This window comes from Erinaceus europaeus, chromosome 2 (assembly GCF_950295315.1).
Source record: "Erinaceus europaeus chromosome 2, mEriEur2.1, whole genome shotgun sequence".
Taxonomy (NCBI): domain Eukaryota; kingdom Metazoa; phylum Chordata; class Mammalia; order Eulipotyphla; family Erinaceidae; genus Erinaceus; species Erinaceus europaeus.
Genome location: NC_080163.1, coordinates 189,578,931 through 189,649,985, shown reverse-complemented (window position 1 = coordinate 189,649,985; position 71,055 = coordinate 189,578,931). Strand labels below are relative to the sequence as shown.

Genomic DNA, 71,055 nt, shown 5'->3' with positions numbered 1-71,055 from the left:
TCTCTTTAATTTGGGGGAACTTTATATGGCATTCCAGATCTACTTACCTTTATGTTCCTGTGCACCCATGCAGCTATTTATCCCTTTCTCTATACTTCTTGATCATCCTCTGACTCTTATTTCTCCATCTCAGTCCTGTTAGTGTTGAGTGTTCCATAGGGAGAAATACCCCCCAAACCCCCCCACCAAACTTGAAGGTGGTGAGAAGCTTTCCAGAGAGAAAAGTCTAGAATTTTAATAAGTGTACCTGTCCTTGAATAGCACTAGGATGGACACAGAAAGGAGCAGGCAGGTAGTCTGACTCTGAAATTCCCACAGGGGTCGCTCTAGCTAATGGAGAACGTTGGAGAATTCTCCGACGTTTCTCTCTGACCATTCTCCGGGACTTTGGAATGGGAAAGCGAAGCATTGAGGAGAGGATCCAGGAGGAGGCTGGCTTCCTATTAGAGGAATTACGGAAGACCAAAGGTATGGCAGACAAAAGGGATTTGTTCCATAATGAAAAGGTGAGCTTTGAAAGGAGACAACTCGAGAATGGCAGAGGATGGGGAAAGGTTAAGGATTTGCTGAGACTTCCAGTCAGGTTTCATGTTAAAAATTAGTATGAGTGACACTTGGGGACTGATTGTCTAGAATATTAAATCAAATGGCTCTCAGGGAGCTGTTAAGCTCCTGATAATTCATTCAGACTCAGCAGAATGTGAGTTAGTGACCTTTCAGGTGATGGACTCAAATATCATTACATACACACACCAAGTCATAGTAAAAAAAAAAAAAGTAACATCTTGTTTTTACCATCTGAACCATTTTTTCTTTTCCAGAGCGCTGCTCAGCTCTGGTTTATGGTGATGCAGGGATTGAACCTAGGACCTCAGAGTCTCAGGCATGAGGGTCTGTTTGCATAGACATTATGTTACCTACCTCTGCCCATCTTAACCATTTTTATATGTGTAGTTCAGTATTGTCAAACATATTCTCATTGCTGTGAAGTAGTTATTTAGAAATATTTGTGAAAAAATGAAACTGGACACATTTTGTTATATTTTGAAAGGAATTGACTTCGTGCCCTCCCCAGGCAGAGTCTGGAACCAAAGACGTCTAAAGAAAAAAAAAGAAAAAAAAACAAGATGTTAAACTGAATTGTCTAACTGTTCATGAACTTTTATGGAAATAAAGATATCAAAATGAAAAAAAAAAAGAATAAAAACACAGAGGATGGGAAATACAGAGATAAGATAGGAGCTTGAAATATTAATCTATTTCTTTACATCAGAGATATCTCATCAGGTCTCAACTGATAACACTCCATCTACATAAACCCTTTGTTTATGTACAAGACAGATTTTAGAAACTTTCTTGTGAAAACATGAGTTGTTCTTGAGAAATTGTCCCCTGCTTCCTTACTAGTATTACAAACTGTTCAACAGAGACAAGGGAAGGAAATAGAATCAATGGAATCAGGAAGAGGCCAGCCATCCTTAAAAAAAAAAAAAAGTGTTTTTTCTACCACTTCCTGCCCAAATCTGTGATTTTGCATCACAGACACAATTGAACACCAACAACTTAATGGAATGATAAAGTTCCACTAGCATTTCTTGAGTCTTCACTCTACAGAAAAGTCTGCTTAACATTTGATATGAGTAATTATATTAAAGCCTTACTAACTAATGAAGTGGTCCCTACACCGAATGATAGACTGGGAAATCTGACTCAAAACAGCAGTAGAACCATTCACATCTGTTCTTAACAGTGGGGCAAAATGAGTAATATCCTTGGCTGAGTCACCACCTTACATCCCATGCTCCTGCCGACTGCCTGCAATTTACGTAACTTCCATCCCCCTAGGTGAGCCCATCGACCCCACTTTTTTCCTGAGCCGCACTGTCTCCAATGTCATCAGTTCCGTGGTCTTTGGAAGCCGCTTTGACTATGAGGACAAGCAGTTCCTGAAGCTGCTGCAGATGATCAATGAAAGTTTCATTGAGATGAGCACACCCTGGGCACAGGTGCACGACACTCTACTCTCTGCCCACACTCCACCCAAACCTAATGAACTCACCTAGCTTCATTTTCCTCACAACCCTGGGAGGAAATGCACTATGCCCCAGTATCTAAAAAGCAAAAGGACACAACCAATTCTCAGCCCCAGGACTGCTGCTGGGCCCACCTTCCCCATGCCAGACAAGGTCCTCCCTTACCCTGACATCATCACTGACGGCCTTCTTTCCCTGCTCCCACAGCTGTATGATATGTATTCTGGGGTCATGCAGTATTTGCCAGGCAGGCACAACCGCATCTATTACTTGATAGAGGAGCTCAAGGACTTCATCGCCTCTAAGGTCAAGGTGAATGAAGCCTCTCTGGACCCACAAAACCCTCGAGATTTCATCGACTGCTTTATCATCAAGATGCACCAGGTACCTCTGCTTCTTGCCCCCATCCTTTCATCTCCTCAACCACTAGAACCTGCAACTTTAAACTGATCTGTATTCTTGCAGGAGACAACAAAAAAGTCTGCATTGTTTTACATGACTCAGTTTAAATTAGAGCTGAAGTATGGAAAGCCTAAGTGTGTTAACACTTACACCTTGGATGTTGAGTTTGAATATGAAAACTGGGGAACATGGGAATATAAATCTTTATTTTTTAAAATTTATTTATTATTCTATGGAGACAGAAGCTGAGAGGGAAGGGGAAGATAGAGAGGGAAAGAGACAAAGAGACACTTGCAGCCCTGCTTCACCACTCATAAAGCTTTCCTCCTGCAGGTGGGGACCATAAGCTTGAACCTGAGTCCTTGTACACTGTAATGTGTGCGCTTAACTAGGTGCACCGCTACCTGGACACTTAACTATTTTTTTCTGTAATTCACCTTTATAATCATAAGTTCCAGAGACTGAAAACTGTGGATATGTAGATACTTAGTCTTGGAATTTAAGCTAAATCAATACAAATCTTTAAAATCAAGAGATTAAATTTCACAGTTGAAATTCTTTGAGGCATGGGCATTTAGAATTTTAACCATCTGTATCATATATATTTTTAAATAGTTTTTTATTTTTACTTATTTATTTATTTTTATTTTTAAAATATTTATTTATTTTTCCCTTTTGTTGCCTTTGTTTTTTATTGTTGTTGTAGTTATTGTTATTGATGTCATTGTTGTTGGATAGGACAGAGAGAAATGGAGAGGAGGGAAGACAGAGTGGGGAAGAAAAAGATAAGACACCTGCAGACCTGCTTCACTGCCTGTGAAGCGACTCCCCTGCAGATGGGAAGCCAGGGGCTCCAACCGGGATCCTCACACCGGTCCTTGCTCTTTGCACCACCTGCACTTAACCCGCTGCGCTACTGCATGACTCCCTATTTTTAAAAAAAATTTATTTATTTTCCCTTTTGTTGCCCTTGTTGTTTTTCATTGTTGTTGTAGTTATTGTTGTTGTTATTGATGTCGTCATTGTTAGATAGGACAGAGAGAAATGGAGAGAGGAGGGGAAGACAAAGAGGGGGAGAGAAAGGTAGACAAACACCTGTAGAACTGCTTCATTGCTTGTGAGGCGACTTCCTTGCAGGTGGGGAGCCTAAGGCTCGAACCGAGATCCTTATTCCAGTTCTGGCGCTTTGCGCCAAGGTGCACTTAACCTGCTGTCCTACTGCCCAACTCCCAAAAATCTATTTATTAACATGAGAAGGAAAGAGAGGGGGAGCTTCACTCTGGCATATGTGATGCCAAATCTTGAACTCAGGACCTCATGCTTCTGTATCCACTGCTCCAGCCTCAGCAAAACACCTTGGGCTGCATCTGGATCATATTCTTAATTTTTTAGAAATTGATGCTTTTATATTCTAGAGAATCTCTTCTTGAAAGTTTTAAATTATATCAATCAATATTGTAGAAATGACAATTCAGATGAGTCAATTTCTACTTTAGTTGATTTATTAATTAATTTCATTTTTAACAGAGCACAACTCAGCTCTGGCTAATGGTGGTGCTGGGGGTGGAACCTGGGACCTTTGGTGCCTCAGGTGTGAAAGACTCTTGGCATAACCTTTGTGCTATATCCCCAGCCCTGAGTCTCTACTCTCTTCTTCAGCTCTTCTTACCATTCACTCCACTGTAACCACACTGCCTTCCTCTTTGCAGTTTCCCCACCCCCAACCCAACAGGCACACTCTTAACGTGGGATTTTAACTCTGGGTGCTCCCTCTCCTAAGACTCACTTGGCTTATTTGGTTAACACAACAGTCTGTTTTATCCCTGGTAGAAAAACAAGAAGCTATATAGGAAGATGACCTATGGTCTGTGCCTTTGATTTTCAGGATAAAAATAATCCCAACACAGAATTCAATCTGAAGAACTTGGTCCTCACCACTCTCAACCTCTTCTTTGCTGGCACAGAGACCGTGAGCTCAACACTGCGTTATGGAATGTTGCTGCTGCTGAAGTATCCGGAGGTGGAAGGTAACTCCCCCTGTGACATCCACTCCCAACAGAGAACAGAGCATACCCTTGAAACCTTAGCATCTTAAGGTCTACAATTGGCTATGGAATCTTTATTGGTTTATTCAGTCACTGGGTATAGCTTCTGCCTCTTGATAAATTCTTTCAGTATGTCTTCTGTGATATGTAATGTGGTCACTTAAAAGAAAATAAATTTCATCTCACTGTTCCAGAGCTCAAATAGACTGTCAGTGGGCAGGACCAAGGTAGAATATGATATGATACCTTTTCCAGCTTCTACATCCGCATTCCTTCTATCTCTGCCCTTGTGATTGTTCCTCCATCTTCAATGACAACAGCAGGACATCTTCAAGTGTCCCTCAGCCCTGCATTCCCATCTCTTCCGTTGGTCATCTTCCTTGCCACTTCCAGACAGATACTTCCTTTTTCCATATTTATTTATTTATATTATTGACTTAATAATGATAAACAAACCTGTAGGATAAGAGGGGTATAATTCCCCACAATTCTCACCATCAACTTTGTTCCTCTCCTTCCTAATGGAGTTCATTGTAGAGGAATGGCTTCCTTCAACACAGTAAGGAAGAATGTCCCCACTCAAACACTCTACTCTCACCCCCACTGTCAGAATTGTATCTTTCTAATTTAATCAATCAAATATTTTTTTCAATCAAATATTTAATGGATATGTTCTATTCTTTTTTTTTCCTCCAGGGTTGTCACTGGGGCTCGGTGCCTACACCACGAATCCACTGCTCCCTGGAGGCTATTTTTTCCCTTTTGTGACCCTTGCTATTTATCATTGTTGTTGTGATTGTTATTGTTGTCATTGCTGTTGTCATTGTTGGATAGGACAGAGAGAAACTAAGAGAGGAGGGGAAGACAAAGAGGGGGAGAGAAAGATAGACACCTGCAGACCAGACACCTGCAGACCTGCTTCATTGCTTGTGAAGCGACCCTCCTGCAGGTGGGGAGCCAGGGGCTCAGCGGTCCTTGTGCTTTATGCCATGTGCACTTAACCCGCTGTGTTACTGCCTGACCCCCAGATACGTTCTATTTTAGGTAGTCTCCTAGTTACTTGCATGCAGGATCTGATGTAAGTTAAAAAATAAGTAAGCAAAAATATTTAAAAGAAAGAGTGAGGCAAAGAGAGAAATAAATAAATGGAAGGAAAAGGAAGGAAGGAAGGAAGGAATGAAGGAAGGAAAGAAGGAAGGAAGGAATAAAGACCACAATTCCTGGACTGGGCAGTAGCCTACCCCAAAAGTGCACACATTACCATGCATAGGACCCAGGTTCAAGGCCCTGCTCCCTACCCGCAGGGCAAGAGCAGTGAAGTAGGTTTGCAGATATCTGTCTTTCTCTATCCTTCTCTATCTTCCCTTTCCCTCTCCCTCTCTATCTCCCCCTCCCCTCTCAATTTCTATCTTTCCTATCTAATAAAAATAGAAAGGAGGGGGGAAATGCCTGACAGGAACAATAGATTCCTGTCAGGAATATATTCCATGCAGGTACCAAGCTCCAGCAATAACCCTGGTGGAAATTTAAAAAAAAAATCACAATGCTTTCACAGAGGAAACCAAACAGAGGTACAGAAGGTCAAGGTAAAGAAGGTCAAGGTCATTCATGCAGGAAGTACAGAGAGTACTAATTGCTCTACCATAATTGCTATTGTTAGTCAATCCAACTCTAGTTACCCCATCTTCCAAAAATCAGTTTATGGAAACCAAAGCTTAGAACAAGATATTTCCCAGCTCATCAACCATCCAAAACCACTGATTCTTTCAAGTAAAGAGCCAGTGTCTCAGTGGTCACTCAAGGCTCCAGACTGAGAGATGTTTCCCATTTTCTGAGGTGTACTCATTAGTCCTAATGGAGTTTTCATTTGCTAAAGTAAAACAATAATCATACCTACTCACACTCTTGCTCGGCCAAACATGGGCTTCCACAAACATCTCTTGTGTCTTTTTTTTTTTTTTTTTTTCCTGTTTTGCTTTCTGCCCTTTTCCAGTGAAGATTCATGAAGAGATTGACCAGGTGATTGGGCCACACAAGATTCCGAGTGTGGATGACAGGGTGAAGATGCCTTACACAGACGCCGTGATCCACGAGATTCAGAGACTGACAGATATTGTGCCCATGGGTGTCCCTCACAATGTCATCCGGGATACTCAATTCAGAGGCTACCTCCTGCCTAAGGTCGTGTTGCACCTTCACTACTACGTTTTCTCCCTCCACTTCACTCCTTTCTCCTCCTGGATTCCAACTTTTACACTCCCAACACTGACTCTCCTAACTGACTCTATTTTCACTCTAGGGCACTGATGTGTTTCCTCTGCTTGGCTCAGTCCTCAAAGACCCCAAATACTTCCGCTACCCAGATGCCTTCTATCCCCAACACTTCCTGGATGAGCAGGGCCGCTTCAGGAAGAATGAAGCCTTTGTGCCTTTTTCCTCTGGTACGTTCTTCCCCCACCCCTCAAAGTAACAAACTATCTGTGTTTCCCCTAGCTGTTTGTATAGGAATCACAGGACCCACCAAAGTGCCATTGCAGTCCAATTAGAAATGCCACTCCAGTTGTCCCTTCATTCCTAACCCCATCCCCATTCTGATAACCAACATAGTTTTCACTTAGTGCAAAAGCTGGCCAGTTTATTTACTTTAGTTATTTATTTTACATTTGAGTGAAAACCTCCAGTAATAGTTCTGTCACTTTCTTACTTATTTCATTTAGCTTTATTATCTTTAGTTCCATCCCTTTCTATCCCAAAAGGTATGATTTCATCTTCAGTAGAATAGTATCATTCCATCAGCTTCTTTTCCACTGATCTGTGGATGGGCATTTAAGCTGGTGTGTACTTTGGCTAATATAAACAGTGATGCTATGATTATAGAGGTTCATGTATTTTTTTAAATTTTGTTTTCATATATATTGGATAAATACCTTGGAATGGTATCAATAGAATTTTATGTGATTTTATTTTCTTCAGAGCAATGCTCAGCTCTGGTTTATGGTGGGGCCAGGGACTGAACCTGGACCTTTGTTGCCTCAGGCATGTATTTGCAGAACCACTACACTACCTCCCCAGTCCTACAATAGGATTTTAAAGTAAAGTTACTTGAGCCTGACAAAGCCTTGAACCACAGGACCAAAACAAAGCTCTGAAATCAACACAGTTGTTAATAAACAAGGTCTTACCACACAACTTACGAAAACCGGGGTCCTGGATGAATTTCTTTAGCTCATTATGAGTGATACACAGAATAATGTCTTTAAAGCATAGGATACTGTGACTGAGCTTTGATAAGCATTTTGGTAGCCAAATACTTTTTAAAAATTTACTTATTAGGTAGAGACAGAGAGAAATTCAGAGGAAAGGGTGAAGATAGACAGGGAAAGAGACAGATATCTGCAGCCCTGCTCCACCACTTGTGAAGCTTCCCCCTATGCAGGTGGGGGCCAAATACTTTTGAGTAGTTGATAAACCTTTGAGAATTTGAAATGAAGGCAGCCTTGCAATTTGAGGATAGTTTGAAACCATGCCACCCTGGAAACTGATGAAGTCCTAAGACACTAGAGAGGTAGCTACAATGACAGTTGTATAACAACACTAAGTATAATAAACGACAGTTGCTAACAGTACTAAGTGAAGGCACCCAACAGTCTCCATAATAACCTGTAGAGTGGATATTCTCAGAGATACTGAGGAGGAAGCTGAGGATCAGGGAGATGGTGAGGTAGAATGTTTCTTCCCACACCCCCATATCCCAGTGCCACTGTGACCCACCCTCCTCTGTGTCCACAGGAAAACGCATCTGCCTGGGGGAGGCCATGGCCCGCATGGAACTCTTCCTCTACTTCACCTCCATCCTTCAGAACTTCTCCCTACGATCCCTGGTGCCACCCAAGGATATTGATATCACTCCAAAGGTGTCTGGCTTTGGCAACATCCCCCCCACCTATGAGCTTTGCCTCATGGCCCGCTGAGTGCTCTCTACTGGGATCAGAAGGAAGATTCAAGAACAGAGCTCTGTCCTCAAGTCCTTCACCCACTCCTCTCTCTCTGACTTCTGCAGGCATCCTTACGAAGCCACTGTTGCTACTTTCATGGGCCCATAGTAGAGCCAGGTCTCTGCAAGTAGGGTGCTGTCTTTCCTTGATTACAAAAATCAACATCTTGCTGAAGAATTTAAGGATAGCTTGCCAAATTTACATTCTCCTGGTCATCTCTGACTTCCTCTTGTAGATTCCATGTCTGTGTTGTTGTCTTTCTGTCCTGATCATGACCAAAATGTAGACTTCACTCCCTTCCACATTAGTTCTGGGGCATAGAACTTTGGTGGTGGGTGTGATGTGGAACTATACCCTATAATCTTACAATTTCACAACCCACTACTAATCATAATAAATAATGGTTTGACAAAAAAAAACAAACAAATAAACAAACAAAAAATCCTGAGCGTTCAGGCACTGATAAAGATGTTTTAGTCCCTTTAGCTTCTGAGGAAGGAGACACAGACCTTTCTTACCCTGATGAAGAGTCACAGAACAGTGGACATGTCCACATTGTAGGCTGTTTTGAGAATGGGCATGAACTAGTCAGCATAAGCAATGATACATGTGCTATGACTTGAGTCTTCAGGGAAATAGAGGCTCAGGACTAGTTAGGAGTCCCTCATGGGTGGTGGTTAAGGAGATGGATTACGAGTCAAAAGAAAAGGAAGAAGGATGTGTAAATGTCTTCAGGATGCAGATTTTACACATATAGAAAAAGAAAGAAGATAGAATGGGACAGGAAATGACTCCGACAATCATGCAGAGATAACAAAGCTGTGATTCACCAAGTAAATTCTTCTTCTTCTTCTAGCGTTTGCCCTTCTTCCATAGCCAGTCAACAGCGTCAGGTTGAAAGCTGTCAGGAGCTGCTTGTTGCTGGCTTTGAAAGTGACTGCGATCCATGTGGATTCAGTCGGCTAGGAAGGATCGTCAGTTTCCCCAATGAATGGGTACTCACGGGATGCACCACGAGAAGGCCGATCCAGTGCATCCCACCAAGTAAATGAAGGTTGCTAATGAAGTTCCTCATGTAGGCCTAGAATTAATCATCCTCTAGAGCACAGTTGTCCACAGTGTCTGACTGGGGCTTTCTTGGATGAGTGTGGACACAGCCATGTACACACACACACACACACACACACACACACACACACGCCATAAAACCTCAGTGGTTTAATTAGCAGGATCACATTTCAAAATAACAGACACCCCATGAGTGTGTGTTTATCAGCCATTGTTAGCTGTGGCAAACTGTTCTCACCATCTGATTCAGAGTTATGACTCATGAAGTGGAGGAGTTGATGCTCATTTTTCCATTCATACATTTCATTTCAGGGAAATGTTTGTTCACATGCAGGCTCTTATTTGTCAACTGTTTTTTCTATCTATCTATCTATCTATCTATCTATCTATCTATCATCTATCTATCTATCTATCAATCATATATCTATCTCCTAGGGTTATCCCTGGGGCTTAGTGCCAGCATAATGAATCCACTGCTCCTGGCAGCCATTTTTTCTCCATTTTATTGGATAAGACAGAGAGAAATTGAGAGAGGAGGGAGAGGTAGATAATGAGAGAGGAAGATAGACACCTGCAGACCTGATTTTCTCCTTGTGATGCATCCCCCCTGAAGATGGGAAGCCAGGGACTTAAACCCATATCCTTGCACAGGTCCTTGTGCATAGTATTATGTGTGCTTAATTGGATGTGCTACCACCCAGCCTCCTGTGTTCTCTCTGTCATCGAATTGTAGGCATTATTTTTTTTCCTGGGACTAAGCAGTAGTGCACCCACTGGAGTGAATACATTACTATGTGCAAGGACCCAGGTTTAAGCCCTTTGTTCGCACCTGCAGAAGGGAAGTGTCACAAGCAGTAGAGCTGTTACACTGGTCTCTCTCTCTTTCTCTCTCTCTCTCTCTCTCACTCACCTCTATCAATTTTTTCTGTGTCTTATCAAATAAAAGAAAGGAAAAGTGGCTTCTGTGAGCTGTGGATTTGTCATGCATCTGTGGAATTGCCGGGGCAAAAGGAAAGGGCACGAAGACATGGGGTCTATAAGAATAAGCTGATGGAGACTCCCTAGATTCTGCAGGCGAGTGCTGAAATCTTGAACAAGGTGTTGCTTTCTGCTGGCTATAGATGACACACATCTCTGTAATCGCTAACTTCTCACCATGGAAATCGAGGTTTCCTCTTTTAAAAGATATTGTTTGTTTGTTTGAATAAAAGAAAGATTAACTGGACAGGTAGATCAATCATGCAAGTGCACTATTCAGCTGTGGCTTTTGGTGGTGCTGAGGACTGAACCAGTGACCCCTGAGCCTCAAGCATAAGAGTCTTTTGCATCACCATTATGCTGACTCCCCAGCCCGCTTCCTCTCTTTTTTAATATGTGTTTTCTGAGTGATTGGTATTTTGGCCTATTTATTTACGAAAAGAGAGAGAAAAGGAGAGTGAGAACAACAGCACTGTTGGAGCACAGTGGGCATCTGGAAGCAGCTGGGAGCCTGCCTCATTGTACACGTGGGCTGCGCTCTATCCTGTCGTTTCCTTCTCACCCACTAGGGGGCGCTCTGCGTTCCACAAAGCAGAGCTCATAGGTGGGGACAATATTGGTCATGCCTGAGGAGAAAGGCTGGGTATCAGTGTCCTTGAGTGGCATCAGGGAGCGCAGGGACAAGCTCTGCAGGATGGAGGTGAAGTAGAGAAAGAGCTCCACGTGGGTCATGGAGGCCCCGGGGCAGATGCGCTTCCCTGTGGGCACAAAGGAAGACAGGTCATTGAGGTGCTGAGATACCGGGGTGTGGAGAGCAGTTTGACCCCCGTCCCTCTTAGCCTCAGCTGTCTCGCTAGCGTCTCTGGAATCCACTTTGAATCACTACTGTCCAAAACCAGGGCAAGTCACTCGATGTTGTGCTGCCTACAGTGTGCATGTGTGTATGTACAGATATATTTAATGATTGGAAATTAAAAGAAAATGAACATTTTGTGAACCAAAAAAGTTAAATGATATTTAAATTTTAGTATGCTTAAATGATATTATTATTTTTGTTTTGTCTGCTTAGCAAACAGTCATGATATCCACTGATGTGCCATATTTGTCCCTTTGCTCCTTGATAGTTTGGAGGTGAACCCTTCAGACTACAAAATTCAGCAAGAGACCTTATGATCTGAGGAGTCGACCATATATTCTGTTTGGTCTTGGTGGAAAATCATTGCTGTCCCAAGTTAAGCACATCACTTTTCTGTTTGTGAGAGTCAAAATTCTGACATAATGTGATTCTTGGGTTCCAGTGTTTGAAAATCTGTGAAATAACGATCAAATTTTGGGGGGCAGGTGGTGGCACACATGTTACTAAGTGCAAGGACTTGAGTTCAAGTCCCCAATATCCACCTGCTGTGGGGTGGGGAGCTTCACAAGTTGTGAAACAGGAATGTAAGTCTCAGGTCTCTCTCTCTCCCTTCCTCTAACCAATGAATTAACAAATAATATAAATATTAAAATAATAAAATCTTTAAATGAACAAACAAAACAACCTCCCATGAGACCTTATATTAAACCAATGTTTGGAGGACTCAACTTATGTCTCCTGGTGGGGACAGGGGGAAGAGCACAGAGCACAGAAACCTACCAGAGGAGAAAACCACAAAAGCTTCATTCCTCTTGAAGTGGCCTTGCTCATCCAGGAAGTGTTGGGGATAGAAGGCATCTGGGTATCGGAAGTATTTAGGATCCCTGAGGACTGAGCCAAGCAGAGGCAACACATTGGTGCTCTGGAGTGAAAAGAGGGGCAGTTAGGAGAAGCAGTGTTGGGAAAGGGGGGTAAGGAAGCAGAAGTGGAGGGAGTGCACTAGAGGGAGAAGAGAGGACAGTGCAGACTCAGCTCCACCTTGGGCAGCAGGTAGCCTCGGAACTGAGTGTCCTGGGTGACACAGCGGGGGAGGCTGAAGGCTGTTCCTTTGGTTCTCAGTATCTCATGGATTACAGCTTCTGTGTAGGGCATCTGGAACCGGTCATCCACACTTGGAATGCAGTGTGTTCCAATCACCTGATCAATCTCTTCCTGGATCTTGGCTGCAAGAAGTCACAACAGAAAACAGACAAGCACACAGGAGGAGCTTCAAGGGTACAAGTGTTTTGGATGGATGGCATTTTACAGCTCTGAATGCTTAGCAATCAAACTATGGGAAGGAGTGCCTCTTCATTCTGAACAACTTTGCCACTCCAGTAATGTAAGTTAGATTTATGTGTTTTCTAACCTACTGAATTCTGGTAACAGAGCAGTCATAAGCAGTTAGAATAGATATGTCAAAGTTAAATTCAATAACTTCCCAGTCAAAGATTCTAGAATCCATATGTGATATTTTCAGACATATGAAGGACTAGAAAGGTTGCTCAGTCACTCTACAGTATGTGCCTTACCATGTGCAGGGCCCTGAGTTCCAGCCATGATATCACATGCCAATACCATGGACAACACTGGTTGAGTTTCAGGGGGTGGGTTGGTTCTATATTGTACTTTCTCTCTGTTCTCTTGCTCTTTCTCTTGTTCTTTCTCTCTCTCTCTCTCTCTCTCTCTCTCTCTCTCTGTCTCTCTCAGACACACACAGAGAGGGCGGAGAAAGTTGGACTGTGTGAAATGAGTGCCACCTAGAATACTCCTAGTTATAACCAGGGAATTTGAGCTCAGACCTACAGGGATGAAGAGGTCACACAAGCTCCTTTGCTGAATATGGGCCCCAGATCAGATCGATGTGTCCTGGAACCCCACCTCCCCAGAGCCCTGAAAGACAGAAACAGGCTGAGAGTATGGATCAACCTGTCAATGTCCATGCCCAGTGGAGAGGCAATTACAGAAGCCCGACCTTCCACTTTTTGCACCTCATAAAGATCTTTGATTCAAAAGGATAAAGAATAGGGAAACTTCCAATGGAGGGGATGGGATATGGAACTCTGGTGGTGGGAATTGTGTGAAATTGTACACTTCTTATCCAGTGAGCTGGCTGATCATAATTAAATCAGTTTTAAAAAAAGTTGAACTGTGGAGGCTTCTCAGAAAATTTCTCATGCCTGAGGCCTGCATATCATTTCTTTGTGCCAAGTAAAAAAAAGAAAGAGAAAGAGTAGGAGATGGAGGAGGGGGAGACAAGTAAGAAGAATGGAGGAGAAAAAGAAAGGAGGTATAGGTCAGGGGAAGGAGAAAGTGAAGGTGAAAGGCAGATGAACAAGTAGAAAGAGGAGGAGGAGGAGGAGGAGGAGGAGGAGGAGAAAGAGCTAAAGTGTGTAGGGCTGAGGAGTGTCGGGTTTCCTGAGTAGCTCATCTTTGCTGGCGGCCTTTCCTGCTGATGCTCACCCTGCACCTCCGGATACTTGAGCAGCAGCAGCAAGCCACAGTGCAGTATTGAGCCTACAGGTTCGATGCCAGCTATGAAGAGGCCGAGAGCTGTGGTGACCAAGTTCTTGAAGTGGAATTCCATGTAGGGATTATCTTTATCCTGACAATGATGAGGACAGGAAACAGAATCACCCTTCTCCTTCTCCACAGTCTTATCTTCTACCGGAATATAGGGTTGCCTTTTGTCAAAACACAATGGACAACTAAACTGAGTTGGTGTGTCCAAGTAAAAGCATCCAGAGCAGACGCCCTGAGGCAGAAGTGTGCAGGTGGGTTAGGGGACAAGCAAGGAGGAGGTCAGTGTGGTTGCAGTGGAGAAAGAGAGAGTAGAAAGTAGAGGTTGCCTGCTCAGATGTGCAAGTTGCAAGACATTAGGATATATAAAGTCAGACTCCCAAGTGTAGCAGTTCTGTCAGTAAAACATGAATTGGTAAAGGTCTAAGGATATGACACAGAAGGGAAAGCTTCTGAACTTCTATACTTCTTAAGAATTTAGGCTTTTAATTGTAATTTTCCTATTTTTTTACTTTGATAGGACAGATAGAAATTGAGGGGAGGGAGAGGTAAAGATGGAGAAAAACAAACCCCTACATATCTGCTTCACAGCTATTAAAGTATCCACCCTGTGCATGGGGGTGGGGTGGGCCTTGAACCTGGGTCCTTGTGCATGATAACATTTGCACATAGCCAGTTGCTCCACCATCCAGCCATTATAATTATAATTCTTAAAGTCTATTAAAAATAGCTTTTTCCCTTTATTTTAATGAGAGAGATACAAGGAGAAAGATACAGAGGGACCAAAGCACTGCTCAGCTCTGGCTTATCATGGTGCAGGGAATTGAACTTAGACCTTTGGTGCCTGAGGCATGGAAGTCTTTTGACATCACTATTATTGTCTCCTTAGACCCTAAATCTTCAACTCTTAACTTGAAGACTTCACTTCTAACTCAAATCAAAGCTCTCTAGACTACCTTCCTTCAGTTGCATACCTCCTTACAGAGGTAAACTTTGACACTCCTTTTTTCTTAAAAAAATATTTATTTCTTTATTCTCTTTTGTTTCCCTTGTTGTTTTATTGTTGTAGTTTTGATGTCATCATTGTTGTTAGATAGGACAGAGAGAAATGGAGAGAGGAGGGGAAGACAGGGAGGGGGAGAGAAAGATAGACACCTGCAGACCTGCTTCATGCCTGTGAAGTGACTCCCCTGCAGGTGGGGAGCCAGGGGTTTGAACCAGAATCCTTAAGCCAGTCCTTGTACTATGTGCCACTTAACCTGCTGTGCTACTGCCTGACTCTCAAAATTTGACACTTCTATATCAATCAGATTATAAAATTGAGGGCTATCAAACTGTTTCTATATCTCCTACAGAGGTAAAATCATGCAAAACAATGAAGATGTAAATCATGTGAAGTAATACAGGCTCTTCTGTGTTCAACAGGTTATAGATATGTTAAAACTTGAATTTTTGGGGCCAGGTGGTGGCGTACCTGGTTCAGTGTACAAGGACCCAGGTTCTAGGCCCCAATCCCCACCACCAGGGGGAAAGCTTTGCAAGTGGTGAAGCAGTGTTGCAGGTGTCTCTCTGTCTCTCCCTCTCTATAACTCCCTTCTCTCTTGATTTCTGGCTGTCTCTATCCAATAAATAAAATAAAGATAATAAAAAAATTTAAAAAGAGAAACCAAACCAAACCAAGCCAAAACAAACAAACAAACAAACAAAAACCCTTGAATTTTTCTGGGATTGAGGAAATGAAAGGTTTTGGGAAGAGGAAGACGTACCTGGTGCATCTTTATGAGAAAGCAGTCGATGAAGCTCTGAGGGTTGTGTGGGTCCAGGGAGGCTTCATTGGCCTTGACCCTGGATACGATAAATTCCTTGAGGTCCTCCAACAGGTAGTAGAGGCATCTGTGTTTTCCTGGCAAATATCGCATGACTCCATGGTATATGTTATACAGCTGTGGGAATACAGAAGGAGGTGGAGGGCTGTCAGGGCTGGTTCCAGGTTGGAGTCAGGGAGCTGGGCTTACATTCAACACAGGGACCAAGCACTGGGTGTATCCCTCTGTTTCTGTAGAGTTAGGGCATTTTCTGCCAGCATTGTGGGGAGGGGAAGGTTCAGTGAGGCACAAGCATTTAGTGAGGGTTGGGGGAGATGCACCTGAGCCCAAGGCATGTTCAGCTCAGTGGTCATCTCGTGCATCATCTGCAGCAGCTTCAGGAGATCCCTGTCCTCATAGTCGAAGCGGCTTCCAAAGACCATGGAGCTGATGACATTGGAGACAGTCCGGCTCAGGAAGAAAATGGGGTTGATGGGCACACCTGGGGGTGAACCTGATCTAAGTTGGAAGCAGTGAGCAGGAGCCTGAGATTCAGGGTCGTGTAGGTGTAGACAGGGGTCCTGCTTCACTGCTTCATAGCAGACAATTACATCATTCCTGTGTTCTGTGTCTGACTTCCTAATGTACAAATGGCATAGTAACCCTACCATTGGTTCATGGAAATTCAGTGGATATTTATCTAGGTCAATAGCCTCAGCACAGTCCCTGGCATGGAGTGAGTATTCAGGAAATACTGGTGGAGCCTAAACATTCTTTTTTTTTTTGCCTCCAGGGTTATTGGTGGGGCTCAGTGCCTACACTACAAATCCACTGCTCTTGGAGCCATTTTTCCCATTTTATTGCCTTTGTTGTTACCCTTGTTGTTGTCATTATTATTGTTGTCATTGCTATTGTTGTTGTTGGATAGGACAGAGAGAAATGGAAAGAGGAGGGGAAGACAGAGAGGGGGAGAGAAAGATAGACACCTGCAGACCTGCTTCACCGCTTGTGAAGCGACTCCCCTGCAGGTGGGGAACCGGGGGCTTGAACTGGGATTCTTAAGATGGTCCTTGTGCTTTGCGCCATGTGCATTTGAGCCTAAGCATTCTTATGTTACTAGTATTTAATGGCGCTGTTGAGGTGAGTCATTTATTTGCAGAAGTGGTGGATGTGTATAAATATATAAACTTTTTTTTTTGCCAGGCCACTGTTCAGTTCTGGTTAAGGTGGTGCTGAGGGGATTAAGCCTTCTATGTTTAGTACTTCAGGCATAAGTGGCTTTCTACATAACTTTTGGGCTATCTCCCAATCTGAATATATATAGTTATAACACCCCATCTTTACCAGTGATTTTTTTATATTTTTATTTTATTTATTCCCTTTTGTTGCCCTTGTTGTTTTATTGTTGTAGTTATTATTGTTGTTGTCGTCGTTGTTGGATAGGACAGAGAGAAATGGAGAAAGGAGGGGAAGACAGAGAGGAGGAGAGAAAGATAGACACCTGTAGACCTGCTTCACCGCCTGCTTCACCGCCTGTGTGACTCCCCTGCAGGTGGGGAGCCGGGGTTCGAACCGGGATCCTTATGCCGGGTCCTTGTGCTTTGCGCCACCTGCGCTTAACCCGCTGCGCTACAGCCCGACTCCCTTTACCAATGATTTTATTTGAGTTATTATGAAGATCCTTTCTTTAGTCTCAGTGGAAAACATTTATAAAACAAGGCACTAGTGATTCTAATTCATTTCTCCAGAACATTAAAAATATTCACACATATAAAAAGAATCTACAAATATTTCTTTGTGCTCATGATCAGTTTTATGTAGACCACTATCATCCATGGACAGTAGATTAGAAATCTCTGATATACAAACTTTAAGTCTATCAGTTATCTATCAACCTTTATGTTTCTCAGATTCTGTGTCCTTTTTGTTTCTAAGACCTTAATGGCTACACACCTATTTTTAGAAAGGAACTTGATTGCTTTAAAAATCACAACATAGGGAGTCGGGCGGTAGTGCAGTGGGTTAAGCACACGTGATGCAAAGCGCAAGGACTGGTGAAAGGATCCCAGTTCAAGCCCCTGGCTCCCCACCTGCAGTGGAGTCGCTTCACAAGCAGTGAAGCAGGTCTGTAGGTGTCTGTCTTTCTCTCCCCCTCTCTGACTTCCTCTCCTCTCTCCATTTCTCTCTGTCCTATCCAACAATGACAACATCAATAACAACAATAATAATAACTACAACAACAATAAAACAACAAGGGCAACAAAAGGGAAAATAAATAAATAGAAAAAAAAGAATAAATTAATAAAAAACCAAAAAAACCTATTTTAAAAATCACAACATAATTAACATAGAGTTTCTAATATGACACATTAATACTACAGAACAGCAATCTCTTAGAAATGGATGCCTTGGTAAAATAATAATAATATCTATAATTTTGTTGTAAGGCACAGCTTGCATATTTACAATCATACCATTTGTCCCCATCACTTAAAAAAGGAAAAGAGAGATGACTCCCTGCATCTGCATATAATAATAGGAAGTTGGGGGCCGGGTGGTGGCACACCTGGTTGAGCTCACACATTACAATGTGCAAGGACCCGGGTTCAAGCCCCCAGTCCCCACCTGCATGAGGAAAGCTTCACAAGTGGTGAAGCAGGGCTGCAGGTGTCTATCTTTCACCCTCTCTATCTCCCCCTTCCTTCTTGATTTCTGGCTGTCTCTATCCAATAAATAAATAAAGATAATAATAAAAAAATTTAATAATAGGAAATTAAAAGTAATCAAGGTGTTCATTGTAAATTTGTGTTTTTTAAGGATCTGTCAGATGAACTTTAAACATAACATTTGTATATATCTCTATCCTTTTTTTTTATCCTCCCCCCATTTTAGACATTCTTCTACCAATATTCATATTTTCAAGAGTGAGCTCTCTAGGGACACTGAGTCAGCTCATAGCCATACAGCCTAGTGCCCCCCATACCCTTGGTCTTGTGAAATTGCTCTGTAAGGAAGCCAGCCTCCTCCTGGATCTTCTCCTCATTGGTTCATTTCCCCATTCCACACTCCTTGAGAACAGCCAGGGTGAAGCGTCGGAGAATTTTCCACCCTTCTCCACTAGCAAAACCTACACCTGTGGGAATCTCAGTATCAGACTCTGGTCTCCCATCCCTTTCCTCTGCCACTTCTGTGCCACAAGCAGAGAATCTGCTGTCAGAGAAGTCCTTCCCACAATTCAGGCTCAAGAGGGACACTTGGGTCACCACTGTACCCACTAGGAATGAGAAGGGAGGACAGGGACTCAGGCAACAAATGATTGAGCCAAATGAGGAAGAACTCAGAGGACAGATGAGGAATTGCAAGGTAACAAGAGGGAGACATCAGGGTGGCAAGGGTGAGCAGGATGCTCTGTGAAGTATCCTGAAAAGGAGTGGCTCAGTCTATAGTCTTCAATTTTTTTTTGTTGTCAATGACTTCACCGCCATAGGCCAACATTTTCAGGTAGCATTCCCATCTAGGTACCACAACGGTCAAAGCAGGTGTTCCCTCCAAGTGAGTTATCCCACTGGCACTAATTCTATATTCCTTCTTTAAAAGTTATTTAATTTATTTTTTAATATTTATTTTATTTATTCCATTTTGTTGCCCTTGTTGTTTTATTATTGTAGTTATTATTGTTATCATTGTTGTTGGATAGGACAGAGAGAAATGGAGAGAGGAGGGGGAAGTCAGAGAGGGGGAGAGAAAGATAGACACTTGCAGACCTGCTTCACCACTTGTGAAGCGACTCCCCTGCAGGTGGGGAGCCAGGGCTCGAACTGGGATCCTTATGCCAGTTCTTGTGCTTTGCGTCACCTGTGCTTAACCCGCTGCGCTACAGCCCAAATCCCAAAAGTTATTTTTATTATTTTAATGAGAGAGAGAAAGTTGAGAGAGAGCACTAGAAAGATCAGAGTACTGTTCCACTCTGGCTAGTAGTGGTGCAGGAGATTGAGCCTGTGACCTTGGAACCTCAGGCGTGAAAGCTTTTGCATAACCATTATGTTGTCTGTTGAGCCTTGACTCTGTACCCTTAATGGCACTGCATTCCCCAGAGAATGATATCCAAACTCAAACCTGACTATCCATAAATCTGCATTAGCAGACTTACCAAGAATAATCAATATTTAGATACTGCCAAGTTTGTGTGTGTGTGTGTGTGTGTGTGTGTGTGTGTGTGTGTGTGTGTGTGTGTATGTGTATCCTTGAAAGGATCTTGGAAAGTAATTGGAAGAGGCAGCAGAATTGTGAGTGCAGAAAACAATTATTACTGGACAGAGTGGATGAGTTGGAAATGTGTGGATTTTTTAAGTTGAAAATTAATGCTTGAAGAGTTAGTCTACTGATAGATTACTACACCGATGGTTCATTTATTTGATGGAGAAGTGACAAATGATGTGTGAATGATGGGGTATGGCAGGAACGATGGGGGGCATGACTTAGGATTTAAAAGTATGTGCTGTTATAGACGGGTGTATTGCATAACACTGAGTTGACATCTTTATATGTGTTTGAGGTAGAAAACCAGGTGTTTGGTAGTTCTAAAGTAAGATATTTTAGATTTAGTTTATTAGTGAGAGATAGGAGAGGAGAGGATGGAGGAAGGGAGAGAGAGAGAGAGAGAGAGAGAGAGAGAGAGAGAGAGAGATAAAGCCAGATCATGTCTCTAACTCATGCCATGCTGGGGACTAAATTTGGGACCTCCTGAGAGGTTTTAATTTAAGTTGACTTTAGAAGGTTCTGACTGGGTACACAATGCATCAAAGCATGTAGTCAGCCTGTCAAACTCAGAGTATAACATCGCAGCCACTCTGGAGTTGGAAGGTATAAATTCAAAATATTTTGACATTTATTCACTGTGACATTATCTCAGACTTCTTTATTTAAAAAATGTTTTATTTATGTATGTAGTGAGAGAATTACAAAGGAAAAGATACAGAGAGAGACCAGAGCACAGCTCAGCTCTGGCTTATGGTGGTGCTGGGAATTGAACCTGAGACCTCAGAACCTCAGGCATGTAGGTGTTTGCACAATTCTATTTCCTGGGCCTAATCTTCTATTTCCTATCCTTGGATTTCTCATTCAAAATATTACTGTGAGTCTAACAGTCCTTTCAAAAGAGTGAATGGGATAATGCTCATTGAATACCATCCAAAGAGCCTGGGATTCAAGAAAGCACTCTTATTACTAGCACTTATTAATGCATTCTTATTACCTACCATACCCTTGGAAGCATTGATCCAGTAAAAATATTTCTCCACGATCGCTGAAGTCATCTGCTTGGTCCACCAGGGCCTCCTTCACTGCGTCATGTCCATGCAAAACCACCACCAACTGGGGACCCATGTACATTGTGAAGACTGGGCCATATTTCTCCCTGAGCTGAGAGTGAAGGAAGAAGATACCATGTCAGAGGACTTACTGGTGCTTCACATACAGATCCGTGAAAAAAATCTAGGGTGGAGTCTCAGCTGGGTACAGATGAGGGGAGATAGGTGAAATATTAGTTCTGGTGTTAGAAGGACTACTCAAAAAAAAAAAAGGGCAGAATTACTTGACCCCTGAGCTCTTGGCTAAGCTCACCACCCTTCCACTCCATCCTAAACAACAGTTTTCTCATCTGGACAATGAGGAACCTGTATTAGGGCAACTTCAAGTTTCATTTTTTACTCCCTATAATTCTAAATACTTGTAACCACTAATCTTTGTTACCATGAGTCTCCATATTCTTAAAAAGTTAAGAATAAAAGACCTTGGATGGAACTTGAAGGAATCATATTAAGTGAGATAAGCCAGAAAGAGAAGGATGAACATGAGATTGAATATGAGATAATCTCACTCATGGATAGATGTTGAAAGATAGGAATAGAAAAGAGAAACACAAAGCAGAACTTGGACTGGGTTTGGTTTATTGTAGCAAAGTATAGGATTCTGGGAGTTACAGTGGGGGTTTTAGGTCCTGGTATATGATGGTGGAGGAGGACACAGGATGGGGGTAAGAATGTTTGCAGAAAACTGAGAAATTTTACACATGTAGCAACAACTATGTTTACTGTAAATGATTAATACCCCCAAATCTAAAAAATAGAATAAAAGGCTGTGTTTGTAAAAAGATAGGGTATGATTCCATAGTTTTCAGATTGTGACTCAAGTCTGACATATTAAGAGGATGCTATGCTATTTCTAATGTCTTTTTCTAGAGAACTGCTCGGCCTGATGGTGGTGCAGGGAATTGAGCCTGATTTTGGAGCCTCAGAAATGAAAATGTTTCTGCATAATCATTAAGCTATCTCACTCACCCGCTTTTATCTTTTATCTTTAATATCCTGAGATCCAGAATTCTAGTTTGGCAAAGCTGTATTTCTTTCTTAGTCCATTTCTCTATAGTAATTTAAGAGATTTGTATTTTTTCAAATTTCCAGACAGTATTTTCCTTAAATTCTTTCTCTGAGAGCCTTTTTCGTTCTGCATCATCAGGTTTCTGGTTGTCCCCTTGGTTTTTGCAGAACCAGTGTTTTCCTGTAGTTCTACCCATCTGTTTGAGTTGTTGTTGACCAGCAGGTGGCACTGGGTTCTGCTTTGTATGAGAGACACAGGGAAAGTGGAAAGGGGAGGAGTTTTGAAGATGCGACCTAGTATTATGTCACCTGTTGTCACTTCCACAGAGCCCTAGCATGGGAGCTGGGGAGGGTGAAGGTCCCAGTTTTCCTCTTCCCAGACTGTTTCCTGAAAGTGGGAACTCTGCTGTGTTGTAGTGGTCACTTTCTTGACTGCAGGGCAGTACAATCCATTTCACCAGGTTCTCCGTGGTAGCTGAGAGACCTTAGGTTGGCTTCCCTGTTACTCAAGTGTCTAATGTTCACTTGCCTGGTGCCCCTGGATGGCTCCCTTGGGGTTCACTCAGTAGCCTGTGGCTGCTAGAGCTCTAAAGAGCAGTCCTGAGCTCCTTTGCTAAAGCCACTTAGTCCCTGAGGGACCTGTGGGCCCTTTGAATCTGCTTCTTGAATTTGAACAATTGCAGATGTCTCAGCTTGAGTCCTTCTCTCCCTCCCCTCTTGCTCCTGCTGTCCATCTGCAATATATAACCTCCAGATTGTGATGTTTCTTTCTTTACCAGAAAACCTCGATGTTCTCTGATAAATTCCTTGAATTATTTTGCTATAATGTTTGCTTTCTGTGGGAGAGTTAACTTCCCAAGAGTAGATCACCATAGTTCTGCCCCAGAAGTCTTACTCTTTCTGTAGAGCTTATATTTCGTTATTATTATCTTTATTTATTTATTGGATAGGGACAGTCAGAAATCAAGAGGAAGGGGGAGACAGAGAGGGAAAGAGACAGAAAGACACCTGCAACCCTGCTTCACCACTTGAAAAGCTTTCTCCCTGCAGGTGGGGACTAGGGGCTTGAACCTGGGTCCTGGAGCACTGTGACATGTGCACTCAACCAGGTGCAATACCACCTGGCCCCTAGAGCTGTATTTCTAAGAAGCTGCTTTTTAGTTTGCCTGTTTTGCTTTGTATTTAGAAGCCTTAAAATTCTATGCTTCCCTGGCCATATGTTCAGTTGCATTTATACCTGCTTAGAGGAGCAAACTCACTTTTCCCAGATATTTTATGTGTTTATTTATTTTTTGATAGAGACAGAGAGAAATTGAGAGAGAGAGAGACTTGAATTCCTGCTTCACCACTAGTGTAGCTTCCTCATTTCATGTGGGGACTGGGGGCTTGAACTTGGGTCCCTTTGCATTGTAACATGCATGCTTTACTGGTGAACCACCTTGACTCACCTTATTGAAAGATGGAATGTTGTATCCATTCCGGAGTTGCAGCAAGTTCCCCAGGAAGGGCAGAGGCAGGGGGCCTGGGGGCAGCTTGGCTCCCTTGTTTCTACATTTCTGCATGGTTAGGGTTAGCAGGCAAGACAGGATGAGCGCCAGAATGATGGTGGCAACCCAGCTCAGCGCCATCAGGGCAGAGAGAAGGCTTGTGTCCTGCACTTCAGATCCTGCCTAAAAAGGTCTCTGGAAACCATCTGTGTAAAAACAGGAACATCATACACAATGGCTTGGGTTTGAACCTTGGTTCCCCACCTACAGGGGGTGAAGTAGGTCTGCAGGAACCTGTATCCCTCTCTACCTCACCCTTCCCTCTCGATCTCTGACTATCTATATACAATAAATACATATAAATGATAAAAAATGTTTTTAAAGTTACAAAAACAGGAACATCTGTTACAAAAACAGGAACATCTGGGGATTCACGCTTTCTGTGGAAGTGATCTCTCTCTCTCTCTCTCTCTCTCTCTCTCTTTCTCTCTTTAGGTTTTGGTTATGTGAACACAATGCCCCATGGACAGTGGTTTGCATTCTCCCAAGAATATACACGGAGATATTTCCTTTCTCATGATTTCCAATTTTTCTTTCCCACTTCCTCAGCTCAGCTCTAGCTCTAAATGTATCTTTTCTTTTCAGTCAGAGAAAAGTGACCATTCTGCAGATGCTGACCAGGTTTCAGATCTTAGTTCCATCTTTTCCTCATTGAATGAGACACTGAACTCATCTCTGAGCCTCAGTTTTCTCATTTGTCAAGTAGGGCCACCCTATCCTTTCCCCAGATTTAAATCATGTCATTATTTATTTATTTATGTGTTCCCCATATTTTTACTTCTGATATTAATCATCTGTCATTATTTGTTTTTCATTTTAGCTGGTATTTCTGATTTTAATGATTTTTCATGGCTTATTTTTTATTTTAACCTCTATTTTATATTTATTCTCATTGTTTTATTTTTTCAGTTTAGCCTAACATATATATATATAGATAGATGTATATATACATAGATGTATATATACATACATATATAGTTTATTAACCATATATATATATATATATTTGCATTCTTAATAATGAAGAACCATGCCTTTTGTAATTTTGTCAGACATAACCAACCTGTTGTTCATAAAATTTGAAAGTTGTACTAGGGTTCAGATGCTAACAATGATAAGGCTACACAAAGTCCCTCCTTTACTTAAGGAATGTGGAACAAGTAAAATGTTGATTGCACATGTAATGGAGAATACAGGGTACCTGAGGGTCTTCACAGGTTAATATGTAGTCACTGATTCAGGAAGCAGAGATCACCTTTAGTCACAGAAATAATCAAAACCCTATACCAAGGCATATCATTTCAAATTACAAATTGTCAAACATAAAGAAAGAAAACCTTTAAATTGGGCAGAGGGACAAACATCTTATTTATAGAAAGCATAGATGAAAATAATAGCTGACAATTAAGGGCCAAAGAGATAGCATAATGGCTGTGCAAAAGACTCTCATGCCTGATATCTATGGTCCCAGCACCACCATAAACCAGAGCCTTCTTCTTCTGCTAGCGTTTGCCCTTCTTCCGTAGCCAGTCAACAGCGTCAGGTTGAGCCTGATGTCTGCTTGTTGCTGGCTTTGAAAGTGACTGGGATCCATGTGGATTCAGTCGGCTAGGAAGGATCGTCAGTTTCCCCAATAAATGGGTACTCACGGGATGCACCACGAGAAGGTCAATCCAATGCATCCCAAAACCAGAGCCAAACACCATGCTATTAAATGTAATATATATATATATACATATATATATATTTAAAAAGATATTGTGAAACATTAATAACCTATTGTCTATTTCAGCAGATACAAGAACTCAAAATGGGAATGGGGATAGAGGCTGGGGAGCAGTACCTAATGGTGGAGCAGGGTGGCAACTTAGTAGCTGGCAATGTCTGTTGGCACCTTTGAGATACTGTTGCATTGATAGTTATGCAAAACATTTTCTCACAAAGGAGAAAGAGAGAAAAAGAAAGGAAGGAAGGAAGGAAGGAAGGAAGGAAGGAAGGAAGAGAAAAGATAGACAAGAGTGATCAGGCAATGTTGCACCAGGCAGAGCACTCAATTTACATCATTGAAGAACCAGGCTGAACCCCAGGCCCTCAACTCCAGGAGGGAAACTTCATAATCAGTGGAGCAAGCTGCAGGTGTCTGTGTCTCTTTTTCTCTGTCTCTCTATCTCTCTCTATTGCTCTCTGCCACACCCTCAGTCGCAAGAAAAATGGAAAAAAAATGGCTTCCAAAAACAGTGGAGGCACTGAACTCTAGTACTAATGCTGGTAGTGCTAAAAAAATAATGAGTATTTTTTTTTTGCCTGCAGGGTTATTGCTGGGGCTCGGTGCCTGGACTAGGAATCCACTGTTATTTTTTTTTTTTTTTTTTGCTATTTTTCCCATTTTGTTGCCCTTGTTGTTGTGCTTGTTGTAATAGCTGCTGTTGTTGTTGGTTAGGATAGAGAGAAATAGAGAGAGATGGGGAAGACAGAGAGGAGGAGAGACAGACACCTGCAGACCTGCTTCACCGCTTGCAAAGCGACCTCCTGTAGGTGGGGAGCCTGGGGCTCGAACCGGTATCCTTACTCTGGCCCTTCCTCTTTGCGCCATGTGCACTTAAGCCGCTGAGCTACCGCCTGACACCCGTGAGTTTTAAACCAAAGGTCAGACTCTGTCTCCTTCTCTCTTTCACTCTCTATCTCTGACACACACACATGCACACGCACACACCACTAAGTATAATGCCAACCTGGAGCCTTGTCAGACATTATGCTTGATTAGAGCTCCCTGTCTGCTCACAGCTGTCTGCGTGCTCCTGCCTTTTAATACCACAGCACCAGCGTTGACTCACCTCAGGGTCAGTCCTGGATCTTGTTTCCCACTCGATCTCCTTTCTGTTTCAACGTAAGACCCAATAAAATCTTGTCAGAGAATAACATGACCTCGTATCCCATTCACTTCATGGGGGTCAAAGCACCCAGGCTGGAAACAGGGGTTTAATGTACACATCAGAAATGGGGGAACAGCAGATCGCTTTCTCTCCTCTCCTCTCCTCCCCTCTCCCCTCCTCTCCTCTCCTCTCCTCTACTCTCCTCTCCTCTCCTCTCCTCTCCTCTCCCGGATCAACTAGGAATACCAAAGGAGACCACCCACCGAAACAAGACAGGACTAGAATGACCACAGGAACCCAGTAAATCACCCGTGAGTACAAACTCATGTGGCTGGTGACAGAGAGGAGAGAGGAGCGAAAGGAGAGATGAAGTGACTACTAACAGTCCAGCAGTTTATCAGTTGAGACACCACCTCCAGTCTGCTCCACGAACAAGGGGACAGCTGAAGGGAGGAGAGGACTCCCCAGAGACTCACCAAGTGCAACTCTGAGTCTCCATTGCTACTGCCCTCAGCATCTGGAGCAGCGACAGGGAGGGACACCAGGGGACAGAGATCTAACCAGGAAACTCAGAAGAAGACCTATACCTCCGTGGCATAGCTGAGGGGCTATGAAAATCTCTTTGCATAACCACTGGATTACCTCTGCCACACCCTGCTTTATCTCTTGGTCAGGAGTCAGTGATTAAGCTAAAAAGACTATTGATATTTTAAAAGCCCTCAGGCTCCCATAGCCTACAGGGAAGGAAAAAAGGCTTTTAAACCACTGAGCTCCAACTCAGGGATTAAAAAACTATTGAAACAACTGGTAACTTCCACCACTGTGAACCCTTTAATTAACCCCAGGAGAGGAATTACTGGATATCCCGTATGCCTCTCCCAATCCATATCAAATAATATTGCATCCGCCGATCACAACCTAACCAACACAACGATTGCCACCTCAACATGCTTCACTTCAGACTGTGTCCAGAGACTTCACGTGTGGAATGACAACCCTTCAACTTCATTACTCCGGTGAGACCTTTCCTTTCATAGTATACTCTAATTTCATCTCAGGTGGTTCACTTTCTAACAAAGTCCCATAATCTAGATATACACCAGTTTCTGTGAGAGAGAGAGCTTATGTGCACACCTATCCATAAACTACTGCAAAATATATACCTGAAATCAGAAGTACACTAGAGTTTGCAGTGAGTACCTCCCTAACACTTCCTCTCCACTATTCCAAGCTTTAGGTCCATGATTGCTCAACAATTTGTTTGGCTTTGTATGTTAACTCTCTTTTCAGTCACCAGGTTACAGATGTCATCAGGATGCCGGCCAGGTTTCCCTGGACTGAAGACCCCACCAATGTGTCCTGGAGCTCAGCTTCCCCAGAGACCCACCCTACTAGGGGAAGAGAGAGGCAGACTGGGAGTATGGACCGACCAGTCAACATCCATGTTCAGCGGGGAAGCAAGTACAGAAGCCAGACCTTCCACCTTCTGCAACCCACAAAGACCCTGGGTCCATGGTCCCAGAGGGATAGAGAATGGGAAAGCTATCAGGGGAGGGGATGGGATATGGTGATTGGGTGGTGGGAATTGTGTGGAGTTGTACCCTTCCTACCCTATGGTTTTGTTAATGTATCCTTTCTTAAATAAAAAAAATAAAAAAATTTTAAAAAGAAAGCAAAATTTTAGCCATGTGTCAGCAACTGCGCTGGAAATAATTAACATCACAATAAAATGATAAAAGAAAAAGAGAATAAATAAGTGTCTAGGGAGTTGGGCGGTAGCGCAGCGGGTTAAGTGCACATGGCGCTAAGCTCAAGGACCGGCGTTAAGAATCCGGGTTCGAGCCCCCGGCTCCCCACCTGCAAGGGAGTCGCTTCACAAGCGGTGAAGCAGGTCTGCAGGTGTCTAACCCTCCCCCTCCCCCTTCCCCTCCTCTCTCCATTTCTATCTGTCCTATCCAACAACAATGACATCAACAACAACAACAACAATAATAAAAAACAAGGGCAAAAAAAGGGAAAATAAATACTTTTTAAAAATAAGTGCTTAAATATCTGAAAGCATAAAAAAGGAAAGAACATGGTGCAGACTAAAATTGGGAATTGACAGGGGTAGGGCTGGGTGGGGCTGCGTGGGGGTATGACTGACAGAGCACACATGCGTCTATGCTCTAGGACCCAGGTATAATCCCACACTCCCCACCTGCAGGTGGAAAACTTCAAGAATGGTATAAGTAGTGCTTCAGGTGTCTGTTTCTCTCTACCACTCTAACTACCCTACCCTCTAATTTCTCTACTCAATAAATAAATAAAATATTAAAAAATAGAAACAACAAAAATTGGTCATACAAACTTTAGCTTTAGGAAACACACAAACAAGCCAGGAAATTAAATCCAAACTAGGCAAAGGAAAATGAATAATAAAATTAGAACAGAAGTTGATGGAATCCTATAGAGGAATTGACTAGAGAGCATTAACAAAGCCAAAACCTCTTGAGCAGCAATACCCACAAGTCTCAAGCCAGGTTAATTTAAAAAAAGAATGATTCCTAAGAAAAGAACTACACCAGGGCCAGGTGGCGGCACACCTAATTAAGCATACACATTATATTGCTTGAGGACCTGGGTTCAAGCTTCTGGTCCCCACCTGCAGAGGGAAAACTTCATGAGTGGTGAATTAGAGCTGCGGGTGTGTCTCTGTCTCTGTCTCTCTCTCTCTCCCCTCTCAATTTCTCTTTATCCAATAATAAATAAATAAATACATTTAAAAAACCCATAGCTTCTTGAACAATTTATTTTAAAAAAGAAAAAAAGGAGTCAGGACATAGTGCAGCAGTTTAAGCGCATGTGACATGAAGCACAAGGACCAGCGTAAGGATCCGGGTTCAAGCCCCTGGCTCCCTACCTGCAGGGGAGTCACTTCATAGGCAGTGAAGCAAATCTGTAGGTGTCTGTCTTTCTCTTCCTCTCTCTGTCTTACCCTCCTCTTTCCATTTCTCTCTGTCCTATCTAACAACAACAACATCAATAACAACAATAACAACTACAACAACAGTAAAAAAGGGCAACAAAAGGGAAAATAAATAAATAAAATAAACAGATACACAAATAAAAACATTTACAAAAAAGAAAATAACTATATCTAGGACAACAAAGATCTCAAACTCACCTTCTTATAGACACAATAAATTTATAGATATATTGGGGAATAATTTCCACTGGGGGGAAAATCCCTACCAAATATGTGAATGACTTCTAAATATCAAACAGCTGAGAAAAACACTTCAAAGCACATTGGAAAGAGGGAGAATCAATTTTGTTATGCACCCCATAGCTGAGGTAGTGGGCTCTTTGCTCTCCCTACCCTCCTCAAAAGAAGAAATCTCTTCCTAAGGAACAAGGAGTTTGAAACTACTTTAGATTTCCACCTTTTAAGATTTCAACCTGAAAGACAAAGACCTACAAGAAGAAAAAAAAAAGCTTGTAGGGAAATTGTGAGGATGTGGTTGAGCTTGGGAGGGCTTGATCTGAGGACGACATCCATCCTGTCAGCCTCTCTCTCTCTACTGAGAGGTTGAGTGAGGAGGGACATGACTCCCCAAGATTTGCCTCGTCTTATCAGACTCCCTGCTTCACAAAGCACCCTGCATTCCTGATACTATGGCCTGCTCCCTTATTATCTATATAATCATTGCTTTGCCTGAAAGATCCCCACCTGTTTCATTCCTTTGATCTATCTTCTTTCTACCCTCAAGACCCTCCCTGTCTGTAGGGTATTATTAATCCTACCAGTTAAAACCCTCACAACAGCTGCTAAGGAAATTCCTACCTTCCCCAGCTCTCCTTTGCCTTTCTCTGCTCCTTTCCAAACCATATCAAGCCATTTCCATTTCCGACTTGCCACTTCAGGGTCCAACTCTTAAAAGCCTTGGCTCTCTGATCAATAAAGAATTGAATCGCCTCACCACCAGAGCTCTGTTCCTGGGTCATCTCGTGTCGCTGAGTGAGTAGCAGCCCAGGCTGGCTCCAGTTGTGTTCTCTCTAACCCAGAGAGTATGCACCTGAGAAGAGGCAACCCCATGCTAGCCTGGCAAAAGCCCTCCACCCAATATTCTAGAGTTCAAAAAGAAAGGAACAAAGGTAGGCAGTGGGCTAAGCGCACATGGCGCAGAGCGCAAGGACCAGCATAAGGATCTGGGTTCGAGGCCCCGGCTCCCCACCTGTAGGTGAGTCACTTCACAAGTGGTGAAGCAGGTCTGCAGATGTCTGTCTTTCTCTCCCCCCTCTGTCTTCCCCTCCTCTCTCTATTTCTCTCTGTCCTATCCAACAATGGTGAGAGCAATAACAACAATAAATAACTACAACAATAAAACAAACATAACAAAAGGGAATAAATAAATAAATATTTAAAAAAGATAATTGTAGACTGGCTTCTATAGTCATAGTGTCAAGTTTTAGACTGGGACTAGTGGAGGGGAAAATGGCTTTATGTGACGCTATTTGTTACAAAAGACACAAAAGAGACAAACAGAGTTGGGTGTGTTAACAAAGGAAAGTTGTAATGTAGTAGGGCAGAGAGTGACAGCCCCTGCCAGGAGAGTTTGAGAAGCCAGGGAAGTGAGAAAGCCCAGCCAGAGGGAGCTTAGGAGCCTTCCCTGGGACCAGGTAATGGGTCTTGGATCAGGGCTATTTCCTGTGGCGTGGGAAGACTTAAATTCATTGACGTATTCAGGTTTTCTGGGAAGTCAGCCTCAGAGAAAGTCCTGTGAATATTTCCAAAGGAGGCAGGAACAAGATAAGTTTTTCCTGTACAGGTAAGAGATCAGCATGTTCCCTTCAGTCTGTTTCAGTGAAATAAGTTCTTTCTGTGAGGATAGGGGTCAGGCTCCAGCATAGTTCCTTCACTATTGACATTTTTGAAAATTACCAATGGACTTTTATCCCAAGTCTCTCAGCTACATGTTTGTATAGAAATTTGGCCATTTAAAAAATTTCTTTATTGGGGAATTAATGTTTTACATTCAACAGTAAATACAATAGTTTGTACATGCATAACATTTCTCAGTTCTCCATATAACAATACAACCCCCACTAGGTCCTCTGTCATCCTTCTTAGACCTGTATTCTCCCACTCCCCACCCAGAGTCTTTTACTTTGGTGCAACATGCCAATTCTACTTGTGTTTTCTCTTCGGATCTTGTTTTTCAACTTCTGCCTGAGAGGAGAGCATCCCATTTCATCCTTCTGTTTCTGACTTATTTCACGTATCACGAATTTTTCAAGGTCTATCCAAGATCGGCTGAAAACGGTGAGGTCACCATTTTTCTATAATTGAGTAGTATTCCATTGTTTATATATACCACAGCTTGCTCAGCCACTCATCTGTTGTTGGACACCTGGGTTGCTTCCAGGTTTTGGCTTTTACAAATTGTGCTGCTAAGAACATATGCGTACATAGATCTTTTTGGATGGATGTGTTGGGTTCCTTAGGCTATATCCCCAGGAGAGGAATTGCAGGGTCATAGGGCAGGTCCATTTCTAGCCTTCTGAGAGTTCTCCAGACTGTTCTCCACAGAGGTTGAACCAATTGACATTCCCACCAGCAGTGCAGGAGGGTTCATTTGACCCCACAACCTCTCCAGCATTTGCTGCTGTTACCTTTTCTAATGTATGAAATTCTTACAGGAGTGAAGTGGTATCTCATTATTGTCTTTATTTGCATTTCTCTGACAATCAAAGACTTGGAGCATTTTTTCATGTGTTTCTCAACCTTTTGGATCTCTTCTGTGGTGAATATTCTGTCCATGTCCTCTGTCATTTTTGTATGGGATTATTTGTTTTCTTGTTGAGTTTGGCAAGCTCTTTATATATTTTGGTTATTAAATTCTTGTCTGATGTATAGTATGTAAAGATCTTCTCCCATTCTGTGAGGGGTCTCTTGGTTTGGGTAGTTTCTTTTGCTGTGCAGACGCTTTTTAATGTGATGTAGTCCCATAGGTTTATGCTTGCCATAGTCTTCTTTGTAATTGGATTTGTTTCATTGAAGATGTCTTTAAAATTTATGTGGACTGGAGCTCCACTTCCTCAGAGCCCCACCCTACTAGGGAAAGAGAGAGGCAGACTGGGAGTATGGATCAACCAGTCAACACCCATGTTCAGCGGGGAAGCAATTACAGAAGCCAGACCTTCCACCCTCTGCAACCCACAATGACCCTGGATCCATACTCCCAGAGAGAGATAGAGAATGGGAAGGCTATCAGGGGAGGGGATGGGATATGGAGATCGGGTTATGGGAATTGTGCAGAACTGTACCCCTCTTATTCTATGGTTTTGTTAATGTCTCCTTTCTTAAATAAAAAAATTATGCGTAAAAGATATTATGCCAATATTTTCCTCTAAGTATCTGATAGTTTCTGGTCTAACATCCCAGTCCTTGATCTACTTGGAATTTACTTTTGTGTTTGGTAAAGTATAGTGGTTCAGTGTCATTCTTCTGCATGTTTCAACCCATTTTTTCCAACACCATTTGTTGAAGAGACTTTGCTTTCCCCATTAAATAGTCTTGGCAACTTTGTCAAAGATTAGATGTCCATAGATGTGGGGGCTTACTTCTGGGCTCTCAGTTCTATACCATTGGTCTATTCATGTTCCAGTACCAAGCAGTTTTGATGACAATGGCCCTATAATACAATTTGAGATCTGGGTTTGTGATGCCTCCAGTTCTGTTCTTTCTTTTCAAGATTGTTTTGGCAATTCTAGGTCTTTTTTGGTCCCAGATAAACGTTTGTAGCATTTTTTCTATTCTCCTAAAAAAATGTTCTTGGGATCTTGATGGGGATAGCATTAAATTTGTAGATGGCTCTGGGTAGTATATTCATTTTGATGATGTTAACTCTTCCAACCCATTAACATGGAATATCTCTCCACTTCTTTGTGTATTTTTCAATATCCTTGAGTAGTTACTCATAATTTTCAGTATACAAGTCTTTCACTTCTTTGGTTAGGTTTACTCCTAGACGTTTTATTGTTTTTGTTGCTATAGTAAAAGGGATTGATTTCTGGATTTCAACTTCTTCTAACTTAGTGTTTGCATAGAGAATGTCACTGACTTTTGAATGTTAATTTTATAGCCTGACACCTTACTGTATTGCCTGATGATTTCCAAAAGCTTCTTACTGGATTCCTTAGGTATCTCTATGTATACTACCATGTCATCTGCAAATAGGCAGAGTTTGACTACTTCTCTTTCAGTCTGTATGCCCTTAATTCCTTGCTCCTGCCTGATTGCTATGGCAAGAACTTCCAACACTATGTTGAATAATAATGGTGACAGTGGGCAGCCCTGTCTAGTACCTGATCTGAGGGGAAATGCTTCCAGTTTTTCACCATTAAGTATGATGTTGGCTGTAGGTTTGCTATATATAGACTCCACTATCTTCAGGAATTTTCCATCTATTCCCATTTTTTGTAGTGTTTTGATCACAAAGCGATGTTGTATTTTGTCAAAGTCTTTCTCTGCATCTCTTGATATGACCATGTGGTTTCTGGTCTTGCTTTTGTTGATGTGGTGGATCACATTGATTGATTTACATACATTAAATCAACCTTGCATGCCCACTTGATCATGATGAACAATCTTTTTAATATACTGCTGTATCCAGTTGGCTAGAATTTTGTTCAATATTTTAGCATCTATGTTCATCAGAGATATTGGTCTGTAAGTTTCTTTTTTGATTGTGTCCCTGTCTGCTTTTGGCATCATAGAAGCTGACAGGGAGTATTCCAGTGTCTTCAATCTTCCGGAAGACTTTTAAAAGTAGAGGTATTAGTTCTTCTTTGAAGGTTTTGTAGAATTCATTTGTAAAACCATCTGGTCCAGGACTTTTATTCTTGGGTATTGTTTCAATTTCTTTTGCTATGATGGGCCTGTTCAAATTATCTTGTTCCTCTTTATTTAATTTTGGAAGTTTGTAGGTATCTAGGAACTCGTCCATTTCTTCCAGGTTCTCTAGTTTGGTGGCATATATTTGTTCATAGAAGCCTCGCATGATATGTTGAATTTCTGCAGTGTCTGTTGTGATATTTCCTCTTTCATTTATGATCTGATTTATTTGGGTCTTTTCCCTTTTTGTTTTGTGAGTCTGGCTAAAGGTTTGTCGATTTTGTTCACTCTTTTGAAGAACCAACATTTACTTTCATTCATCTTTTGTATGATTTTCTTATTTTCAATATTATTGATTTCTGCCCTAACTGTAGTTATGTCTGTCCTTCTGGTTGCTACCACCCAACCCCCAGTAATAAGTCTCTTAAAGAGGATTGTCTGTGAATTTCTCTATTATTTGAATCATCTGTGATAAATCTCCATTTCTTTAGGGATAGTCATTTTAGCTTTATTAGTTTATTTCGGTGGTGTCAGATTTTCTTGATTTTTTTTAATGATATTTGTGTTTTGTATTAGTGTTTGCACATTGGAAAGAGAGTACCCAAAGAAGGAGAGAGACAGAGAAACACCTACAGTCCTGTTTCACCACGCATGACGCTTTCCCCATGTAGGTGAGGACTAGGGGCTTGAACCTGGGTCCTTGAGCAGTGTGATGTGTGCACTCAACCAGGTGCACCACCACCTACCCCCTTGTAGTCTTTACAGACTGATTTAGATAGGAAATTCCTTCACCTGTCAGTCTCCGCAGAGATTATGTGTAGGCCATGTGTAGTGTTCACATGTGGAGTCCTTGGGTGGGCAGGTCTGTTGCCTGGCTCAGCAGGTTGGAAGATCAGATTCTGAGGACATGGAGATCATCATGGTTTCTGGGACCCAGATGGGTTCTTGCCCTTGGTAATATGTGAGCTTAGCCAGGTGTGTCACTGCCTGGCCCCTGCTTGATTTTAATTATTAATTGTTAATTAATTAATCAAATGGAAACACTGACAAGACCATAGGATAAGGGGTACAATTCCCACCACCAGAACTCCGTATCCCATCCCCTCCCCTGATAGCTTTCCTATTCTTTAATCCTCTGGGATTAAGGTCTGGCTTCTGTAATTGCTTCCCTGCTGAACGTGGGCATTGACAGGTCGATCCATACTCCCAACCTGTCTCTGTCTTTCCCTACTGGGGCAGGGCTCTGGGGAAGTGGAGCTCCAGGACACATTGGTGGGGTTCTCTGCCCAGGCAAGTCCAGTTTGCATCATGGTAGCATCTGGAACCTGGTGGCTGAAAAAGAGTCAGCATTAAAGCCATATAAATTGTTGACTAATCATGAACCTAATTTGGGGTCTCTGTTTTGGAAATAGCTAGTAGGTCTATTTTAGGTATATTCAAAGGGCCCATGACTTTGTTAGTTTTTGCCTGAGATTGATATCTGATATGCAGGTGGACCCAAGTTATTGTCTGGGGGGATGATGTCATGGCTGAAAAATGTCTAGAAAGCTGGATCAGGGAAGAGACTAGCTCCCACATATGGGAAAAGTGTATAAATATTATTGACTGGAAACCCCATTGATTTGCTCTGGGACCCATATTCAGCATAGGAGCCTATGTAACCGCTATATCCCTGTAGGTCCGAACTCCCACTGTTTGATTTTTTTAAACACACACACACACACACACACACACTCACACGGGGCAGGGGAGATGGTGGTATTGGTTATTGAACCTGGGATCTTGGAGCCTCAGGCATGAAAGTCTATTGCATAGCCATTATGCTGTCTCTCCAGACTGGTGGTTTCTTTTGAAGTGATGAAAATGCAAAACTGACTATGGTGATGGTCACATTTACCTATGAATATGTAAAAAAAAAAGTAAAAAGAACAATAACTACCAATTTCTGCAGGGGTGAATTTATTATGTGACTTATCATAAAGTTTTTTTTAAGCTAAAAAATAAATCATCCCTGAAGATAATGTGTTCTCTGTCTTTTCGCTTCTACGTCAGTAACAATGAAGACAACTGGTTGGTCCTAATTTCTGAGAAGATTGACTCTAAGGAAACAAATCACTTTCTGGAAATAAGAATAAAAGGATTCCAACCTGTACACCTGCCTCCTGCCACCAGACCTCTCAGTCTTTTGTTAGTGCTGCTTGCTCTGCTTCCCTCACAGCCCTGGTGGCCTTGGACTGTCCCTGTCCTGAGCTGGGCCATTCATCCTCATGGAACTGTGGCTCATGTGGTCAGTGAATTGATCTACTCTGGTCACCTTCCTGTCGTCATGTCACAGCAGAGGGCTATGTGTTCCTTATAGCTCCAACAAGTTCTAGCATGCCTCTTATTTTATTTTTATTTTTGCCACCAGGGTTATCACTAGGGCTCGGTGCCTGCACTAGGATTCCACCACTCCTGGTAGCCACTTTTTCCTTTCTATTTTCTTAATTTGAGAGGGCAGAGAAAAATTGAGAAATGGGGAGTTTATTTAGAAGGCGGGGTGAGGTATTTGTGCACCTGGTTAAGTGCACATAGTACTATGAGCAAGGCCCTGTGCAAAGACCCGGGTGCAAGCTCCCATTCCTCACATGCAGCAGGGATGCTTCACAAATGATGAAGTGGGTCTGAAGAGATCTTTCCCTCTGTCTTCCCTTTCGATTTCTATCTGTCCTATCGAATAAAAGAAAAAAAAGGAATAAAAAGGCCTACAGGAGTGGTGGATTCATAGTGCTAGCATTGATCCCCAGCAATATCCCTGGGGACAAAAGAGAGAGAAACAGAGACAGAGAGAGACAGAGAGAGAGAGAGATTGACCTGCAGACCTGCTTCACCACTTGTGAAGCATTCCCCTTATAGGTGGGGAGCAGGCACTTGAAGCTGGGTCCTTGCACAAGATAATATGTGCATGCCACTGCCCAAGCTCCTATTATTATTATTATTTATTTTGCCACCAGGTTTATTGCCTGACTTTGGTGAATGCAAGACAAATCCACTTTTGGTAGGCATTTTATTTTTTAATAGGGACAGAGAGAAGTTGAGAAGGAAAGGGGAGATAGAGAGACACCTGCAGCACTGCAAGTCCTTGCACATGGTTAACATATGCACTCTGCCTGCCCCCTCTAGGGTGTTTCTGCTGACGTGGCCAAATCAATGGAATACAGAGGCTCTTTAAAAGATGTGGACCTTCTATGTGCTTTACCCAGAAAGAAATCTCAGTGACTCCCCCCTACCACTCCCCCATCACTGATTCATGGCTTAGAGTAATCCATCAGATAATGTGGGGGAGGTTTCCACAGGTAAAAATGTGAAAAGAGCAGTGACTGGGTCATTACAGTGGTGCCTGCTGTTCTGAAATGTGATGTTACTTGAAGGAGGATCAAGGCTTTGATGACACATGTCTGCAAGCTTGTAGAGACACACAGCACACCATCTTCAAGGTAAAGTTTCAGCTGTGAATGGAAGTGACTGCCTAATACTTATCATCTTTTTCTCTTTAAACCTATTTCACATTACTCAAAATACAAAGTAAAGTAAAAATAAAATAAAATTATTTTAAAAAGAAGACCTGGACTGTGAGACAACTTAGTGGCTAGAATCATTCTCTCTGTATCTCTCTCTCTCCCTTTCTCTCTCCATAACTAAATATAATAATACAATAAAATAAAAAATATTTAAAATAGGAAGATCTTTGGCTTAGGACCTGTCTTAGGAGTTCTGCCAAAGACTTTCATGCTTGTGGCTTGAAGAACCCAGTTTTAATCTACAGCACCACTGTTAGCTTGAGCTGAGCAGTGTTTCTCTGTGTGCTTTTATCACTGGATCTATGTAAGGAAAAGAATATGAAGAGAATATTCATAGAAATACGGGAGCTCTTTGGCTGTGGCTAGTCTCCCATAAGGTGCATTCTGCTCCGTGTCCATACTGCCCCTTGATCTGGACTAGTTGTTCATTTGGGCAGGGTGTTTACAGTCTGTTCTTAGCATCTGTTCTTGGAAGGTTCCTTCCCAGGATCTAGAGAGAGGCAGGAGAGAGGCTTCACTGGGCAGAGCACTAGGCTTGCATTGCATGGCTGAGGTGCCAGGTTCACTGGCCTGATGGGATGTCCACAGAGACAGACGGGTCCTGGAGCTCTGCCTTTGCTCCCCCCATCTCTGTGTCATTGCCAGTCCCCTTCTGTTTTCTGCACTGCTCCAGCCCCCTTCCAGGAAAAAAGCTATTTGAGCACCTGTTCTGGGCTGCTGGGTGGCGAGGAACACACTGGAGTTCACAGAATTTTCTACGCAAAGACCAGGGTTGGAGGCCCATTTCCCACATGCAGAGTGAGGAGAGATGAGGCAGGTCTGTGTGCATGGACACAGCTTCCTGCATCCCAGCCTCAGGGTGACCTATCTACCTAGCAAAGAGCCCATAACGCTCTGCTCTGTCCCTCTTTCTCTCTAAGATCATATGTTTGGATGTCATCACTTTATTTCCTATGCCACCCCCTGGGCTACCACACACATTGTGATGTGATGTAAGAAGTAACTTATACAGAAATCCATGTGGTTGTCTTAGTTTTTATTATTTTTTAGAAAACATTTTGTCTATTTACTTTAATGAGTGAGATACAGGGAGAATGAGAGTAAGAGAGAGACCAGAGCCCTGCTCAGCTCTGGCTGATGGTGATGTTGGGGACTGAACCGGGGAACTCAGAGCCTCAGGTAGAAGAGTCTTTTGAAGAACGACTATGCTGCCTTCCCCAGCCTCTGCTCTCTGTATCCAGAAAATTAAGTGAAGGAGCTACAAAAGGGAATGGCTGAGTGTTGTTAGTTTTGAGTTGTTACCACCCAACTTGAGAGGAAAGTATTATTGATAAGGGGCAACTCGTTAAAGTTTTCTTTTATCTATTTCCTGATTTTGTTACCCTAAATTTATGCCTTGCTGTATTTCTGCATGTCATAGTTTCCTATCACATCACAACTCATTTCCACTCACTCAGGGCTTCGACATGCTGCAGTTACTTGTCAGAACTCTTTGTGGGCTTGGCTGGGGTTTCTGTCAAAGGTGTAGTGAGTTCTGGGCCCCAAGTTAGCTCACCTGGGAGGGGGCTGCTTTGCCCAACACAAGACATGGGAGGGAGAGCTTCTGTGCCGTTCTCTGTCTCCCTCTCTCCCTCTGTCTCTTTTTGAGCTGAAAATGGCAGCCAGAAATTGTAAAGACAACAACAACTAAACTGCGCAGCGAAGTCGGGTGCAGCCTGACAATGCAGGCCGGTGCTTACCAAGGCCCTGCTCCAGGCGGAAGGGGAGAGGGAAGGGTCTCAGCAGGTGCCGGGAAGGTGTTCACACAGTGTCAGGTGATGGGACTTCCAGGGGTCCATAACTCACGTTCCTTTTCTGAATCTCTCTCCTCACTGGCCAGCAGAATAAGTAGAGATGTGACTTTGATTTAATGGCACTGGGAGTGTTCGAGGTAGGTGTTGTTTTACAGGTTGGTTTGATGTGAGATACTGAGCTCCATGTGAGAAAGGCTGGTGTGAGAGAAGCCAGCTCCTGCCCTCCCCCCCCAAACACACAGGCTCTGGGATCCCTGGCTGGGGTTCCCCACCCCCCTGCATTGATGCTGGGTGTGAACTTGTTTCCACTCTCTCAGAGTTCCCCTAGACTCTGAGATCTGGAGATTAGGGTTTCAAACTGGGTGTAGGACTCTATGGCCAAATCATCATCCCAGAAGGAATCTGACTTACGCTGCAAACTGAAGACTTTGTACAGCAGGAGAAAAATCAATGGCAGAAGGGGGGACACAGACTGCCACCCCCCATGAGGAGCAAGTAGCCGCTCCGCTGCTGTCGTTAGAGAAGGTGACACACTGGTCCTGCTGGGGGGACTCCTTGTGGGCACACGCAGGCCACATACTGCCAGCCAGGCTCCAAACCTGCAATGGTGACTTTCTCCTGGCTGAAGTGTGCATGCAGCAGCAGTGGGTCCTGTTCTCCCGAACTGGAACACGCACGGTGAGCTCCTGGCTCTGGCGGAGTTGGCAACATCCCACATCACGTACTTTGGGTTTCCCAGTCCAACACATTGGAACTACCACTTTAAAAAAATAACCCAGAAAAAAAATAACCCAGAGTTAGAAAAAAAAAAAAAACCAGAAAAGTTAAGAGAATTTCTCATCTGTATCTAGAAACTTCTCCATTAGGACTGTAGATCCCCGCCCTTTAGACCGTGTGGCACATTGGCCAATAGGCCTCTTTCATATATAGACTGAGCAATTTGCAAATAGTTGCTTCTTTGCTTCACCCAACAGGTGAGTTCTTGTGTGGGGGTCTTAGAGCAAGAACTAGTTTGCTAGAGCTTTGTGGTCTTGGGAACTTGAACTCCATTGGATTCTAACTCTAAAATCTAAGGTGGGTGGCTTTGTCTTTGGGGTTGAAGTGTTAAAAGGTAGAATACCCAAAGTGGGGTTCAGATCCTTTGTTTCTTAAGGGTAGGTCTGGGTTTTGGGTTCTTTTCTGCTAGTGGGTCCCTAGAACAGGGGGGTTTATAGTGAAACTGGGTTTAAGTGCTTCCAGTGTGTTTAGTTATGTATTTGACTCACTTGACTAATATTCATAATTCCTTCATATATTTTGTAAGGATTATTTTTCTGAGGAAGTTGTTCTCCAGTGTATCTGCAGATTTATTGTGTGGATGGGAAATGGATTTAAGATCTTCCTTGTTGTCCTAGACATATTTCTTATTAGTCATTCTTTTTCTTGATTAACCTGTTTGGAAGCTTATTAATTTTGCTGTTCAAAAAGAGAGTTTTTGGCTTCATTAATGCTCTCTATTGAATTCCCCTCCAGGACTGTATCAACCTCTGCTCTAATTTTCTAATTCTTTGTACTGACTTTGCTGTTTATTCTCTTGAATCATAAAGTGAAAAGTTGGATCATTTTTACCAGTAGATCTTTGCCCTTTTCTTTTCCCTCCTCTTTCACATATTTAATTAGTGATTTGATCAATGCTCTTTCCATTTCGTAATTTTTGTGAAGGTTAATGATTTGCAGGGATTGATATGCAGGTGCAATTCCTCATGTCCATGTGATAAATATCTGCAAAAACACTCCTATCTCAGCCTAGATCCTTTATTTTCTTTTGTGTACATTCAACTCCTCTAAGTGTTGGGCACTTGGACTCTCAAGGAATAAAACTGACACAAGGTCACTATATCCCTTGACGAGGTTTTATTGTGTCTTGTATCCAACCACAAGTGAGCTAGCATGGGCAGCAGGACCCAGGACTGTCCACTTCTTTACTCTTTGTCTCCACACAGGATTTTCACAATTAAGTAACAAAGACTCAAGTCTGGTGTTTTGAGAACCTGTTGTGGCATCATTCTCATATTATCCTCTAGCTCTCTGAACCTTTGCCTCACTTTCAAGGTTTAAAAGAAGCAGGATGGTTGTGTCTGACAAAGTTATAGATGGCATCCCTGATCCTTAGCAGGACTTTATTAAATATGGTGACCCTGTTTGACAAATAAGAAAATGGAGATTCAAAGATGAGTTCAGTGTCTCATTCAATGAGGAAAGAAGGAACTAATATCTGAAACCTGGTCAGCTTCTGCAGAAAGTTCGTTTCTCTTTGACTGGGAAAAATAAAAGGTATATTCAGAGCTAGAGCTGAGCTAAGGAAGTGGGAATGAAAAATTGGAAATAAGGAGAAAGGAAATGGCTCCCTGGATATTCTTGGAAGAATGCAAACCACTGTCAATGGGGCATTGTGCTTACATAACTAAAACCTAAAGGGAGAGAGAGAGAGAGAGAGAAATCACTTCCACAGTGGCCTCCATTGCCAGAAAGTGTGAGTCCCCAGATGTTCTGTTTGGTCTCCAGAGACCTATTTAGGCAGGATCTGAAGTGCAGGACACAAGCCCTCTCCCTGAACTGATGGCGCTGAGCTGGGCCGCCACCACCATTCTGGCGCTCACCCTGTCTTGCCTGCTCATCCTCATCACCTGGAAATGGAGAAGCAAGGGAGCCAAGCTGCCCCCAGGCCCCCTGCCTCTGCCCTTCCTGGGGAACTTGCTGCAACTCAGGATCACGGCCATGCTTGATTCTTGCCTGCAGGTGAGCCTGTTGTTCCTCTCAGACAGGGCTCAGAGCAAAGACACAGTAGGGCAGATTCCCACTCTCTCAATCGCAGTACTCCAGAGTCATATTCCCTTGTATTTCTAAAGCATAGCCTCAGAATTTCAGGTTGTCTTAGTTCATCCTGGTACATGCAGTCTACTTCACATGTGTATCCTCTCAGAGAAAGAAGAGTGGGCCATGGACTGTACTTAGTCCATGACTACGAGTTGTGATCAGCTTGGGGGGGTGTGGTGGGGTGTGAACTCACTGAAATTCCCCAGTGTCCTGGCTCCTCTGCCCTCTTTGGCAGTTGTCTGTCCATCACCAGAAGGAACACTTTGCCCCTGTCCTGTGCCCATGTGACACACTCCCCTACAGCTCAGGATTGATCTCTATGGGGAGCGCCAGCAGGCCCCAACATGCTGTATCTTCCTTCTCTTTCAGCTCAGGGAGACATATGGCCCAGTCTTCACGGTGTACTTTGGGTCCCTACCAGTCGTGGTTTTGTGCGGACATGATGCTGTGAAGGAGGCTCTGGTGGGCCAAGCAGATAACTTCAGTGGTCGTGGACGAATGGGCTCAGTTCCTAAGAACCGTGAGAAAGGTAAGTAAAAATGACAGAGTTGGGAGTTGGGCTGTAGCGCAGCGGGTTAAGCGCAGGTGGCGCAAAGCACAAGGACCGGCATAAGGATCCCGGTTTGAACCCCGGCTCCCCACCTGCAGGGGAGTCGCTTCACAGGCGGTGAAGCAGGTCTGCAGGTGTCTATCTTTCTCTCCTCCTCTCTGTCTTCCCCTCCTCTCTCCATTTCTCTCTGTCCTATCCAACAATGACAACAACAATAATAACTACAGTAATAAAAAACAACAAGGGCAACAAAAGGGAATAAATAAATAAAATAAATAAAATTTATAAAATTTTATTAATAAATTAAAAAATCTTTAAAAAAATGACAGAGTTATGTACACTTACATCATGCTTTCTGTCTATGAACATATCACCCTGAACAACGTGATCTCTCTAGAACATGCTTCCTTGAGTCCCACACTCTGTGGGAAGCACACAGCTTGTGTGATTACACTGACTTCTCAAAGGATGGATGATTTAGCCTCACAACAAGATTCCAAAGAAGGAGACCTCAGGTGAGAAAGATTAGAGGATGACAAGGTGAACCCTGGGAGGGCATAGGAATAAGCCCAAACCACTTCCCACATCCAACTTCTGCTGTGTTACTCCTCTCAGCTCCATGAAGGAAATGCAGGCTTCTCTGGCTAGTTACTCCCTCTCAGCCAATCTGCAAACCTTCATTCAAAAGCACAGCACCTTTACTTGACCTTATTACTCTCCACTCATCTGTCTCTGCCTGCTGGAACATTGAATTCCAAGTCACCTCAGGTCCCTCTGCCCATCCTCCCATCCACTCACGGAACCATCCGAGATCTGTCAATTTCTTCATTTATCAATAAGTGCATGGAATGGTCCACCCAGCTAGTCATAGACAGAGTACTAGGTCCTGACTGCCACTCATCATTCCACAGCCCCTTCACTGATATTCACCTTTTTCTTCAAGAATATCCACACTGGGGGCTGGGCAGTGGCACACCCAGTTAAGTACCATAGTCCTGTGGAAAAGGACATGTGCAGGGACGCGCGTTTGACCCCCTGCTCTCCATCCACCTGCAGGAGGGATGCTTCACAAGCGGTGAAGCCAATCTGCTGCTCTCTCTCTCTCTCTCTCTCTCTCTGTATCCTCCTCCCCTCTCAATTTCTCTCTGTCCTATTGAATTAAAAATAAGGAGAAACTGGACTCCAGGAGGTATGGATTCACAGTGCTGGCACCAAGCCCAGTGATAACCCTGGCGGCAGGAACAAACAGAAAACGTGAATCGCCACACCGAAGGCGGGTACAGAACTCTTGGGGTGGGTGCGAAGTAGAGCTGTACACTGTACTCCTACAATCTAGTAACCTGCTATTAATCACACATAATAAAGATAAAAAGAATATGCACATATGCAGAGTCTGTAACTTCCTTACTTTGTTTTATTCTAAAAATGTTTTATTAGTGATTCAATATTGATTTACAAAATTACAAGGTAACAGGGGTATAACTCTGTGCCACTCTCACCACCAGAGTTGTCTGCTCCCATTTTCTCCACTGGAAACTGCAGTGGTTCTCCCAAGATCACAGTTTCTATTATTTCTGTAACTACCTGTATTTATATGTACTTGCCTATTGTTTCTATGGTCCTGCCGTCTCTTCCTTTCTAGACACACTTATTACTTCTGACTGTCTTTCCTTTATTTTTTTCTCTTTCTTTTTCTGTGTCCTAATGGAATTGGTGTTCAGAGCCCTCTGGTTTTCTTCTCCTAACGTTTCCCCCTCTGGGAGTATGAGCCAAAATCCTTTATGGAGTGCAGACTGGAAGATCTGGACATTGGAAGGTTGGTCCATACCAGCCTGTTTCTGTCATTCCTTCTGACCTTTCCTACTTTTGATATTTGTGTGGTTCTTAGATGCGCACTGGTTTCTCAAGAGAGTAAGAGACATTTGGACTCTTAAGCTCCTTCTACATCATAAAAGCATTTTGTCTCTTTGCACACCTCTTTATGCACCCAAACTTACTTTATGCGGTTTCTACCTGGTTTTTTGAGAAGAACGCCTCCATGACATTCAGCATTCATTGCCTGACCCCCAATTCTCCCACTTCATCTCCAGTGTGTGCAGGGCTTACCCGAGTCTCCCATGGGAAGCTGGGCTGTAGAACTGCTGCTCTTGAACTTCTAATTTTTTTTTTAGATTTTTTTTTTTTGCCATGCCGGCCTTTTAAAAAAATCTTTATTTGTTTATTGGGTAGAGACAGCCAGAAATTGAGAGTGAAGGGGGAGATAGAGAGGGAGAGAGAGACAGAGAGACGCCTGCAACCCTGTTTCACCATTTGTGAAGCTGTCACCCTGCAGGTGGGGACCAGGGGCTAGAACCTGGGTCCTTGTGCACCAACATGTGCACTCAACCAGGTACACCACCACCTGGCCCACTGAACTTCTAAATTTTCATCACTGGTCTCCATCCTTGTCTAGCACAGATGGGGCACAGGAGGCAAGGGCGGCAGAAGTCTGACCTTGAGGTTCCCACAGGTCTAGTCTTTGCTAATGGAGAACAGTGGAAGATTCTCCGACGCTTCACCCTGACTGCTCTCCGGGACTTTGGGATGGGAAAACGGAGGATTGAGGAACGAATCCTGGAGGAGGCTGGCTTCCTGCTCAAGGAATTCCACAAGACCAAGGGTATGGGGCTCAGGGAATAGGGCTGTGAGCTGACTGGGTGACTGTGAAGGTCTCATTTATGAGCAGACAGGTGTTGGTGAGAGAAAGGGCTGGTCTGGGGAGCAAGAGAATTGGTGAAGAGCTCCTGTAGGTTTCTCAGTGGGTTTAACTGTCAGTGTTCACAAGAAAAGTGGTCCAGAAGACCACTTGTACAGGAACATTAACTACTGAGTCCCAAGAACAGCTCACAATTTCCTGTGAGAAGGTATGGTGTTGACAATAGTGATTAAAAAATTTGTCTGGCATGTTCATTCCAAATTTAAGTCTGTCTATCACAAATACAAACTACCCACTCTTGACTCAATCAATGCAGAGGCCCTTGGCTTTTCTCGATGCTTCCTTTGTGATAGGGGCCATGGTAACACCTGTCAGGAACTATGATACTGAGCCCTAAAATCCATGAAGTGGCTGGTTACCCCCTGTGCAGGGTAGACAGAGAGTCCTTGCCATCCATTACTCAGCAGTGGAAGCAGAACTTCGATCCCTGACAGAAGGCCCTGTCTCTACACCCTGAACTGTACCTCCAGTGAAGGCTGTGTCCACCCCCAGGTGCACCCATCAACCTCACTTTCTTCCTGAGCTGCGCTGTCTGCAATGTCATCAGTTCCATAGTCTTTGGAAGCCGCTTTGACTACGAGGACGGGCAGTTCCGGAAGCTGCTGCAGATGATCCACTGGAACGTATCTGCTATTAACTCACCATTGGCACAGGTGTCCACCCACCTCCTCTGTGCCCACCCTCTATGCACACTCACCAAACTCTCACCCTACCCCTTGTATTTGGAGTAATAATGATCTCCAAGACAGTTGGTGCCATTACAGGTGAATTCCTCATCTCTCTGTGATAGGTGTCTGCTCGCCACCCCCATCACTGACTCCAGTCTCTTTCCATCTGCATGCACGGGGTCCCCAATGCCCTCCCCGCCTCCTGCCCCTCCCCTGTTAGAGTCCTTGGCTCTGTCTCAGTCCACCACACCGAGTCCCAGTGTCACCCTGCAGGCTGAAGCTGCCTCCTCACCTCCCACTTCATTCTCCACTCAGTGCTGGCAGGAAAGGAGAAAGTGTCCCATGTCTCCACCAAGCCAGGGATGCCCCCAGGTCTTCATCCTGGGGCCAGATGCTGAGCCCAGAGAGCTGAATCCATCCAAGGCCATCACACCTTTTCAGATCTTTGATGACAGCCCCTTGCCTCCCCTCCCACAGCTGTATAACATGTACCCTGGAGTCATGCAGTATTTGTCAAGAAGAAATGATCACAACTTGAAAAAGGAGCTCACAGATTTTATTACCACCACAGTTAAGGCCCACGAAGCCTCCCTGGTTCCACAGAACCCTCGAGACTTCATCGACTGCTTTCTCATCAAGATGCACCAGGTACTTGTGCTTCCTGCACCCACCCCCTCATCTCCTCAAGCCCCAGCATCTGCGGGCTAACATCACCTGTAACCAACTGGGAGGAAGAAGAGTTGGCATCATATTCCACACATCCCTTTATTCATAGATGACCTGTAGAAATGGTAAGAGCCCTAATGGTAGCTGTTGACATAATGATAGCTAGTATCCTTTGAGTGGCATGGAGGTAAGAAATCTTTCCAAAAATATTTTATAAGAATTTACTGGATAGAGACAGAGAGAACTTGAGAGGGTAGGAAGAGAGAGGGAGAGGGACAGAGATACAGATAGAGGGAGACATAGAGGGAGAGACTTCAGAGATAGAGGGAGAGCACTGCTTCACTATTTGTGAAGGTACCCCTCTGCTGGTAGGGAATAGTGGCTTGAACGCGGGTTCTAACATATGCGCTGAACCTGGTGCACCATTACACCAGCCTCCAGAAGTGAGAAATTTTACAACTTTGCATGTAATTTATGACCACAGAGAATGTAGACCCCACAGTCTTGGAATACAAGCTGGAAACATTCAGTCATGCAATAAAGAGTTTGTGAATGGTGGTCTGGGAGTTGGCACAGTGGATAAGACATTGGACTCTCAAGCATGATGTCCTGAATTCAATCCCCGGCAGCACATGTACCAGAGTGATGTCTGGTTCTTTCTCTCTCCTATCAATTCTCATGAATCAATAAATAAAATTGGGAAAAAAAGAGTTTGTGAATGTGAATTCTGAGAGAGCAGGTGGTGGTGCACCTGGTTAAGCACTCCCGTTACTATGCACAAGGACCCACGTTCCAGTCCTCACTCCGCACCTGCAGGGGGGATGCTTCATGAATGGTGAAGCAGGTTGAAGTTCTGCCTCCCTCCCTCCCTCCTTCTCTCTCTCCCCTATCACTTTCTCTCTTTTCTGTCAAATAAAAATAGAAGAAAAGTTTTGAAAAAGAAAGGAAATGTCAATTCTTAGAGGCATGGAAACCAGACACGTGTGCTTCTGTACCCTTCACTCTGAGCCACCAGGCAGTGGTGCACCGGGTTGAGCGCAGCCATTCCCAAGGACCAGGACCCAGGTTCAAGCCCCTAGTCCTCACAGGCACAGACAAGCTTAACCTGCAGTGACGCTTTGCTGCAGCTGTCTCTCTCCCTCCCACTCTTCCCAAACCTTGTCCGTCTCTTTGCCCTGTCAGTTAAGAAATAACGGGGGAAAAGGGCAAAATAGCCACTGGGAGCAGTGGATTTATCATGCAAGCAACGATACACAGCTGTAACCTCGGTGGAAATAAAAGGAAGGGAGAGAGAGAGAGAGGGAGGGAGGGAGGGAGAAAAGAAATTTAGTTTTGATGACAGGGCCTCTGCATGTGGATGTTTGTAAGTACATGTCCTTATGTCCTCCAGTATTCAGCTGTAAGGAGACCATCTCTCTTTCTTTGATTTTTTAAAATTTTATTTATTTATTGGATAGAGACAGTCAGAAATCAAGAGGGGAAGGAGTGATAGAGAGGGAGAGAGAGAGAGGGAGAAAGAGAGAGAGAGCTGCAGCCCTGCTTCACCATTCTCAAAGCTTTCCTCCTGCAAGTGGGAACTGAGGGCTTGAACCTGGGGATCCTTGTGCATTGTAACACTTGCATTCAACCAGGTGCGCCACCACCCAGCCTCTCTCTTTCTTTTCTTTGCTTTTATCTTTTTCTTTTTATTGCCTCCAGGGTTATCACTCTGACTCAGTACTGTTGCTCTGAATCCACCACTTCCAGCGAACATTTTTAAAATTTGTATTCCTTTCTATTTCTCTTTCATCTGACAGGACAGAGAGAAACTGAGAGGGGGAGAGACATATAAACAAACACTTGCACACCTGCTTCACCGCTAGTGAAGCTTCCCTTCTGCAGCTGGGGAAAGAGAGACTCAAATCCAGGTCCTTCCAGAAGGTGATACGTGTGCTTAACCTGGTGCACCACAGCCTGGCCCCTGTCTCTCTTTCCCTTCCTCCAATCCCCTCACAGCTCCCCAGGGCCCACCTCACTGACCTCCCCTGCTGTTTGTCCAGCCTGCCAGGCAGACACCTGCTGGGGGACCTTTCTCTGGAAGCTCCACCCCTGACAGCCCCTTTGGCTTTTTTTTTTTTTCAGTCAGTCAGTGGTGTTTTCACAAAGGTTTGTCGTGTCCACTAGGATGAAACTAGGAGAGGAAGACAGAGAAGCTGATGGTTCTTCCTCTTCCTCTTGTTTTCAGGATCAACGTAATCCCCACACAGAATTCAACCTCCAGACTTTGCTGATAGTCCTTTTCGACCTGTTCTCTGCCTCCACTGAGACCATTACCTCAAGGCTCTATATTGGATTCCTGCTGCTGCTGAAGCACCCGGAGGTGATGGGTGAGCATCTCCTGGAGCTGCGGATTCTGTGAGCCGCCCCTCCCCCTCCCCACCCCCAGGAGAGACGGCACAGTCAGGAAAGCTTAGACTCCTTTTACTGACATGGGTACTTCGTTTTGTTGTTATTGTTGTTTTACAATAACTTTTTAATTAGTGATTTAATAGTGATTTCCAGAGATGATAAGAAATTAAGGTTGGTTTGGGGAGACAGCAAAGTGGTTCTGTTTATTTATTTTACTCAGACATCCAAGGAAGGTTATTTTATTTATTTTTACTATAGCACTGATAAGCTCTGGTTGATGGTAGTGCTGGAGACTGAACCTGGGACTTCAAAGCCTCTAGTCTCTGAAGAGTCTCTTTGCATAACCATTATGCTATCTACCCCTACTCCAGCATAATGGTTCTGCAATAGACAGTCATGCCTGAGGCTCTGAGGCCCCAGGTTTGATCCCCAGCACTACAAGAAGACAGAACCTAGCAGTATTTTTGTATCTTGTCTATCATATTATTTCTCTCCCTCCCCCCTCTCTCTTTCTCTCTCTCCTTCCCTCTCTCTTTCTCTCTCTCTCCCTCCCTCCCTCTCTCTCTCTCTCTTTCTCTCTCTCTCTCTCTCTCCCTCCCTCTCTCTCTCTTTCTTTCTCTCTCCCTCCCTCTCTCTCTCCCTCTGTATCTCTCTCTAACAACACAATAAATTAAAAGATTTTAAAAATTAGGGGTATAATTCCTTACCACCCCTACCCTAAAAGCAACACTGAGTACCTTGTGGTAGGGAAACCCAGAATTTCAGTCTGGCGGCTCTTGAACTGCTTCTGTCTAGTGTCTGCCTTTGTTTCCCGCAGCTGCTGTGCACAGTACAAAAACAGTGCCACTGACAACTATAGAATCAATTACCTTACAGAGCAGAATTTAGACATTCAAACTGACTTTTCTTCTTGGGTAGAGCCAAGATGCAGCCAGACTCTAAGCCTTTTGAGCTTCCAGACCTGTGTGCCTTCACTCTAACCTCACTGTTCCTCATCCTGTCGACATGCTAGCCCTGGCCCTCTAACTCCCCCTTCTCCTTCCTCTTCTCCTTTTTCATTTCTCCTCCTCATTTTACTTCTTCCTCTTACCCTCCTTTTAAAATTTTTTAATTATCTTTATTTATTGGATAGAGACAGCCAGAAATTAAGAGGAGAGGAACAGAGAGACATCTGCAGCCCTGCTTCACCACTCGCGAAGCTTTCCCCCTGCAAGTGGGGAATGGGGTCTTGAACATGGGTCCTTGCACACTGTAACATGTGCGCTTAGCCAGGTGTGCCAGCAGCTGGCCACCCCCTTTTTTGTAATAAGAATTACTACTGATGTTCAGGGTCTGTACCACAATTCTACTGCTCCAAACCGTTTTCTTTTCTTTCTTCCCTTTCTTTTACTTGATAGAACAGAGAGAAATTGAGAGGGGAGAGGGAGATCCAGAGGCAGTGTGAGAACTCTACTGGGAAAGTCACCACCCACCAGCTCCTTTCATGTAAATCTTCTAGTTCTCGGTCGGGCTTTTCATCCACGTGAAATATGAAGAGAACGTGAAAGGCTACACCATCTGTCTTGGGGTCACTCTTTCGGGAAGCATAGAGTGTAGCTGAAACAATCTTGTTCCTTCATTGGAAGTGATGTCTTTCCATTAGTCTTCTTTTGCTTGTCTCTCCTCCAACCCATCAGAAACTTATGTGAATGTCCTGTCTGAACCAAGAGATTCTCCTCACTTGTCAGTTTTCTACGATCTTGTTGCTTTCATCATAGAGACAGTGGTCCCACTTGGCACTGAAGCCTCCTCTGTGTCTCCCATTTGGTCTGGTGATTATTCTCCAGCCAAGGTCTTGTGTGAAGAAGAAAGCAGCACTTCATACAGTGACCTGCTTGGCTGAGGCTACACAGGTGCTAGGATACAATGTCCTGGCCCCACACGGGCCTCAAGAAGCATCACTGGTGCCCTTCTGTTTCCTATGTTGTGTTTCTTGCAGCCAAGGTTCATGAAGAGATTGACCAGGTGATTGGGCCACACCGGTTACCTAGTATGGATGACAGGCTGAAGATGCCCTACACAGATGCTGTGATCCACGAGATACTCAGAAGGAAAAGGACAGGCATGGGTATCCCCCGTTGTGTCACCCGGGACACTGAATTCCGAGGCTACCTCCTGCCCAAGGTGGAGTTGAGACTGCACTAGGTCTCCCTCTCTCCCCCATCTGGGTTCCCCACTCCCACCTTTTGTTCTCCTAAATGCCCTCTCTTCACCTCAGGGCACCATCGTGTATCCTCTGCTGGACTCTGTCCACAATGACCCCAGCTACTTCAGTCAGCCAGATGCCTTCTGTCCCCAGCACTTCCTGGATGAGCAAGGCCAGTTCAAGAAGAATGAAGCCTTTATGCCCTTTTCCTGTGGTAGGTTTCTGTGCTGTGATATCCCACCCCCAGAAACCTGCTCTCTGTGTGCTCCAACTGTTTGCCTGTATCTGAAATTTAGGGCTTGGGGCAGTGGGTGTGGTTCCACAGATCTTAAAACACTGGACTTGGGGCCAGATGGTGATACACCTGGTTAAGCGCACACATCACAGTGTGCACAAGGACCGGGGTTCAAGCCCCTGACCCCCACCTACACAGGGAAAAGTTCACAAGTGGTGAAGCCGGTCTGCAAAGTCTCTCTGTCTCTCTCCCTCTCTATCTTCCCCTTCTCCATTTCCCCCTCCCTCCTCGATTTCTTTCTCTGTCTCTATCCAAAAAATAAATAAATGAAAGGAGCAACAACAACAAGAAAATAACCAAACTGGGCTTAAAACACTGTGATCCCCTAGCTCCCAGGATCACAGACATCAACATTAGGACTCTCAGAAGCAGAAAGTAATGTGCTTAAGTGGGACCTCAAAAACTTTTCTGCCAAGGACCAAACACCTGTTGGATTTATTTTTTCTTTCTTTTTTTTTTTTTTTTTAGATTTTCAGTCTGAATTCACACCTTAAAACTGAAAAACCATGGATATTCACAGCATTTTAGTCATGATTATGCCTATGACTAGAAAGAAAAACAACTACAAAGACAAACAAACCAACTCATCAGCCAACCCCAACTTGGTTTAAGCACACAGAATTCTAATTGCATTTTATTTCCAGAACACATAATGTCAGGTTTTTATTTTATTGTTCAACCATTTCTGTTTTCAAGTAATTTTTTTTCTTTGATGGGACAGAGGAATTGAGAGGGGGCAGGGTATAGGTTGGAGAGAGACACCTGCAGCATTGCTTCACTGCCAGTGAAGCTTCCCCCCAGCAGCTGGGGAGATGGGCCTTGAACCCTGGTCCTCTGCATGGCAATGTGTGTGCTCAACCAGGTGTGGAAACCCCCTGACTGGGTCCCACCATTTACTTCAAAAGGCAAAGAGCTTTCTTGGTTGGAGGAACAAAACCGGCCAGCAGGTGACCTAGCCCTGAGGCTTTAAACTCCAGGGCAGCAAGTGGATAAGTCAGCAGGTCTCCCCAGGGACCCTGGACTCAGCTGCTGCCCATGGGGAGGGGGCTGTACCGCTCCCCACAGCCCTGCGTGCCAGCACCTCTGTGACCAGCCCTCCTCTGTGCCCACAGGGAAGCGTGTCTGCCCTGGGGAGGCACTGGCACGCCAGGAGCTCTTTCTCTACTTCACCTCCATCCTGCAGAGCTTCTCCCTGCGCCCCCTGGTGCCACCCAGGGACATTGACATCACCCCCAGGTTTGTAAACACAGTGAGTGTTTACTGCCAATATGAGTTCTGCTTCCTTCCCCGCTGAGCTGTGCTGGGGAGCAGGGGGCGAGGGGAGAGCTCAGCCCAGTCCAGCCCATTCCACATGTTACTCTGCCATCACTCTCTCCCCTGTGAGTAAACCCCAAACGCCCCAGAATTCTTCCTGAAACTTCAATAAAAAAAAAAGAGAGGAATTCACTGGTGTCTCAGCTCCTTGGAAGCTTACTTGGGTAGTGCGCTACTTTCCCATATGTACAGCCCAGGTTTGAACCTGGTCCTCATGGCATTGAAGGAAGCTTCTGTGCTCTGGTCTGTCTCTGAGTTGAATTCTGTGTCTTTTGTGTTACCATGCAAAAGAACGCCGGTTCAATCTCCCAGTCCCAATGACAGTAGAAAAGCTTCAGAAGTAATGAAGCAGTGCTGCAGAGTTCTCTCTCTTTGTATCTCCTCCTTCCTTCCCAATTTCTCTGTGTCTCTATTTAATTAAAAATATACGAATAAAATCATGAGTGTTTCGAGAGTCAGGTGGTAGCGCAGCAGGTTAAGTGCACATAGCGCGAAGTACAAGGACCAGCATAAGGATCCCGGTTTAAGCCCTTGGCTCCCCACCTGCATGGGAGTCGCTTCACAGGCGGTGAAGCAGGTCTGCAGGTGTCTATATTTCTCTCCCCCTCTCTGTCTTCCCCTTCTCTCTCCATTTCTCTCTGTCCTATCCAACAACAATGACATCAATAGTAACTACAACAATGAAACAACAAGGGCAACAAAAAGGGATAAATAAATATAAATTTTTTTAAAATCATGAATGTTTCATTACTGCTACTATTGGCTAGAGACACAGACTACAAGGGTCACTGAATACTTGGATTTGTGTGTATCATCCACACTCTGTGGGCAGGAAATGCACCACTAGCCCAGAAGAAAATTTAAGCCACCTCTATAAAGGAATATAGAGGGGGCCGGGTGGTGGCGCACCCGGTTAAGTACACGCAGCAACAAGTGCAAGAATTCATGCAACAATCCGGGTTGAGCCACCCTCCCCACCTGCAGGGGGAAGCTTTAGAAGCGGTGAAACAGGTCTGCAGGTGTCTATCTTTCTCCCTCTCTATCTCCCCCTTCTTTCTCAATTTCTCTGTTCTATCTAATAAAAAAAAAGTGGGGAAAAAATAACCATCAGGAGCAGTGGATTCACAGTGCAGACACCAAACCCCAGCGATAACCCTGGAGGTAGCTAATAATAATAGTAATAATAATAATAAATGAATATAGACATCAGGTGCAAGAAATCCTTGGATTCACCAAAGAAAATAAGTTAATTCTTTCAGACCCCTGGTCACACTCACTGTTAATGAATGAAACTCTCTGTAAAAACTCAAGAGTGTGGGATGGACCAGCAAGCCAATTAGAAGGAACTGGGGAGACAGCATAATGGTTCTGCAAAAAGACTCATGCCTGAGGCTCCAAGTTTCTAGAGTCAAGCCCCAACTCAACCATCAGCCAGGGCTGAGTAGTTCTCTGGCAAAAAAATAAATAAATAATAAAATAAAATAAGTAAAAATAAATAATTATAATAATCTGCTCAGTGAGGGAGAGACCAGTTTGCATGCTAGGTTAACACAGACTCAGTAAAAACTTAGAAAGAATGAGATGGACAAGTCCCAACCTAAACAATGCAGGAAGGGTCGTTTCTGTTTGCTTTCATTTCTGCACTTACAGGCAGATTGTTTTACAAGGTTGTTTGGCACAAAAGTACAGTTTCAGCTGTCTCACTAGTGGTGTCCCCCACAGACAGACTGCCTGCCAGCCCCCTCCACTGTGGCATGACTCACTGTACCAGGTACAGAATTTATAGACTGGCTGGGGAGACAGCATGATGATTATGTAAACAGATTTCCTGCCTGAGGCTCTAAAGTCCCAGGTTCAATCCCTAGCACACCCTAAACCAGAGCTGAGGAGGGCTGTGGCTGCTCTCTGTATCTTTCTCTTTGTGTCTGTCATTAAAAATAATAAATTGGGAGTTGGGCTGTAGCGCAGCAGGTTAAGCGCAGGTGGTGCAAAGCACAAGGACCGGCATAAGGATCCCAGTTTGAACCCCGGCTCCCCACCTGCAGGGGAGTCGCTTCACAGGTGGTGAAGCAGGTCTGCAGGTGTCTATCTTTCTCTCCCCCTCTCTGTCTTCCCCCCCTCTCTCCATTTCTCTCTGTCCTATCCAACAACAAAGCAATGTCAACAATGGCAATAATAACCGCAACGAGGCTGCAACAACTAGGGCAACAAAAAGGGGAAAAAATGGCCTCCAGGAGCGGTGGATTCATGGTGCAGGCACCGAGCCCAGCAATAACCCTGGAGTAGAAAAGAAAAAGGGAATAAATAAATAAAATAAATATTAAAAATAATAATAATAAATAAATAAGTAAATAAAATATTGATTTTGGTTGGGCAGTACCCCTGGTAGAACACACCAGTTACCATGTGCAAGAATCCAAGTTCTAGCCCCTACTCCCCAACTGCAGGCCGGTCTTTCTCTCTCTCTCTCTCTTTCCCTCTCTCCTTCTCTCTGCCCTCTTTCCTTTGTGATTTCTCTCTGTCTTAATCCAATAGATAAATATATAAATAAACAGAATTATAGACTGTATCAAACCCTTTCCAGTCTGGTTTTTTATGTGGCATTAAGATTTTTTATTTATTTTCTTTTTTAATAATGACAGAGAGTCTGAGAAAAGGTGGGGGAGTTAGGAAGAGAGAGAAGCAGCACTGCTTTATTGCTTTCATAGTCACTCATCCTGCTTGGAGGATGGAGAAGTATTTTCTAAGAGGAGATTATTTCACTCTTGTCTCTAGAATGTTTGTTAGTTGGAGCAAGTGCTTTTAGGATCTTCCTTCTGGCCATAGCGAGGAGCTATGGGCTGTGTTTCTCTCTCTCTCTCCCTCTCTCTCTCTCTCTCTCTCTCATGAGTAATCACTTTTTTTCCAGGGTTATCACTGGGGCACTTGCTGGTACTGTGAACACACTGCTCCCAGTAGCCATTTTTTTTAAAAAAACATTTTATTGGATTGGACAGACAGAAATTAAGAGAGGAGGGATATATATATATATATATATATATATATATATATATATGTATATATATATATATATATATATGATTAAGTGATTACTCATGAAAAAGAGAGAGAGAATGAGATAGAGATAGAGAGAGAGAGAGAGACCTGCTTCACCACTTTCAAAGCATCCAGTGTACCAGAAAGGGGGCTTGAACCAGGGTACTTGTGAGGATCCTTGTGCACAGGACTGTGTGTGTTTAACTGGGGCTGCCACTGCCTCACCCTCTGGTAGTTTTCTCTGTTGGACTCCTGTTCCCTGTAGATCTTCAACTTTGTTTCTACTTTTTCTTTTTGGATTTCATTTGCTATTCCTTTACTTGCTTCCTACAGCAAAAAGCTCTGTGATCAATTTTCAGCCACATCTGCTTTTATTTTATTTTTCATCATTATTTTTATTTAATTGCAACCTAATTACACTCAGGTTTGATGCCTTGAATCCACCATTCCTGTTGGCCATTTTCCCCTGTTTTTCCTTTTCCCGAAAGGGTGAGACACAAAGGGAACTGGGCCCTGTACACAGTGCTCCTCAGTCAGCCCAGAGAGGGGAGGCCACCTGTCCAAGGTCACATAGCAAAGAATTAATCAGTCAGGACTCTGATCTAGGTCTTCGCTTGCTCTCAAGCTTGGTGATCTTGCCTATAGAGGTAAACTGAGGCCCAGTCAGGGAAGAGGGCTCCCAGGCTTCACCATAGGCTCCCTCAGGAGGCCCCTCCCCAGCCACACAGGACCTGGCCCTGGGCCCACAGGACAGGCTTGTGATGACACACACTGCTGGCTCCATCCAGGTCCAAGGTCACCATCAGGTAAGCTCACACAACCTCCCCAGCCTTGGTCCTGTCAGGGAAATTGAACTGGAAACTCAGTCCTGCTCCTGGTACCATCCACACTGAGACAGTCTCCATCCCTGCTGCCCTCTGTTCCCTGTTCACACAAAGCATACAGAAACAGGGATGCAGGTCTGTGGGCCACATGTCACCTTAGCACCTGGCCAAAGTCAGAGGCTGCAGCCAAACAGGGCTGCTTGATCCCCAGCCATCCAGGCCCACACAGGACCGATCTCAGAACCCACATGTGGGTCCCCTCAGGGTACCAGGGAGGGTGAGTCAGTGGAGCTAGAAGGGGAGAAGGGAAACCTCCTTGGGTCTTTAGGGAGCCCTGGTCCTGGTCATCCAGGAACCAGATGAGTATGGCAGTGTCCCCACCTGTTCTTGTGGCCTCACTGAGACAGGCAGGTGCAGGCTCAGTCGGCACCCCCAGTGCTCACAGAGGACTTACTCTGCATCAGGAAGGAGCAGGTCAGCTCAGGGAGAACAGTGAGTGGGGATGGGAATCCTCTCCTCTCCTCTGCCTGTTTCTCACACCTCCCCCCTCAAAGGCACATCTTTGCCCCCACTCTCTCCTAGCCTGCTGTCTCTAGCCCTCTGCCTGCTCATAACAGGAGTCGCCCCAAAGGGAGCTCCATGCACCCCCATCCCATCTTCTCTTCCCCCAGTGCTCTCTCCACTCGGGGGAAAGCCCATCCCAGAATGAGGTGCAGGCTATAGAGCAGGAGAGACAGGCCACACATCATAGGCCTTGAGACAGAGCCATCTGGGGTGTCAGCATTTTCTGTACCTACCTGGTCCTCCTGCCAAGGGCACCCATGAGAGACTCCGTTTTGTCATATTATACAACTTTAGGTCTTCTGCCTTGGGGGTAGTTGGCCCAAGCTGCTCATCAGCTTAAGACATTCATCAGAGGCCCACCAGAGAGAGGGAACTGTCGCCAGAGGGGAATCATGAGTGATACAAGGTGATCCACACTGCTTTTGTTTTATACAGAGCTTCTCAGTAACTGAGAAAATAGTTCAGCAGAGAAATCACCAAAGCATCACTAAGTAAAAGGCATGACAGATTCAGAGGTCTTCAATACCAGAAGATATCAGGGGGTCTCCAAAATAAATGGACTCTCAGATGAATCCCACTTTCCTACCTGGGACTTACAGAAGATTCCAGCAGGTCCACCACAGAGAGTCTCACCTTCAGAGACTCACGTCAAAAGGAGTTCATGATACGTTCAGTTCATGTACACACTCAGGAGAACATCCATTCAATCACATGCTCACACACACACATATGCCCTCTCACACACTGCTACATATGTGCATGCCTGTGTCATGGCCATAATTCTCTGGCACAGTTAAAATGTGAAAAGAGCAGTGACTGGGTCATTACAGTGGTGCCTGCTGTTCTGAAATGTGATGTTGCTTGAGGGAGAATCAAGGCTTTGATGACACATGTCTGCAAGCTTGTAGAGACACATAGCACACCATCTTCAAAGTAAAGTTTCAGCTGTGAATGGAAGGCTTTTTCTTTTTTGCTTTACTTTTTTCCCATTTGAAATTTTATTTTAAAAAACCATAGTAGCAAAGCAGCAAGGAATCTCAGTGTAGTTTACGGCTTGTATATGGGTGGGCGGACCTGAGCCAGATGCCGGGAGCCTGAGATCTGAAGCTTCTCGGGGTTGAGAGAAAATCACTTCAGTCATCTCATAGTTTATCTGAAGAGTCTGGAGGGGACAGCACCTAGACACCTTGAGATGGGAGAATGTCAAGTGTGGTAGAAGTGAGACACAAAATGAAGCAAGCAGAGTAGACAAATGTGTTTTCATCAGACAGGTTATGAGGGGCAAGTCTCGCAGCCAGAGCAGCCCGGGAAATGAGCCACCTGCCCCAGGGGAAGCTGCAAGAGTTTGAGTCTGATGAAAGCTGGGTACTTAAGTACAAGGGTGTGCAGGTCTGGTAGGAGTCGGCCTGTAACCAACTAATGTAAGAGAAATGCAACTCCCTGCCATCCATGTGGCCTCGGGTCTTATTCTTTGGTTACTTTGGACTATAATACGGAATTTTCTTTTTATTACAGGTTCAGGGCTCTTTTAGGCAGCATGGGAAGACTGGTGGTCTTGAGGAAATCTGTGGGATGTGTCTCCCATGCAGGCAGGAGTAAGATAAGTTCTAACTGTATGGGTGAGGGAGGACCGCTCATTCGGTTTGAGTGAGATAAATTCTTTCCTTGAGGGTAGGGATCAGGACTCAGCAATGTTTTCTTCAAGGTGTGTAGTCATCAGAACTCTCCCCAGTTTATTTATTGATAAAAACACAACTCATCAAAAGGAACAGGAAGATCAAAAATACTTTCAGGTAAACACAATGCTGGAACAACTGTAAAAACACAAGTGACTAGGGGAAAAATATATACCTGAAAGCAGTACACAAGAGCATGCAGGGAATACCCCCAACACTACAACATCTGCACTATTACAGTCTTTAGGTCCATGATTGGTCAACAATTTGTTTGGCTTTGTATGTTAACACTCATTTCAGCCACCAGGTTCCGGATGCCAGCGAGATGCTGACCAGACTTCCCTGGACAGACGACCCCATCAATGTGTACTGGAGCTCCACTTCCTCAGAGCCCCACCCTACTAGGGAAAGAGAGAGACAGACTGGGAGTATGGATTGACCAGTCAAAGCCCATGTTCAGCGGGGAAGCAATTACAGAAGCCAGACCTTCCACCCTCTGCAACCCACAACAACCCTGGATCCATACTCCCAGAGAGATAGAGAATGGGAAGGCTATCAGGGGAGGGGGTGGGATGTGGAGATCGGGTTATGGTATTTGTGGGGAATTGTACCCCTCTTATTCTATGGTTTCGTTAATGTCTCCTTTCTTAAATAAAAAAATAATAAAATTAAGTTAAAAAAACACAAATGACTTTAAAAGTGTGGGAGACATCAAGAATGTATTAACCTTTGATCAAAATAGTCTTTGTCTGAATGTCATGCGGCAGGTGCAAATTCTCTGATTCCTCAAGAGATATTCAGGTCCCAAGCCCTTCAAGGAAGGAGACAGAGGCCAGAGTCACAGAGGTGAACTTTGCATAATCTCAATTATCTGCTGAACAATAAAGAACTCTATTAACACTCTATTGACACTCTTCCATACCTCTGCCTTAAGGAGGAGTGAGCTGTACAGAAAGGAGAGCCTAAAGCCTTGCTTGCTGGGAAAGCCTGGTATTCTAGACAAAGGAACACACCTGTTAACAATCAGCCAGACATGTTCAGTAAACATGAGGACTTTAGGTAAATCAATAGAATTTCTAACAACAAATAGAAGAAATCTGAGATCAGAAAACTCGATCAACAGTGTTTTTTTCTTTGCATTTCTCTAATGATAGAGTCAAGTGGAGCACTGTTTCACATACTCATGGGCCACATGTGTCTCTTCTTCAAGAAACTGTCTATTCAGTGTGAACAACTTATCTAAGCACACATTCTTTTTTTAAAATTTCTTTATTGGGGAATTAATGTTTTACATTCAACAGTAAATACAATAGTTTGTACATGCATAATATTCCCCAGTTTCCCATAATAATACAACCCCCACTAGGTCTTCTGTCATCCTTCTTGGACCTGTAATTTCCCCACCCACCCACCCCAGAGTCTTTTACTTTGTTGAATACACCAATTCCATTTCAGGTTCTACTTGTGTTTTTTTTTTTTTTCTGATCTTGTTTTTCAACTTCTGCCTGAGATTGAGATCATCCCATATTCATCCTTCCGTTTCTGACTTATTTCATGTATCATGAATTTTTCTTTTCTTTTTTATTTTTTTATTTAAGAAAGGATTAATTAACAAAACCATAGGGTAGGAGGGGTACAACTCCACACAATTCCCACCACCCAATCTCCATATCCCACCCCCTCCCCTGATAGCTTTCCCATTCTCTATCCCTCTGGGAGCATGGACCCAGGGTCATTGTGGGTTGCAAAAGGTAGAAGGTCTGGCTTCTGTAATTGCTTCCCCGCTGAACATGGGCCTTAACTGGTCAGTCCATACTCCCAGTCTGTCTCTCTCTTTCCCTAGTAGGGTGGGTCTCTGGGGAAGCTGAGCTCCAGGACACATTGGTGGGGTCTTCAATCCAGGGAAGCCTGGCCAGCATCCTGATGGCATCTGGAACCTGGTGACTGAAAAGAGAGTTAACATACGAAGCCAAACAAATTGTTGAGCAATCATGGACCCAAAGCTTGGAATAGTGGAGAGGAAGTGTTAGGGAGGTACTCACTGCAAACTCTAGTGTACTTCTGCTTTCAGGTATATATTTTGCAGTAGTTTATGGATATGTGTGAACATATGCTCTCTCACACAGAAACTGGTGTATATCTAGGTTTTGGGACTTTGTTAGAAAGTGAACCACCTGGGATGGAATTATGAAAGGAAAGGTCTCACCCAAGTAATGAAGCTGAAGGGTTGTCATTCCACACGTGAAGTCTCTGGACACAGTCTAAAGTGAAGCATGTTGAGGTGGCAATCATTGCGTTGGTTAGGTTGTGATCGGCGGATGCAATATTATTTGATATGGATTGGGAGAGGCATACGGGATATCCAGTAATTCCTCTGCTGGGGTTATACCCCAAGGATTCCATAACACCCAACCAAAAAGAGGTGTGTACTCCTATGTTCATAGCAGCACAATTCATAATAGCTAAAACCTGGAAGCAACCCAGGTGCCCAACAACAGATGAGTGGCTGAGAAAGCTGTGGTATATATACACAATGGAATACTATGCAGCTATCAAGAACAATGAACCCACCTTCTCTGACCCATCTTGGACAGAGTTAGAAGGAATTATGTTAAGTGAGCTAAGTCAGAAAGATAAAGATGAGTATGGGATGATCCCACTCATCAACAGAAGTTGAGTAAGAAGATCTGAAAGAGAAACTAAAAGCAGGACCTGACCAAATTGTAATGAGGGATAGACATGAATTTTTCAAGGTCTATCCAAGATCGGCTGAAAATGGTGAGGTCACCATTATTTATAGCTGAGTAGTATTCCATTGTGTATATATACCATAACTTGCTCAGCCACTCATCTGTTGTTGGACACCTGGGTTGATTCCAGGTTTTGGCTATTACAAATTGAGCTGCCAAGAACATATGTGTACACAGATGTTTTTGGATGGATGTGTTGGGTTACTTAGGATATATCTCCAGGAGAGGAATTACAGGATCATAGGGTAGGTCCGTTTCTAGCCTTCTGAGAGTTCTCCAGACTGTTCTCCACAGAGGTTGGAACAACTGACAATCCCACCAGAAGTTCAGGAGTGTTCCTTGGACCTCACACCCCCTCCAGCATTTGCTGCTATTACCTTTTCTGATGTATGACATTCTCACAGGAGTGAAGTGGTATATCATTGTTGTCTTTATTTGCATTTCTCTGACAATCAAAGACTTGGAGCATTTTTTCATGTGTTTCTCAGCCTTCTGGATCTCTTCTGTGGTAAATATTCTGTCCATCTCCTCCCCCCATTTTTGGATGGGTTTATTTGTTGTCTTGTTGTTGAGTTTGTCTAGCTCTTTATATATGTTGGTTATTAAACTCTTGTCTGATGTATGGCATGTAAAGATCTCCCATTCTATGAGGGGTCTCTTAGTTTGGGTAGTGGTTTATTTTGCTGTGAAGAAGCTTTTTAATTTGATGTAGTCCCATAGGATTATACTTGCCTTAGTCTTCTTTGTAATTGGATTCATTTCATTGAAGATGTCTTTAAAATTTATGCGGAAAAGAGTTCTGCCAATATTTTCTTCTAAGTATCTAATAGTTTGTGGTCTAACATCCAAGTCCTTGATCCACTTGGAATTTATATTTGTATTTGGTGAAATACAGTGATTCAGTTTCATTCTTCTGCATGTTTCAACCCATTGTTTCCAACACCATTTGTTGAAGAGACTCTGCTTTCCCCAATTAATATTCTGGGCCCCTTTGTCAAAGATTAGATGTCCATAGGTGTGGGGGCCTAAGCTCACATTATAAGGCTATACTTTGGAGCAGAGTGATGTCTCACCTGGCAGAGTACAGACATTACCATGTGCAAATATACAGAGAGAACACATGCCTCTCCAGGTAAAATGGAGTTCTTGCCTATATTAGTATACTGAATCACTAATTTGAGGTGAATCTGCTGAAGGATTCTGCTATAGATTTGATGCATCTTCATTTAAAATGAATTTCAAAGGACATACATATGAGCAGCACAGTTTCAAATTCATTGTTTATTAAGAGCAGTTAGTCCTAGGAAGGGCAGGGATCGATCTGGGCTCTCACATGTAAGAATCTGGTAGGTGGCACCATTCTTGCCCTGAAGTTACAATCGGTGGGCTCATGTTGAAAGAAGACTTTGGGGTCTGGGAGATAGATTAATGTTTCTGTAAAAAGCTTTTATGCCTAAGGAGCAAGGTTTCAGGTTCACTCCCCAGCTCTCCAGCATAAATCTGAGCTGAGCAGTGTTCTGCTCTCACTCTAATATATAGATATAGATACAGATATAGAAAGATATATATATATAGATATAGACAGATAGATAGATAGATAGATAGATACAGATTTTTTTATTTTACCAGAATCTTGCTACACCCTTCATCATGGTGTTGCAGGAACCTCAGAGTTCAGATATGAGAGTCTCTTTACATCAGCATTTTCTTTCTTTCTTTTATTTATAAAAAGGAAACATTAAGAGTCAGGCAGTAGCACAGCTGGTTAAGCATAGGTGGTGCAAAGTGCAAGGATGGGCATAAGGATCTTGGTTCAAGCCCCCAGCTCCCCACCTGCAGGGGAGTTGCTTCACAGGCAGTGAAGCAGGTCTGCAGGTGTCTTTCTCTCCCCCTCTCTGTCTTCCCCTCCTCTTTCCATTTCTCTCTGTCCTATCCAACCATGACAACAGCAATAATAACAACAACAATAAAACAACAAGGACAACAAAAGGGAATAAATAAATATTTAAAAAGACATTTTAAAAAAGGAAATATTGACAAAATCATAGGATAAGAGGGGTACAGCTCCACACAATTGTCACCACCATATCTCCATATCCTATCCCCTCCCCTGATCGCGTTCCTATTTTTTATCCCTCTGGGAGTATAGATCCAAGATCATTGTGGGATGCAGAAGGTTGAAGGTTCGGCTTCTGTAATTGCCTCCCCGCTGAACATGGGTGATGACTGGTCGATCCATACTCCCAGCTTGCCTCTTTCTTTCCCTAGTGGGGTGGGGCTCTGTGGAAGCAGGGCTCCAGGATACATTGGTGAGGTCGTCTGTCCAGGGAAATCTGGTTGCATCATGCTAGCATAGGGAACCTGGTGGTTGAAAAGAGAGTCAACATACAAAGCCAAACAAATTCTTGACCAATCATGTACCTAAATGCTGGTATAGTGCAGATGAAGAGATCAGGGGTCCTCCATTTTGTAGATAGCTAGTAGGCATATTTTAGTTATATTCCAAAGGGCCTGTGGCTATACTAGATTTCCCCCCTGTCTTTATATCAGCATTATGACATCTACCTCTGTCCATCTCCTTCTCTCTGTATTTTTCTGTATCTCTAGCTTTCGTTACTAAACATAACGATAAAATAAAATAGGATAAAATAGTAAGAAAGAGAGAGAGAACGAGAGAGAGAGCTTGGGCAGAAGTATATGCCCTGTAGTTATCATCTTTCTCTCTCTAAACCTATCTCTCATTACTAAACTTATTCATAAAATAATTTAAAATGAAAATAATTTCAAAAGGAGTCAGGGGATGGGAGACAGCATAGTAGCTAGCACCATTCTCTCTCTCTGTCTGTCTCTGTCTCTCTCTCCTTACAAACAGCTAAATATAATAATAAAATAACAATAATTAAATTAAGACCTTGGGCTGAGAAGCTGTCTGAGGAGTCCTGCCAAACACTTTTATGTTTTGGTCTCAATAACCCAGTTTTAATCCCACGACCACCATTTTCTTTAGCTGAGAAGTGTTCTGGTGTTTCTCTGTGTGATTTTCTCACTGGGTCTGTGTCAAGAAGAGAAAATTAAGAGAATATTAGGAGAAATACGGGAGCCCTTTGGTTGTCTCTAGTAGCCCAGAGGGTGCATTCTGCTCCATGTCCACAAGGTGGAGACATTACACAGAGGGGGCCCCTGCTAGAGGGCTCTTGCTCTCACTGGACCGCTCCTTGGTCTGCACTACTTGTTCATTTGGGCAGGGTGTTTGCAGTCTGCTCCCAAGATTTGTTCTTGGCGGCTTCCTTCCCAGGAGCTAGGGAGAAGCAAGAGGCAGGGTTCACTGGGAAGAGCACAGGGCTCCCGTGGCTGAGGCATCAGATTCCCTGGCCTGGTGTGGTATCCACAGCGACAGAAGGGTTCTGGAGCTCTGCCTTTGCTCCCCCGTCTCTGTGCCATAGGCTAATCTGTTTATGTTTCCAGTACTGCTACATCCCCCTTCCTGAAAATAGGTGATCTGAGCACCTGTGCTGGGGTAATGGGCAGTGATGAACCTGCTGTAGTTCCAGACTTCCATGCACAAGGACCAGGCATGCAGCCCTGTAAGACCCTGCAGAGGGAGGAGAGGTAAGGCAGGTCTGTGGGAAGGGAGTGGGGTGGGGTCTGTCTCTCCACCTGTCTAGCTCATCCTGCCACCTCAGTTTCTCCATGTACCTTCCAATCAAAGAAAAGAAGAAGAGGTAGAGGGTGGGGGTAAAGAAAGCTGCCAGCAGCGCTGGCTTCCTGTGCTGGCACAGAGCCTCAGCAATCAACCCAGTGGTATCCAATCTAGACATGGGGACAGGTGTAGATACCAAAATGGTGATGGAAAGGTACTCTCCTGCCCGAGGCTCTGAAGTCCCAGTTTCAGTGCCCTATGACACCATAAGCCAGAGCTGATCAATGATCTAGTGAAAATGAAAAATAGAATCACAAATGGAAAAAAGTACAGACAATAAAACTGTTTTTAAAAGAAAGGACTAAAGAAAGAAAGAAAGGAAGGAAGAAATAAAGAAAGAGACAATGGAGGAAATGCAAATATGCAGAAACCCACGCAGATGGTTCTGATGATTGAAGTGGTAAAATGAAGGACCAGGCTGCTTAGTGCTTGTCACCGGGCCATAAATCAGAAACAGAAACAAAGTCTCAAAGCTGTGCCTGGTGCCTGGGGTTAGTGTGAGGTCACCCCAGCAGGAGTCTTCTAGGGGATCCAACCCCTTGCAGCTGTTGAACCAGGAAGGCTCTGGGCTGTTCCCTACCTCAACTTTACAAAGGGAACTGGGGTCCCAGGAGGTGGGTTGTGCACAGTGCCTGGATGGTGATGTCTGAGTTCCTCTGAGCTTTGTTTCAGCAAGAAGTGCTCTGTTGTAAGAAAATGGAATTCCCCAAATTTAGACTAGTTCATTGAAATAGAGAAAATGTCTGAGAAAAGATGAAATTACAATAATGCACTAATTGTTTCAGCTCCACACCTGGCGGATACAAATGTTTATATTGAAACTGAATACCCTGTAACCCCTGCTCTCTCAGCTATATGTTAACTTGTCTATTTGGCTTCTGTAAAAACTGCTTGCTTTCTCCCTGTTAGATAAGAATGGATTGTTCTCCTTGAAACCTTTACCCCAAAGATAAATTAGCAAGGACATGCAGACTACCCCAATCATGAAGACCCCCCCCTTCACTTTTCCCTTTTCAAAGAGGGAGAATTTCAAACCTGGTTACTCAGAGCGAGGGGACCAGACTTGGTACCAGCCTGAGATCAGCCAGCTGGGTTTATCTTGTCTTGTCTTTGTCTTTTCGTGTCATCTCTGTGTTAAGTCTGAGTACTGGCCTTATTTTCAGTCTTTCAAACTTAAGAATAAATTCCTTTAATTCTACTTATATACGGGAGTCCTGTCAGTTTGTGTGGGTCCAGATCAGAAGTGCTCTAACACTATGTCTCTCTTTATCTCAGTCTCTCTCACTGTTGGTGTGTGATAGGTCATAAAAAGGGCAAACGCTAGAAGAAGAAGGTCATAAAAAACGTCCTGGAAATGTTACATCCTAAAGTGATACCATTTTGCAGAAAATCCGAGTGGTGGTGGGGGGAGGAGGGAAAACTCGTTGGCTCAGGGATTGCTCAGTGCTAGTAAAATGGAAAATCCATACAGCAGGAGCAAAGATTTGGGCTGTAGAAGGGGACTTGAATCTGGAGAGACTGCATGTGCCATGCTGCACAGGAAGCCCCTCTTTTCTACAGGAGGATAACAGCTTTGTGTATTTAGCCAAATAAGTCAAGAGACTTACAGAGCTTAGTCCTGGGAAGGACAGGAGATCACACTGGGCTCTCACGTGTAAGAATCTGGTAGGTGGCCCCATTGTTGCCCTGAAGCTACAATCTGTGGGGTGCTGTTGAAAGAAGACCTTGGAGGCTGGGGAGATAGCTTAATGATTCTGTAAATAGCTTTCACGCCTGAGGGTTCAAGGTTTCTGATTCAGTCTACAGCTCTCCAACTAAGTCTGAGCTGAGCAGTGCTCTCCTCTCACTCTGCGAGATATATATTGATTAATGGATTTTTGAAAATTTTACCAGAGCCTTTGTGCACCCTGCGTCATGGTGTTGCAGGGACCTCAGAGGTTCAGGTAGGAGAGTCTCTTTGCATCAGCATAATGATATCTGCCCCTGCCCATCACCTTATCTCTGTATCTTTCTGTATCTCTAGCTCTCATCACGAAACATAATGATAAAATAAAATAGGATAAAATAGTAAGTAAAAAAGGAGAGCTTGGGCAGAAGTGACTGCCCTGGAGTTATCATCTTTCTCTCTCTAAACCTATCTCTCATTACTAAAGCTATTAGTAAAATAAATGAAAATGAAAATAATTCCAAAAGGCATCTGAGCCTGGGAGACACCTTAGTAGCTAGCACCATATGCTCTCTCTTTCTCGCTCTCTCTCTGTCTCCCTCTCTCGGTGTCTCTTTCTCCAAGTATGATAAATATGATAATACAATAAAATACCAGTAATTAAAATAAGACCTTGGGCTTAGAAGCTATCGGAGGAGTTCTGCCAAAGATTTTTAGGGCTTTGGTCTCAAGAACCCAGTTTCAATCCCAAGACCACCATTCACATTACCTGAACAGTGTTCTGGTGTCTCTGTGTGCTTTTCTCACTGGGTCTGTGTCAAGAAGATAAAATGAAGAGAAAATTCAGAGAAATACGAGAGCCCTTAGGTTGTCTCTAGCTCTTTGGTTGTACCTACTCAGCCAAAGGGTGCATTTTGCTCTGTGTCCACAAGGCGGCGACATTTCTCAGCACGGACCCTGCTGGGATGCCCTTGCTCCCACTGGTCAGCCCCTTGGCATGCACTCATTGTTCATTTGGGCAGGGTGTTTGCAGTCTGCTCCCAGGATTTGTTCTTGGAATCTCCCTTCCCTGGAGCTAGAAAGAGGCAGGAGGTAGGGTTTACTGGACTGAGCACCGGGCTCCTGTGGCTGAAGTGCCAGATTCCCTGGTTTATGGAGTGTGCACAGAGGAAGAAGGGTTCTGGAGCTCTGCCATTGCTCCCCCTGCCTCTGTGCCATGGGCCAGTCCCTTTCTCTTTCCTGCACTGCTCCAACCTCCTTCCTGGAAATAAGTGAACTGAGCAACTGTGCTGGGCAGCTGGGCTCCATGCACAGGAACCAGGCATGCAGCCCTGTAACCCCCTGCAGAGGGAGGACAGGTAAGGCAGGTCAGTAAGGTGGAGTTGAGTCTCTCTTTCTCTCCATCTGTTTAACTCACTCTGCCCTCTCTCTTTCTCCGTGTACTTTCCAATCAAAGAAAAGAAGAAATAGGAGGGTTTGTGGGTAAAGAAAGCAGCCAGAAGTGCTGGCTTCCTAGTGCTGGCACAGAACCTCAGCAAGCAAACCAGTGTTATCTTACCCAGACATGGGGGCAGGGTAGATACCAAAATGGTGATGCAAAGACACTCTCCTGCCTGAGGCTCTGAAGTCCCAGGTTCAATGCCCCACAACACCACAAGCTAGAGCTAATGAGTGCTCTAGTGAAAATAAAAAATAAAATCACAAATGGAAAAAAGTACAGACAAGAAAAATGTTGACAAAAGAAGGAAAGAAAGAATGAAGACAGACAGACAGACAGAAAGAAATAGACAATGGATGGAAAGCAGATATGTAGGAACCCTAGCAGGAGGTGCTGGGGATTGAAGTGGTAGAATGAAGGACCAGGCTGATTGGTGCTTGTCATTGGGCCGGCAATCAGAAACAGAATGAAAGTTTCAAAGCTGTGTCTGGTGCCTGGGGGTAGCGTGAGGATTCCACAGGAATCTTCTAGGGGATCCAATCCCTTGCAGCTGTTGAACCAGGAAGGCTCTGAACTGTCCTCCACCTCAATTTTACAAAGGGATCTGGGGTTCCAGGAGGTGGGTCTGTGCATAGGGCCTTTGATGGTGATAACTGATCCCTCAAACCTTTGTCTCAGCAAGAAGTGCTCAGTATCTCTCTGTATCTCGGTCTCTCTCACTGTTGGTGTGTGGTAGGACATAAAGAACATCCTGGAAATGTTGCAACCTAAAGTGATACCATTGTGCAGAAAATTAGTGTGGGTGGGAGGAGGACAGAAAACTCACTGGCTCGGGGATAATCAGTGCTAGGAAAACAGAAAATCTACACCACATGACAAAGTTTGGGCAGTACAAGGGGACTTGAATCAAGTTCTCCTCTTTGGCCAGAGATCTGGAGAGACTGCATTTGCCATGCTGCACAGAAAGTCCCCCTTTTCTACAGGGTGAAAACATGTTTGTGTATTTAGCCAAGTAAGTCAAGAGAGGGGGTCACAACACTTAGTCTTGGGAAAGGGAGGGGATCAAACTCAGCTCTCACATGTAAGAATCTGGTAGGTGGCCCCATTCTTGCCCTGACGCTACAATCTGTGGGATCCTGTTGAAAGAAGTCATTGGGAGATAGCTTAATGTTTCTGTAAAAATCTTTCATATCTGAGGGTTTAAGGCTTTAGATTCAGTCCCAGCTCTTCAGCAGAAGTCTGAGCTGAGCAGTGCTCTGCTCTCACTCTGCGATATATATATATATATATATATATATGTGTGTGTGTGTGTGTGTGTGTGTGTGTGTGTGTGTGTGTGTATGTATATATATATATATATTCATTGATTGATGTCTTTGAATTTTACCAAGTCTTTGTGGAATCATGCATCATGGTGTTGCAGGAACCTCAGAGCTTTAGGTAGAACAGTGTCTTTGCAACAGCACTTTGATATCTACCCCCTGCTCATCTCCCTCTCTCTGTATCTTTTGTATCTCGAGTTCTCATTACTAAATATAACAATAACATAAAATAGTAAGTAAAAAGGGAGAGCTTGGGCAGAACTGACTGCCCTGTAGTTATCATTTCTCTCTCTAAAGCTATCTCTCATTACTAAAAGTATTCCTAAAATAAAGTATAATAAAAACAATTCAATAGGTGTCTGGGGCTGAAAGACAGCTTAGTAGCTAGCACCATATTATCCCTCTCTCCCTCTCTCTATCTCTCTGTCTCTCCCTCCAAATAGCTAAATATAATAATAATACAGTATAATGCCAATAATTAAAATAAGACCTTGGGTTGAGAACCTCTCTGAGGAGTTCTGCCAAAGACTTTTAGGGCTTTGGTCTCAAAAACACAGTTTCAGTCCCAGGACCACTGTTTACTTTAGCTGAGCAGTGTTTGGTGTTTCTCTGTGTGCTTTCCTCACTGGGTC

General features: G+C 43.8%; 3 protein-coding genes across 5 annotated transcripts in view; 2 read left to right on the top strand and 1 right to left on the bottom strand.

Moving 5' to 3' along the window:
* The window catches only part of LOC103125776 (cytochrome P450 2G1), a 12,753-nt gene extending 3,830 nt beyond the window's left edge, over positions 1-8,923 (top strand). For both annotated transcript variants that reach the window (XM_007536601.2, XM_060185994.1), the window contains 7 exons: positions 319-468; positions 1,846-2,006; positions 2,241-2,417; positions 4,321-4,462; positions 6,474-6,661; positions 6,780-6,921; positions 8,270-8,923. In XM_007536601.2, coding sequence (XP_007536663.1) covers positions 319-468; positions 1,846-2,006; positions 2,241-2,417; positions 4,321-4,462; positions 6,474-6,661; positions 6,780-6,921; positions 8,270-8,451 — 1,142 coding nt within the window. In that variant the 3' untranslated portion in view covers positions 8,452-8,923. The remainder of the gene's footprint in view (positions 1-318; positions 469-1,845; positions 2,007-2,240; positions 2,418-4,320; positions 4,463-6,473; positions 6,662-6,779; positions 6,922-8,269) is intronic.
* A 2,144-nt stretch (positions 8,924-11,067) lies between these two features.
* On the bottom strand, positions 11,068-23,782 carry LOC103125781 (cytochrome P450 2G1-like). Its single transcript, XM_007536605.2, is given in 9 exon segments — positions 11,068-11,279; positions 12,158-12,299; positions 12,416-12,600; positions 13,880-14,021; positions 15,703-15,879; positions 16,083-16,243; positions 18,725-18,874; positions 21,000-21,162; positions 23,567-23,782. Coding segments are annotated over 9 exon segments (1,500 nt in total). The 5' UTR covers positions 23,747-23,782; the 3' UTR covers positions 11,068-11,079.
* Positions 23,783-40,658: 16,876 nt separating this feature from the next.
* Positions 40,659-53,560, top strand: LOC107523358 (cytochrome P450 2G1-like). 2 transcript variants are annotated; one of them, XM_060185993.1, is made up of 10 exons: positions 40,751-40,844; positions 42,315-42,548; positions 42,996-43,155; positions 45,686-45,835; positions 46,424-46,584; positions 47,077-47,247; positions 49,490-49,631; positions 51,632-51,816; positions 51,911-52,052; positions 53,246-53,560. In XM_060185993.1, exons 2-10 carry the CDS (start codon positions 42,369-42,371, stop codon positions 53,425-53,427), a joined length of 1,473 nt encoding a protein of 490 aa, XP_060041976.1. In that variant the 5' UTR covers positions 40,751-40,844; positions 42,315-42,368; the 3' UTR covers positions 53,428-53,560. The 2 variants fall into 2 exon arrangements, with proteins under 2 accessions (XP_060041975.1, XP_060041976.1); XM_060185992.1 differs by lacking the exons at positions 40,751-40,844; positions 53,246-53,560 and adding an exon at positions 40,659-40,744 and having other exon boundaries at positions 51,911-52,428.
* Positions 53,561-71,055: the final 17,495 nt, after the last annotated feature.

Bases quoted from the DNA above. Each gene is read 5' to 3' on its own strand.
- LOC107523358 (XM_060185993.1), top strand. From the start codon at position 42,369: ATGGCGCTGAGCTGGGCCGCCACCACCATTCTGGCGCTCACCCTGTCT. The intron at 42,549-42,995 runs GTGAGCCTGTTG...CTTCTCTTTCAG, and splicing joins TGCTTGATTCTTGCCTGCAG to CTCAGGGAGACATATGGCCC. The intron at 51,817-51,910 runs GTGGAGTTGAGA...TCTTCACCTCAG, and splicing joins GAGGCTACCTCCTGCCCAAG to GGCACCATCGTGTATCCTCT.